This window comes from Serinus canaria, chromosome 10 (assembly GCF_022539315.1).
Source record: "Serinus canaria isolate serCan28SL12 chromosome 10, serCan2020, whole genome shotgun sequence".
In the NCBI taxonomy this organism is placed as follows: Eukaryota; Metazoa; Chordata; class Aves; order Passeriformes; family Fringillidae; genus Serinus; species Serinus canaria.
In genome coordinates, this window is record NC_066324.1 from 5,602,140 (window position 1) to 5,674,228 (window position 72,089).

The 72,089-nt window shown below is 41.4% G+C and overlaps 1 long non-coding RNA gene across 1 annotated transcript; it reads right to left on the reverse strand.

Annotated features, from left to right (window-relative positions):
• Positions 1–30,823: 30,823 nt before the first annotated feature.
• LOC108962024 (uncharacterized) lies at positions 30,824–57,007 on the reverse strand. Its single transcript, XR_001990492.3, has 6 exons — positions 56,763–57,007; positions 56,450–56,546; positions 47,519–47,610; positions 36,524–36,643; positions 35,426–35,735; positions 30,824–33,988 (listed from the first exon to the last, which is right to left on the reverse strand). It is a non-coding gene; the product is annotated as an uncharacterized LOC108962024 (long non-coding RNA).
• Between the last annotated feature and the right edge of the window lie 15,082 nt (positions 57,008–72,089).

A 72,089-nucleotide genomic window follows, 5' to 3' on the forward strand; every position in this document is an offset into this window, starting at 1 on the left:
TAATTTGAGTTCTTAAATTAAGCAAGCACTTTTTTTGCAAGTGGTCTATAAATTACATTTTCCGCTACATTGGCAGTAAACGGGTAATTAATATCTCAACTTTTCCTTCTTACTGTTGATTTAAGAAAAATAAAATAAGCTTAGAACATAAATGAGCTTTGCTTTCACAGCTCAAACATTACTGTCCCTGCTCAGCTGGCTGTGTAGCTCTGCTGGCTTCTATTTCCCACAACTGGATTGACACAAATCCTTCTTTTTAATGTAAATAGAGGAATTTTAGTACTAAAGAAAGGACAACTAAATTGTACTATTTTTTCTGTTGATTTCAGAGAAATTATCTCTTCATCTTCAAAATGAAATAATTTAATTTGTTACTTCGTGTTCTGTACCAACCAAGCATTTTGGTTCATTTACCCAACATCAAGTGAATTGAAATTCAACTACTTTTCTGAGAGAAAAAAATGTACCTAAGTTAAATCATTGCAACAATAAAAATTTAAAGTGTCATAAATGGAAAGAATATTTTTGAAATATGCCATCCAACTTCTCAGAAAGGTGTTATGAAAATGCCCTTAATTTTTATTTTGCTGAAAAAATGAAGAGTCATTCAAATTGAAAACATGGGATGAAATGTTAGCATTTCTCAACCAGGGAGAAGATATTAAGGGGACCACTGGGTGACATAAAGAAGGGGTCACCAGTGACTACATCCATAGTTTAATCAGCTTACCCCTACTGTAAATATTATGCTGATAGGGATGTTTATAAGAAATACACTTGCTCAAAGTGTGAAGGTTAAACACATGCTGTTCCCTTTGTAGGGTTAAATGTAGTGAATTTTCAGCTAAGTGACAATAAGAGATATAAAAGACAGCAAGGGAGACAAAGGGAAGAAAAAAAGACTATGTTTTCAAAGCTGCACCTAGAAATAGTAGAAAAATACAGGGAATAAAACAATTTGTTTCAAAAGAATTTATATTTTTCATTTAACCAATTAGTTTGTTGGTTTTTTTTTTTTTGCAAAATATATATAAAGCACCTATCTTAAATATATTTGAAAACAGATATGTTTTCTATAAACTGTGAGGAATGCATAGGAGGCTAATGATAATCATTCTTTATTTGATCCCTTCCTTTGTTCATCCATCCATCTTTTAGTGAACTGGCTTTGTTTACAAAATGTTAATAAAAACAACTCAAATTTGACTGAATTCAGACTTTTTTTCCTTCTCAGACTCTATTTCCTCTGTCTCTGCCTGGAGCTACAAGCTGAGCCAGCAAGGTGGTGTGAAACTAGTGAAGTATTAGAGAGGAACAGGGAAATTTAGATCCTGGATTGTTTTAATATGGCACTGGGGAGATGAAGAAGGTCAGAAAGTTGGGGTGAGTCTACATAACTGAAAAGAAACTTCAAAATACAGGAGAAGGCCTGATACATACTCAGTAGCCCATAGCCTTTATATCACAGTTATTTAAAATCTTTTATATGAAAACAGTTTTATATGGTCAGAGCTTATCTAGATGGATTCAGTTCTCACATTTGCTCAATGGGCGTCAACCCAGAAAAAAACTGTTGGTTGCTTAGAACAGAACCTGAATTCAGTATTTGTTTCCCCCACTATATCTCACAGGGTTTTGGAGGTCAGAACCTGCAGACACCTTGGCCACGCTCCTGTTTTCAAACCCTGCACAAGCCCCTGCAAATCCCGCAAGAGAGTCAGTGTGCTTCCAGCTGAGATGCATTCCAACCCCAGGTCTTATGGAATGTTCCAGAGTATTTAGGTGATTTTTCTATGTGTTTCATCAACCTAAGGAGGTATTAGACAGGAATATTTTTTTTGCTGTTTGAGAAGATAAATAGATGACCAGAAATAATTACTCCATCATTTCCTACTGGTCAGAATTGGTAGTTGGTTAATTATTCAAGAGTCCCTGGTGTTGCTGCCAAACCCATGCTTTCTTCTCAGAGAGGAGCAGACAAGCTCGTTAGAGCAGCTTTCTTTGGACTGACACTTTTATGTTGATATGGGGTTTATTGAGATGCCAGCACTTTAATTTTAGTTTATTTCTTTATTCTCTTATTTCTATCGTTAAAAATGTACAACTCTCCCTGCATATTTGTGTTGTCAAGCTAAACTATATTAATATTACCTTTGTTATAGTGTGCCATTCTTTTTCAGAAATGATATGCAGGGTTTAATGTTTTAGTGGAATTCTAGAATTAATGTGTGCCTCTTTCCTGGTACCGTATGTTGCTGTTTTCCACTCGTATGGAAATGCAGGTAATCCTATGCCCTCCGTGACATGGGCAAGTGCTTTACAAAAATGCATCTTTGACAGTTATCTTTCACACTTTAACATGACCAAAGAGTGAGGCTCTTAACCAGTAGGCCTTGTACTACTTTGGGATTGGACAAAAGGCAGGAGTCTTGTGATAGTAGTATCCATTTATGAGTTTGTATTATCATTTCATAAGGCAAAACAGAAGGTGATATAAGCCCACTGCCATTCCTTAGTTTTTGACGGAACATATTCATCAAAAAAGCATGCAGTCCCCTGAGCTTGCAGCCATATGCTACAGGAAAATGTCACCAGTTAAAGATGTATTCATTTGCTGTTTTGAAAACTCTGTTTGATATTCATGCATTCCAAGTGTTTTGACCTAGATTTCTGTAGAGGCATTAGATCCAGTACTGAACAGGAAGCTAGACAGCTGTTGCTTGTGTAGTCAAAGGAAGAATTTAAAGTAAGGGGGGGGAAAAAAAAAGAATAAAAAAATGAAAACATTTATTAATGCATGCCAACATTTTGCGCAGCCAATATGTTTAATACTAGATTAACTAATAGAAGCATATGGAGATGCATTTGTTGCAAAGCTTTAAAGAAAAGAACAAAGAAAAAAGTTGGATGTATCTAAAGTTCACAGAGAATAGAATTTGCACTTTATCCTATAAATGAAAGCTTGGTGAAATGGCAACATACTTTAATTATAAGCTACTTGCTAATGTCACAACATTTAAGTTTGGGGGCTATATTGTAGTACAAACGTCTCAGTGCCTTACTTAATCCAGAAACCTACAGGTAATAATAATCCTTCCTGAGTTTAGTTGCAGTCTATTTTGCATTGAAGTTGTACAAGCAGTTTGCTTGTCCTAATTGTAGGTTTCTTTCCTGTAAATCCAGGTGCAAAACAGTCATAATGTAAATGTAGACATCTAATAATTAAATGCTGGCATTCATTATACAGCTATGTTAAAGTTTCTGCATTTTGTAATTACTGGGTTTATACTGATGCCTATAGGACCTTTGGCCATTGGGTAAGAACTGTAAATGGCATGGGGAACAAATGTTCTCTTAGTTTGAGAGGACCTTATGGGGGAATTCATCTAATCCAGCTTTAACCAGCCAAAATTCAGATGTCAAAGCTACTTGTCCAGGTTGTCTTCCTAGCTCTTCATAACACCTACTGCAGATGTCTTTTTTGGGCTGGGCTGGAAAGGAGCCTGTTTCTTTCCTCTGACTGTCAAGGGGATTTGGCTGATTTGTCCAGATCAGGTGCCAAACCTTAAGACAGCTACAGAAAGACATTCTCCTTTAACAGTAATAAACAAGTCCAAGTCTTTTTTAAGTATTAGTGGAAAAACTTTTTAACTATTACATTCAAGCATTTAACTATTACATTCAATGTGTTACCAATTTCAACATTTTCTGGCAATGGATTTTATACCAAGCCTGTTCAAAAATAGAGGAGAAAAGTGCAAATATTTCTCCTACCTGAAAACAGTCTTCATTTTCCCAGTGAAAAAAAGAAAGATTAATTTTTCCCCCAATTTCTCTTTTCCTAAGTGTTTATCAAACAGTTTATGCAAACGCATTTCAGTTTATGGTTTATTTATAAACAGTTCAATTTCATTCTTCACAAAGGTGTGGAATTGGTTATTTATTTATTTGCTCACTTATTTATGACTGGGTGAATGAAACTTTTTAAATGTGGGAAAAATGAGTGAAGAATAGTGAAGGAATGATGCTGCAGTTCAGAATTAATAAATCACCATGTCATGAAAATGAATTCTTCAGTATCTTTATGAATAGTCAGGGTAATTGAGGAGGCCTATTGACAACTAAAAACCTGGATATTTCATGAGGTGGTTGAGCTGGTCAGGCACAAATAAATGTATATATTTGGTCTAAAATGATTTCCCATATAAATGTCCAGCCTCTGGGTTTGGATGTGCTGCAGCCTCCCCATTAGAGGTGATGCTCAGGAGGCGGTGACCTTCTTGCACTCTCAGAAGCCAGTTAAGGGAAAAAGCCTTTTTGGGATCACCAGTCATTAAATATGATCCCACAGGTGTGGCAGCAACATCATGCTACAATCCCAGAAAATGGAGTAACACTTAATGAAGATAGTTAAGAAAGACTGTGGGAAGATCATGGCTGTGAGGGGGTGGGTTGAGCAGTGATGAGAAACATAAGCCTTTGGTGGTTGGGATTGCAGGATTTTGCAACCACAGTAAAAAGAATGAGAAAAGTCATAAACACTTCCTTTCCTGTTGATTTATGAAAAACTATCTTCCTGGCTGCTAGAGAAATTTCTCCTGTGAAGTAAGCAATGAAACACTGGACATTTTTGTCAACTGTATAACATCTGTGTAACATCTCTGTATGCAGCCCTTATTTTCACAGAAGTATCTTGAAAATTTGTTCCACGTAATCCTGTTCAGTGGTGATTACTGTTGACAGTGGAGTTTGATATGTTTGATACTTCCCTTTCCCAAATCAATCAACAAAGTTAGAGGTTTTTCTAAGCCTAGCTGACCCACTGGACTAGGTTGGGTGCACAGAAGAAATGTTTGGTTAGTCTGACATATGGGCAGCTTTGACTCCCACCCAACTGTCCATGGATTCAGTTTTGTCTGGATCATCTAGGCACAGGACCAGGATAAAGCTTGAGCACACTTGTCTGGTAATAAGATGTTCCAATCCTTCCACCCTTGCTTTCCCAGTCAGAAGACACTTTGCATCTTAAACTGACATATTTTCAAATTTTATAGTCTACTTTTGCAAGATCCTTCCATATGGTTAAAGTTAAAATTCACAGAGGCTATAGATAGCAGGGCCAGTCTTTGTATTTATCCCAAAATGTGCCTGGTTAGGGAACACTACCTCTGTACAACAAAACAGGAACGAATAATGGGTTAGTTCTTTGCTAATAGCATACCTGACACAAAATATCTTGTTATCCAGCCTGAACCACTTAGGAATTAGCAGTTGCATACTGTGCTATAGGCAGTTTGAACAGATGGATTTAGAACTGGAGACTCAAATATATCCCTTTTTGGAATTTGTCTGCCTAATTTACTCATGTTACTGTTACAGAGATACCAAGATAGCTGCTGCTACTGCTCTGCACTGTATTTACTCGGCTGCATTGCCACACAGAAATGTGATTCATAGACTCACAGGAATTGCAGATGGAAGAGCCATATTAGATCATTCAACCCATCTCCCTGCTGATGCAGAATTCCTTGCTATGGCTACAGTACATTTTCTAGTGTTTTGTCTGGTCTAGATGTAAAAGTCCCCTGACATGAGACTTCCACTGCCACCCTTGGGAAACTTCTCCACAGTTCATCTTTCAAATCTGGCATGTCAGAGACAGGCTAGAAAACTAGAGGGACCATTGACCTGTAGTCAGTTGGGAATTCTTCCCTTCCTAATCACTAGATGATCCTGCATGAAGATGCTGCACCACCAAAATCTCATGATGCTTGTGGATATGTCACAGATTTACAAAAAGGGACATTTGTCTTCTCATTTGCAAGATGCACTTTGCTTTTCCAAACCTACCAACTTCTCTTCCCTTTTCATCCCAATCCCTCTGGTGCATCTGCCAGGCCCTAACAAGAAAAGACTTGATGCTAAAAATCCATCTGAACAACCTCAGTTCTTGTTTGGATCCCTGCACTTCTCATGTAGAGTTCAAGTTTTTCATTCTCACAGATTCCTGGCCAGTTTTCAGTGCAGGGCTTTTCCTTCCTCATCCCAATGATATTGTCTTTCGGGGGACTTCTTTACTGCTACAGTAGCCTTTGATTTATTCCATAAAACAAAGTAATTTTCAGTTTTCATCTTGTTCAGAAAAAGTCTGGCCAAGGAGGTGGGAACTGCTGTCAATCAACACAAGTAAAAAATTTCTCAGAATGTCTGAAAACCAAGAAATTGGGGGGGAAGGGGAGGGAAGACTTGTTGATTGAATAAAACATTGCACTTGAAATTGTGAGTACACTGTAAAAATGTTAATAAGCCAAGGAAATATTTAGAAATGTAATTGTGAGCTTCTCTTGACAGAATATTTATCTGACTTCTTCATGTAAGAAGAAAAATAAGAAAGACTAGAAGTACAGGGAGGCAGTTCAGTTATCTGTATGTACACTGGCTTCTCATTCAGCATCTCTTCTAAAGAAGGTGACATGACCATCTCCCAGCCTTCATGATTATCTGCTTTTATTATGACTTACCCAAACAAGGCAGGCCAATATTTAAAGATTTCACAGAAATCAGTGGGCTCTGTGCTGAAAAAGTTCCCATTTCTCTACAGTTCAGGAACAATTAGAAAATGGAGACTAGAGGATAAAAACTTAAAAAATGAACAACAATCAAAATTTACACAATATAAAAGACACATATATTTTTTGGTCAATTGTAGTTCCCATGTTCTGAGCCAGAACTGGATACGCCAAATACCAAGTGAAAGGGGCAGTTATGTCACTAATTCTAACCCATCTGGAAGCAATAACTAGAGTCAATCACAGAGTAAATCCTTATCTGATGAGATTTCCAGCCCAATTCTTTTAGACACCAGAGGTTCAGATAGTTCAGATAAGGTTTGGCAGCTGAATTGGTATTTGTCCCAAGCAAACCTCCAGAGGTTCACCAGTCACTGGCAGTAAATGAAAGTCTTTATCAGGTGATGGTTGTTTTGTGGTCAGCGTGAGATAAATTGGTGGTGCCAGCCCAGGTCCTAGGAGACAAATATCTCTGTCCAAATGCCATCACCAGCCTACTCGAAATCCCAGCAAAGGCCCTGGCACCTGGAGGTTTTAACAAGCCCTCCTCCAAAGGGGAGTGGCTTTTGCTTTTCCCCTGAGGTAGAGTGGGAACCCAACTGCTTTCAAGGGCAGCAGCTCCAGCACGTTCATTCTCTGGAGCAAAAAGCTCTTTGAAGGAGACATCAGTGGAGAAAACAAGCTGCTTGGGATGCTATGCACACTGTGAGATCCACATCCATTCCATCTCTTCCCCATTAGCTTTTTTGCCTGCTATGCCAGGTGTTCTCATTAGCCATATGTATAAATATTTGTCTAACTTTTTTTAATCATTCTGGTACTGTATGTATAGGGAGAAGTGAAGTCAATCTGTTTGTGAAAATTACTGTTTGAAGATTTCCTCTTGGCTGCTGGTAGCTGGGGCCTCTTTAATAACCCCTGTTGCACTCGGCTGTTATCTCAGAGCCCCTTTTCCAACTACTAGAAACCAAATTAGAAAAAAAAAGAAAGGATATGGATGAGATATTGACCTTCCACATGTTGTACATTTTACCAATAAGTATTAATGACAAAGGCACTAAGGAGTGTAATCTCCCATCAATGAATCAATACAAATCCCATTAACACTCGATGAAGGGATAAGATAGACTTCAGAGTTTCACACTTACTCTTTGTATAGGACTCCCTCTAAAGGCTCTGGAAGTCCTTTTTGCCACAGGACCATCAGTATGTAAAATGAACAGTTTGCAGGTGGCCAAGAAACTCAGCTGAACACACCTTAGAAATTCCAAATCTGCTCCATACAAAAATTGATTGCTTATTTGAATGTATGTCAATTTTTTAAGAATCTGGAAACTAAGAAGCCTATGACATCAGCTGTTCATGTTGCCAGCAAGATAAAAAAAAAAAAAAGAAAGGAAAAAAAAAAAACAAAAAAGCTAGAGACAATTGAACAGTTTCAAACTTCTTAGAAATACAAGTTATCAGTTTTTAATCACCTGTCTCCCAGCTTTCTCACTTCTGCTTTAACTTGTCCCTCCAGTTTCACAAGTGATACCAACATTATATATAAAAATTCACCCTTGACCTTTCCCTTGTAGATCTACAATCATCTGCAATAGTGATTTAACTCATAGTCCCTGCACTGTGCAGTATCTGCTTCTACTGAAGCCAGAAACTGGAGCTAAACTTCATGGGAACTTGCAAGAGACTTGAGTACATGGATTTAGCTCACTGAAGATAGCCAAGCATAAATTAGTTAAAGAAAACACTGGTGTTACTCAGCATAATTGGTTTGAGTTAACCATTAGACCTACTGGGCAACTTTAAAGTTCTTGAAATGCTTTTGACTCCAACACTGTGGTGGAAATAAGAAGAAAATTGCTCAAATATATCTAAATCCTCTGGGCAAAATTTTCATACCAAACAGTCTTAATTTAGGTTGATAAATCAGAGAAAAAAAGAAAAATCAGATTCTGAGCTTTATGTTTTGATTTGGAATGATCTTTTGGTTTTTCTTTCCTGAAGTACTTGGTGGGGAAATGTTCAAAGCCTCTGAGAGTAATTTGTACTGAATATTAATTCGAGGGAGGGGGCTTTGAAAGCTTTTCCATAAATCAACAGCAAATTTAGGTACCATAGTGTCAGTGAATTGAATAAAGTAGTTTTCCTTAGTCTTCTACTTCCCCTTCTTCCTCCACTCTCTTGTATTTGTCTCTCTGAAAATCTGAAAAAAAAACCTACCTACAATTCCGTTCCTTACTCTCTGTTTTTGCAATTAGATGTGCAGTCTGTGTTACCAGTATCCTGGGAAGACAACCAGGCTGCCTGCCTCCTTCCTGGTTGCTCTGAATTGCTCCAGCCAGCAAAGAAAACATTGTGGGACTTTGTTCAGAACAGTAAGAAACTAAATATTTATCTTCCCTCTTATAATTCATGCAGCATGGGATTAATATGGAAAGTACCAAGATTGAAAGGTCAAGTGAGCTTCCAAACAGTGTTTCACAGTGATATATCATTGCACTTCACCATGTCCTGCTTTCTAGAAAATGAAACACCAGTACCAGTGATGCACCTAAAGAAATGATCTGAACTGTGCCATGGTCCAGTTTTCAGTTATGCATTTGTAAGTGTTATTTAAATTTGCTGTAGAAATCGTTATCTCTGCTGAAAATTTTAAATCTGTGTTGGTACCAAGAGAGTCTACACTTGTGTAATTTTTTGCAGGCACCTGCTGATGTTTCAATAATTCAGTGGACTGGCTATGGTATGGAGATATTATGGTTGTGGGATTTATCTCTAATAATTTCAGTTTTATTTAGGCTTAAGTTGGTTGAATCAGATAATATCACTCCTTACTATGTCCTTTAAGTTATTCACTTAACTGCGCCCTTCTTCTCAGGAAAAGACCCTGTTCACAGCATTGCATCATGGGTCAGAACAGCACTGTAGTTTCTACTCCAAAGATATTTTAAGTTTTTTTTTTTCTTTTGCTTAAGTTGAATAACTCAGGTTCCTAGTGGAAGTAGTGGGTTCTCCACTTGTTGAAGCCTTCAAATCAGGAGTGGATGCCTTTCTGAAAGACACAATTTAGCACAAAATTATTTACTAGCCCCACTGCAGTGGGAAATGAGTGAAATATTAAGACTGGAATTATAAAGCTGCTTAGCATAGGTGTCCTGATTACCCTCCCTGGTTTTAAAAATCTAACAGCTTAACCAAATATGTCAGAAGTGAATACAGCTTTTTTGTAGGCATGATTTAAACAAGTTTATGTGGATATTTTGTGAACCAGGACTCATTGAGGTTTTGCTAGGTCAGATTTGAAGCACTTCAGAGCATAAGGCCACTTCTTCATGAGTACAGAAGTCATAAAAGAATAATTGAAAAGAATAATAATATCATAGGTGAGAGCTAAATAAAGCAGTGGCTCAAATCCCTCAAATGTCACATTCTTTGGAAGAAGAGAAGCGGAAAATTATAGGTGCATGGCCAGAAAAAAGGGAGGGGACATGAAGCAGAACCATCAGCCATCAAAATCTTCTGGTTTGCAGATAAGAGGGGAATGAAAGACTTCCTGCACACAGGGAGCAGAGGCCCTGGGGGCCAGAGCCAGCTGGGAAATGCCTAATGCTGTTTATAGAAACCCTGGCAAACAAACAGCTCCTGCCTGGCCCAAAAGTCATAAAAAGCAAAGGGACAGTGCCGGTCCCGACCCCTGTGTGCCTGCCTGGCCTGACAGATTTAACAGGTCCAGCAGTCACATCAAAAACACCCAGAGCCTTTAGATGAATGAGCTGTTTGTTTTTCTTCCCGATGGCTTGATAAGAGGTCACAGGATGTGTTCAATTTATTTTCTTTTTTTTTTTCTCTCTCTTTTTTTTTTTTTTAATATATAATGAAACAATAGGTTAAGAGAGAAGCCCCAGCCCAGTCCCAATAGGTCTCTCCGTGCCCCGTGCTGCTCCATTTCCTGCCTTTTTTGAAGCAGACATCCCGCTTTTGTTTTCCTCCCTCCCGGCCAGCGCGTGTCGGCCTGGCGGCCACCAAACAAATGGGTTTTGGCCAGTGTCACCTCCTTGCCCCCGCCTGCCCGCCTGCCACCACTCGCTCACGGCCGGCGGCTTCCTGAGGCCCAGCGGGCGCTGCCGACGCTTCGCCGGCCTCGCAGGAAGAGATGGCGCGGCCTTGCAGCCGCCCGGGCGGAAGGGACGGGAAATCCCTGCAGCCGCCCGATTGCAGGCCCGGCCATGCGGCGCACGGCGAGGGAGCCTTCCTGTTGGCCCGGCCGCGCTTCTCCCCCTGCCGCTGCGAGACCGTGGCGCTCCGGCTCCCACACGCACGCCGGGGGAAGTGCTGGGAGCTGGAGATAAGCGCTCCTGCTGCTGCTCCTGCTCCGGCTGCTGCTGCTGCTCCGGCTGCTGCTGCTGCTCCGGCTGCCACGCGGCCCGGCCGCCGCGGTGAAAGTGGGAAAGAAGGCCAAGGTGCCTAGGAGGCTCGCCGTGCTCTTCCAGGACCTCTCGTACCTGGAAGGGGACACTGGGTGTCTCTAACCATGGTTTGAGGGAAGGGCATGGACAGAGCATTTCACTGGACAGGAGCAAGGGAATGTGCTGGGAGCTGGAGATAAGCGCTCCGGCTGCTGCTCCTGCTCCGGCTGCTGCTGCTGCTCCGGCTGCTGCTGCTGCTCCGGCTGCCACGCGGCCCGGCCGCCACGGTGAAAGTGGGAAAGAAGGCCAAGGCGCCTAGGAGGCTCGCCGTGCTCTTCCAGGACCTCTCGTACCTGGAAGGGGACACTCTGTGTCTCCGACCATGGTTTGAGGGAAGGGCATGGACCAAGCATTTTACTGGACAGGAGCAAGGGAATGTGCTGGGAGAGGTGTGGATGAAGGATGTTCCAGCTTGGAATCAGGTGTTGAAGCTCTTCCCAGTCTGCCAGCCGGTCTAAAAACTGGGATGCAAGCGGGTTGTTTCAGACAGATGTGAATTCTGTGGTTTTCAGGGAGTTTGGTCCTTCCCTCTGGGCAATATAGCACCAGGCGTCCTCGAAGGAAATGTGTCCCTAATCACAATAAACAGGACTGGAATTCAAAAAGCAACCACTGCACTGATTTCTTTTAAAGTTCATACACACCCTATCTGTGCCCAGAAGGAGTTGAAGAGAAGTAGAAAAAATAAATTTTCCCTTGTGGCTGGAGCTGCCCAGAAAGAAGGATGATGGCAGGTGTTGGCAGACCCCAGACACTGTGTGTCTGCCTGTGTGAGGGTTGGGGAGATGCCATCTTCAGGGATGAGCTGCTCATAGAACTTGTTCTATGTCAGCCCAACTTCGGATTTTGGTCTAAAATTGTAAAATTGAAAAAAAAAAATCTCTTAAACTACTCATTAAGGTTTTCAATTTTCTGCCTTCCATCTGATGACCTCTTTATAATTCCCTACATACGAATGACCTTTTCTTTTGCACAGAGGACACAAAGCTCATCCCCAGGCAGTGCATGAGTTAAAAATTTATTCATATAGACAAATTTGAACACTAAAATAAAATTGTCTTCCTGAGGTCATTGTCTCTGTAGACCAAATTGAGGGAGGAAGTGCAGGAATGTGATGCTGATTAAGATACCACATGCTGGGCAGGTATCAGTTTAAACACTTTAGACTGTTACCTGCTCAGCAGGGGAGACCTGAATCCACATTTGATGATTAGACCATATTTATGTCTCAGCTCAGCGAGTTTCTATACATTGGCCTGATGAGCAGAGTGTATAAAACTCACACTTGTGTCTCCATATTCATCAGAGGGGTGAAAAAAATAAAAGTTTCGCAGGTATGTAAGATTTCTAAATACGTGGGTGTCCAGGGCCCTTTTACCCCAGACTGTATTATGGGGAAATGAGATTCCACTCAGTCTGCCCCCTTTCACATTTGAGATGAATCATGCAGCAAACTGAGTCATCTCAGATTAATACTCATTCACAGTTACACAGGCAACAAAACCAATAACGTGTTGCCTGAAGAAGGGAGTTTCTAGCACATGGAAACTCTGCAGATACAGATATATACACAAATATATGCACATCTATCTATAATCTCTACATGCACACCTATATGGGACCTATGTATAGATGTTTTGCAACTTTGCATGACAAGCAGTAGCTGTGTTGCTTCATAAGGTATTTGAAGGTCTCAAATTCTGATTAGCATTCTTGATGGGTTCTTTCAGCATGGTTTACTCAGGAAACCAGGCTTATGCAATCACAGTCTGTGTATGTGTGTACGAGTCTGTCACCATTAGACATCAGATAATTTACACAGGAGAGAGGCATTATGAATGTCCCTAGACCAGGAAAAGATTCCTGGAGAAATAGCTGCTGTCAGTGTTTTCACCTTAAAGAAACAGAGTGAATCCAGCTACAGACATCACTCCACTAAAAATCATCTTTAGGCTTTATTAAATCCTGCACTTGTGGAACTGTTTGCTCCATATCTAAAGAATTATTATGAATAAGGAGTCACTAAAGAAGCAAAATGCTACTCATATTTCTTATTAATCTGCTACATTTTTCACTGCAAGAGATACACTTTTAAAGGTTCTATTTTTCAGTTTACAGAATTCTCCTCTTGGCTATGCACAAGTAGGCTTGCAGCTCTGGGCAGAGTTCAGCTTTCAGGATATTGCACTCCCACATGACCCAAACCATCTCACATGACACAAGGACTAATATTTCTATCTGGGAGTTAAAGCTGCCCTCCAAATGCTCATGAGTGATGTGGGAGAAAAGCCTTTAGCCCACATGCTCTGTAAAATAGAATTCCAGAGTAAGGTCTGATTAGCACAACTTCTGCTGATGGACCTGAGTGTTCCTTCAGCAACAGCCCATGAAGATTAAGCCCCATAAGGCCCAATTATGAACTTAGGATTTAATATGGTATTTAATATAGGACAGTGGTTTAATTTCTTTTCCTGGTGTTTAATGTTTTGGGGATTATTTTATATATATATACATACATACACACAGCCTTGGCACTGGGGTTCACACAAAAAGTAAAGAATTGAGCTGTGCTGTTGCTAACACAGAAAATCCAACTCAAACAGCTGTGATTGCACCTGGAGAAGTCGTGGCTCCTGCCAAAATCCATCTCTGACTTGGAGAGTTACTCTAGTACCCCGTTAGGCATTTGTGCCCATGTACCCACTGCCACAGCTCATTGTTACAGTTGGATCACAGACAATTTACTGGAGTTCTTTTGGGACAAATAATCCAGGGATATGGAGAAACCAGAAAGAGGAAGGGAATTATGGTTTGAATTGCTGATATTTCTAAAGGAAAAACAGCAGTTGCCATGACAATGAAAATGTGAAATATTCAAAGAGGTCAAAATTAAAATACATGATTTACTCTTCACAAAGAAAGTGCTACACACACACATTGCTTGTGGATTTTAGTTTTTCAGATTCATTTTTTAAATATTCTTCTTTTAGATTCAGGAGACCATCTCTTGGAGAATCCCTCACTGTACACCTTCAAACCGACCTCTGCTGTGAAGCCCATTTCTGAAATAGGGTCCTTGTGCTTGTTAGTAATTTCTAGAAAATTAGAAAAATGTGTCAAACATCTCTAATCCATCTTTACCTCTGTGACTTAATGGGAGTGAACAGGCCTGGAGAGGTGGAGAATCCCCAGCTGGTAAAAGATGAGAGCATTTGCTTCTGGAATATTAATATGTTGGCAAACTAGATGTTTTGGGAAGGACAGACCAACAATCAGTGTTTTGTGTTTCTTTCTTTTCAGATTCTCTGGAGAGGGAGAGCTGGTTTTTTTTTTTTATTTTTGTTTTAGTTTTAGCCTCCTGTAGCATATTTCCAATATAGCCACCTTGGCACCTCCTTTCCCCTTATTTTATGCTTCTGTAAGGAATACTACCTTGTACCAGAAGATTGACTCTGTGTCTGTATAACAAAACTGTTCACAGGCTCCATCCACAAAATTTCAAATTTGACCAAAAAAGACAATACTTTTTGGAACACTCAAGATACAAAACCAGATTGTATTTTCCCCCTTGTGGTAGCATACTAAAATGAAAGAAGAGATTGTCATTAAAAAACAAAACAAAATAAAGCAAAATCCAACACAATACCCAGAAACTCCTCCTTCCAGGCTGGGACTGATCTCTGTTTACCTTGGGGGTTGCAGACTGGCAGGAGAACCTGCCATCTGAGCCTGGCACGTGCCAAGATCTCCTTTCAGCCGAGTCCTTGTGCTGTAATTTACTTTCCATGGAACAGGGAAGTATCCAGAAGGATCAGTGAGGTGCAAACCTTAAAGTGTACAAGGCCTCTTTTGTTCTGAGCTAATAATGTTGTTACTAGTGTGTGTCTTAGGTTGGAGATGTCCACGGAAGAGCAGCCAAGCTTCTGCTACCTTCACCCTTGGTCACTGTTCCAGCCATAGTGGACAGCAGCATTTTTGTCCTCAGGGCTATCAAGAACAGGGCACTTCAGGAGTTCACAAAATCAATAAAGAGTAAAACCATGTGGGAAAAGGGAGGAGAAAGGTCAGCACAAGGACCAGCCTGCCTAATGTCTGGGGCTTGTTCAGTGTGGGGTGGGTAGACTGGGGCAAGGTTTTCTCAGAAGCTCTCCATTTACTGAAATAGGTTGAAGAGGTTGAGCCACTTAAAATCAGGTTAGTTTTAGTTCTTTTGCTGTGCTTGCTCAGGAAATGTCACCGGTGACCCTTACCTGCACTGCATTATGAAGAGGATGGATTCTGCTCCCTGTGGTGCTGCTGGAAATCCCAACTGCATTAATTGTGCCAGATTCCCTTTGCCCAGATCCTTACCAAATTGTGCATGCATCTCATTCACTGTCACGGGTTAAACCCAGTTGAATTAATAAGTAATGACTTTGTGTCTTCAGTTTTTCTTTTTTTTTTTTTTTCAGTCATGTAGAAGGCTGATTACTTTTATTAAGAAACTAACAATTTGCCACCAGAAACCTTTGAACCATTCATTTAAATTCCTGAATTTGGGGCAAAATATTATGTTCACAACAGAGTCAGCTCTCCTTATCTCTATAGCCTGAAGTATTCCAAGTGTTACCTGCTGTACAGTGCATATCTCATTGCAGTACATAGGCTCTGAAGTGTGCCAAGTAATAAGCTATAAAGAGAGAAGCAGGACTCAAGCAACACAAGGATGCAAAGCAATATTTTCTCTTGACACCCAAGGTCATGGCATAAAGAAACGTGGAACAAGGGAGCGTCAATTTTCATTGGAGAACAGGGTACAGTGCTGCTGCACCAAGCTAACAGAAATAAATTAATGTGATGGAAAACTTAGAGTATCCTCTTAAAATGTGTTTATAAGTATGTGAGTGTGCATGCAGGGGGATGATGCTGCATTGCTCTGTATATATTCATGGCTAGCAGAAACAGGCTGCTCAGACTTAAAAAGAAACACTTTTTAAAGATAATCTACTCTGTATATGCTATAAATACCAACACACAGTTTTGCAAGGAGCCCTGGGTTAAAGAGCTGAGAGGAAAAAGTATGGTTTGCTGCCCAGTGAATTACTCATCAATACGGTCTTAACTTGTTTGCAATTCCTAACCAAAACATTTACCCAATGACAATTTTCTAGAATTGATTATATTTATACCTTGGCCACTTGTAAAGCTTGAAAAACTATTGTTGCATTCTTCCATTCTGTTGACTCCATGGTAGGAACTACCTACGTATAGGGAAATTGAAGGAATCCTGTTCATCTGGCTATAAGGTGTAAATAAGGAGTAAATGCAGAAGAATAGTTGGGTTTCTGATTGTTCTGTGCTAAATTTGTCCTGTGAAGGCAATGGAAAATCTTCTGCTGGATTAGGCAGGGTTTATATCAGTCCCTTAGACATTATCAATCCATCCAGAAGGATTCATAGCATTCACTCTATGGCTCCAACTTACTTTAATGCTTTACCTAACATTTCTGAAATGCAGACTGTAAAGGAGCATTTCTTTATAGTTAGGAAAGCACACGGTGCTTAATTTTAATGGAAAACTCTTTTTTAAACACAGACGGATCCTGCTGTGTTTGACAAATATGTTCCAGAAAGAAGCTCAATCTAGATGTTATGTGTAACTTTATCTTATTCCCTTTTGAGCACTACTGTTCTTGCAAAGTGATCTCTCAACTGCCCAAAGTCATTACACTTTTTCCCTTTCACATTGTACCTCTGTAAATGTCAGGCATAACTACATTTTTATTTGCAGAGATACCACTGCTATGAATGAGTAAAAATTTCCTGCTCCCCCGCCTCCTTCTCTTTACCCTGTGCGCTTTCTGCTAATATGATTTGTTGAACAAATTGTTCCATTAATCTGGGGCTGTTTGACAGAGTGAGAAAATAAGTGCCAAAGTGAGAAGATTCACAAGAATCGGAAATCTCAGTCCCTCTTTCTCAAGGTAAATAGTTATTATATCAGGGTGTCAGACTGGTGAAATGGATGTACTTTCATTCTCAGTTTGTAAATGTCACTTTTCCTCAGCCCATCAGGGTGACAAATGAGGTGTGGGTTACAGTAAGAGTTCATTCCTTGACAAAGTTCTTGCTGGTTTATTTCAACGGGAAGGTAACCTCCCCTTTCTGCCCCCCACCCAAAAAGCAGGGGGAGGGGGACACATCTTCAGGAGAGAAACAAAAAACAAGGCAACTTGGGCTTGAATAACGCCCAAATTGCTCCCATTTGCTGCTAAAACCTGGTGGAGGTTTCTTCAAAAAACAAGTCATGATACACTTTGTTTGCTTTCCTACTCTTTCCTTGCTTGTTGTGTTTAGCAAAGACCCATGACATACTTTTACTGGTGCTTATGTCAATATTTATTGAACAAGTGGTCAAGAGAGGCCACTTTCTAAGCCCTGTGCTATCTGGTTGTTAATTACCACACTGCAATGTGTTAATGAAGAAGAACACCCACCTCTTTTGACAGGTAATTGATAAGAGATCAGGAGGCCCAAGGACTGAGGAGGAACATGAAATGGCTTCTTTAAATGCCCCAAAGATCACAACGAGCAGGGAGCTCCCATGGCTCCTGGGGAAGCACAGTCACAGGGAGAAGAGAAAAGGATGATCTAAACAATTTGAGCACCAGGCCTTTCTTGATTTCTGAGTCTCTGATTACCCTCAAGAAAATAAGATTTGCAGGAGCTCATGAAATGTCTTCCAAGGCTGAACTATAATCTTCAGGACATAGACTGTGGTATTTTTTCCTAATGGTTAAATAACCATGAAAGGAAGCTGCTCCTGCCAGAATTTGCCATAGAGGTAATTCAGAAAGATATTTGTTTGATGGATTCAACTCTTTTCTTTCAGCTTGTAGCAGCTCTTAGCTTTTAGAATTATCTGGTGACTCAGTTTGGGTTCTCATATTGAGAATGGTTTGTGGGTTTACTGTGCTTGATGCTGCTGAACAAAACAGTTTTGAACCAAAAAGATGTGATTTTGTGAAAAATTATGGAGAAAAAGTAGGAAGAAAGTAAACATGGATGGATTTTTTTTTTGCTTTGTTTTGTTTCAAAATGAAATAAAATTTTCTTCAAAAATTAGGAAAACAAGCAAGCTGAATGGAAAAAACAGAAACAATCAGCAGGCCCCACTTGTACTTTCTCAGAAGCTTATCAAAAGCAATATGTTTCCATGTAATATTTTGCTTTTAGTGAATCAGCATTTTCTGATGAAAATACATTTTATTGCAAAATGTCTGCTCCATTGGCACATAATCCTGCACATGTCATAAGAAATGAAAAGGGTTGAGGGTGAATGGGAACAGGGACCTCCAGATCTGGATCTACTGCTTGAACTGAAAGGCTCCTAAATGAACAGCTATTATAGACTCCTGTGCGTGTTCGAACCCTCAGAGGGAGATATTAATTAAATGCATGTAACATGTTTCTTTTCCTGACTGATAAAATGTCAGGCTTTGAATTAGCTTACGATGACAATGCTTATGATTCAGAAATGGAAATTTGCTTTTCATTATTAAGAAAACCACTGTACTCCAACACTCACTTGAAAGAATCTATTTCTACCAACACGTCTGCTGTTAAATTCCCATGCTAGAATATTTGTTAGAAATTAACATTAAAATGGAGACTACACGTAATCAAAAAAAATCTGATCTTTTCTCTGCGTGTATATTTCAAATATATTTATCCCTGTAGAATCTGAGTAGCAGATAATAGTGAATTTTGTATGACATCATATACATTTCAAACAGATCACAGGTTCATCACTATATGATTATCTTTTCCTAACAAATCAGGGACTAAAAGGCTGTACTGAAAATAGAAATTTGAAAAAGTAATAGTACAGTGAATAAGAAAAACAAATCACTTCATACTGCAACTATATTTTTTCTTTAAAATGTTCTTCTCTTTTTCTCATCAAGCTTGCTCCTGCACATAAATTGTTCTTTGAAGACCTATTTTCTCTAGTACTGGCTAAAATAAGCAGAACAGTTACAGTCAACAATATTCTGCCTACTTTGCCAGAGCCTTCATAATTTATGTCTAACCTGGATAGGAAAAGCCCTTATAAATTTCAACAAATGTCTCATTAATTAACACCCCATCTCCCTAAGCCACAGAGCAGCTGGTGAAAGGAATTGTGTAGGTTGATTCTGTAGATATAAACTAGGTCAACAAGAGGGATCCATACTCACTATTGCAAGCTGATATTTCTCTGGAGGGTATTAATAGTTTCTCGGATCTTTCAGCTTAGGCTCATAACTATACAAAGTCAACAGTATAAAGCTGCTCAGCCTATATACTTAAATTTAAAAAAAAAAATAAAATAAAAAAACCCACAATGCATTACAAGGTTTCTTTGCAATCTGATGCCATTGGTCAAATCCTGAAATCCTTTCTTAGGCCTTTAGCCAAGACAATGGGAGGCTTTCTACTGATTTAAATGAACTTTGTATTTCAAATTTTTTCTGGTTAGTACTTGATCATGCAAACTCTTTACTGATTACACTATATATTCATGGCAAATCTGAACTCCTTAGTCAGGCAACTCTTTCTTCTTGCCTGCATGATAAATTATCTAGAGAGCATTGTTCTCTGCTCATTTCTAAATACTCCTTTAGCCTATTCAGCATGCTAATTTTAGGGCAATTTATTTTTTCTATTACTGTGCATAACTGTAATAAAATTAAATTAAAAATATAAGGCTGGATAGCAAGGAATTAATATTACAGATCTATCTAAAGCAAGGACTGAATACAAGGTGGAAAAACGAGAGGAAGAAAACGCCTGGGAAGCATTTCCCTTGCTATAGATGTCTTGCATATGAAAACCTTGTCTGAAGTCATCTGAGGAGGCAGACAGGCAATTTTCACCTATTCTTAGTGTTAGTATATACTATATCATGATGGGATGCAGGGAAAGGAGAGGAGAATGCAGTGGCTAGCAGGGAAAGATTAGCATACAAAATTTAAGCAGGATCTGATAGCAGGAGGAAGGAGTCAATGGGCAGGCAGAGAAGAGGAAGACGTTTGCACACTGCCAGACTCATTTCAAAAAGGTGCAGAACCAGGAGTGCAAGACCAAAATAAATGATAGCAAGAGGGTGAGCATTTATCAGAGAAGAGGGAGAGCAAGTAGGGGATACAGTAGGATGTGAAAACAGCAAAGCAGTCAGGAGTGAAGCCATAAAGCTCCTCAGAGGAGATAATCCTGCCTCTAGTGAAGTCAATGGGAGTTTTGCCATTGACTTCAACAGGGTCAGGATTTCACCCAGGGAGTGTTAATATGATGTGGAAAGAGATAGGAAGACTGGGGAGATACTCAAGAGAGACAGCAACATGGTCATAGCATATAACATTAGCATATTAATGGCTATGGCTGTTTTATTTTACAGCTCTGTATGAAGCATAGAGACTATAGGAACTTTAAGAATACTAATATGTCCCTCATTATTAACTAATGCAATGTCAGGAATCCTCCAAATACAGATCCCCTGCCCACCCCTATCTCCCCCTGCAATATCTCATGAGGGAGCTGGAGTCAGACTAACTTTTGTATTAAAAAAAAAAAAATCAGAACAAATATCATTGTGTCCAGTAAGCCAAATGTATTGATTGAATCCAAGCTGACCACAAAATTTAATTGCAGGTCCTGAATTATTTGAGGTTAGGAAAAGTTACATTATAGTTTCTGAGTTAAGCTAAATAGATCAAGACTTTTTATCTTGTAAAAGAACAACCTAGAAGAGGGATAAGGAGGTCAGAGATAGGTCTTTAACATACTGACTGGCCTGGAAATGGCAAATAGATAATGAATGTTCACTGTCCCTAGTAATGCAAGATTTAAAAGTCATCAAAGGAAACTAGCACGGGGTATATTGAAAATGAACAAGACTTCTGTCTTTGTAGCACAAAGGCAACTTTCAAATTCCTTGCAAAAAGATTTAGGGGTGGTTGTATAGCTTCAAAAACAATCTATGGAGAAATTCATGGAAGAAAAACACATTGAGAGCCATTCAATGCATAGAGAGCTTTTGTTTAAGGAGTTTCTGGGCCATGGGGATTTTTTTCTGAATAACAGCACAGAAGTTTAGAAAAATATGCTTGCATTGTTCCCAGGATATCTGCTTATATCCAAATCCAGAGAGCACACACGTTTATACAACTCTTAGGTCCAGCATGGTGCAGCAATTCTCTATTCCAAGGCAACAGAGGCAAATTTATTTACATCAACTCTACATTTCTGTTTTTCCATATTTTATTCAAACATTCTGGGAGTACCAGGTAAGGGATAAAACTGTCTGCAGGAAAAGGTTGGGTTTGTCAGAATATACTCCACTGGGCACCTCTGGAAGGTTTAGCTCTGCCACTGCTCACTAAAAGGAGACAAGGATGCCAAGAAATCAGCAGCTTTGTTGGCTGGGATTTTGCCTTCTACTGGAAATTCACTTAGGAGCTAATCCAAAGCCAACTAAGTCAATGAAAAACTCCCATTAATTTTAATGGGTTTGGGATCAGGCCCTTAAATCATATGTAGGCAGCTAAATCTGCCAGTCCTTTAAAGCTGCATAAATTTACCTGCTATTCCCCAAAGCACAAATGCATCCCTCCAACACCTGTCTGACAGAACTATTGCATATAATAAGAAAACCTTCCAGAATCACAAGTAAGCTGTGAACACCAGCCTGCCACCAATCTCTTCTGATGCTGAGGTAGTTAGTACCTGGGACTGCTAAAAAACCATAATCAGGGATGGGGCTGAGATATGAGATACAAGTGTTCCATCTGCTTAAGCTGAGCAGCTCACAAAACATTAGCCAACTGCTAAGTTGCTGCTTTTCTACAAACTGAGTCATCCTCATCACACATTACACTGGGTTTTAAATGATTGACAGGAAAAAAAGCTAAGAGAAGCAGCTATTTCTTTACATTTAGCTGGTTTGTCAGGGCATTTGAAAACTTCTGGATTAAGGTGAAAATGCTTAAGGATTAAGTGGGGAGTGAAGGGAAAGGGAATGAAAACATTTTAGTGCTGTGAATTTAGAAGTCAAGCAGACACGCTCAGGAGAGCTAGCAAGACCTTTACCAATATGCTGTATCTAATCAACAACACCATTTAGAGTTTTCCACTTTATGGAGGAGAAAAAAAGTAATGTTTGAAGGTTTCTCTAGCCAGCACTCTATCTCATCAGGGCCTTAATATACTCAGCGTGTGTTTTGCAAAATGAGATTTTGCAAAAATCAGGGTCACCCCTTGCACCCAGGCAAGAGGTATTAAAAGATATTCATCTTTACAAAGAGTGTCCTGAAATGATGGAAATAAATATAAGTCTCAAGAACTTTGGAGAGAGTTACCAGAGGCTCGATCACACCAGACAGTTGTGAATCATAACAAGAGATGTCTGGGAATGTATTATTCAAATGGAAGTGCTGATATTGATAATATTCACATTTCAAAGGCTACTGTGAATTGTTTTAATGCTCCTCATCACATGAATAACAGACAAAAAGGAGGTACTTTTCTGTACTCCTAATTTCTTTGCACTGTGGTAGGCAAAAGGTGGCTTGAGAGGGTCAGGAATAATGATCTGATTCCTTGGCCTATTGCATGTCTCTGGTAATGCTTTGAGCACTTGGTTTTCTGTGTTTATTTCCCCATAAAATATTTTTGGGCAGAAAATTTAAAAAAGAGAGAAGAAAAATCACATATGATTAATTTTACAGAGAATACTAGATAGTTCTATCACATAGCAGGAGATTAAAACATCTTCCACTAGCCCTGGAAGCTTGGTTTGGAGGACTACAGGAAAAATTAGGGAAGTTTTTCAAATGCTTGAAGTTCGTTTAAAGACCCCAGAGAGGAAAAAGGCAAGTAGGAAGAACAAGAAGATTTAACATTATCACTTGTAGGAAGCTGTTTCTTTTGCAGAGACCCCCAGAGCTGAAAAAAAAAAAAAAAAGGAAATAGTGAATCATTAATTCTCAGCTCTGTTGTTTTCTTTCATGTTTGCTATTCAGAGTAAGTATTTTATGCCCATTCTGGGACTGGAAACGTTTATATACATAGTAGCAGCAGCAGCAGCATCATAATAACTGAATAATTTATATTTTTAAAAAAACCTTGCACATTTTATAAAACAGTATACAGGTATTGCTGCATTTGCTCATGTAAAGGTCCACAGCAAATCTCTGCCTAGAAAATGTCCCAATGCTTAGGGGAAAAAAATTATACTTAGAAAAAGACAATTACCACCTATAAATAAAATGTCTGAGGGAATTTCAGCTTATTGGTAAAGATTGATTCATGTAACTCACCAAAGTAGCAGTTATGATTCAGGTATCTCTCTGTCACAGCTCTGATTATTTCTGAGTTTTCGTCCTGGGGCAATACCTGAAGCTACCAGGCAGCTCAGATTTTGGATGGTGTGGCTGCCAACACCAGGTTCCAAGGAGCAGTGCTGATTTCCTTACTGCTCCCCCCAGCCCTGCATGGCCCATGGCCCAGTTATTTCAAGGGTCTGACTGGAAATTCTTCTGCTCTCATGGCAGAGATGTAGAAATATGCTTTAAGGAAGATGAAATATCCTGAGGATGTCCCAGAGATGGCATGTTCACTCTGAAACTTTCTTCCCTTCGAGGCCAAGACAAAAAAAATTCCCTGGCTGGTCTCTGACCAACCCGAGCTTATGGGCATCCTCCAATGAGCACCAGTTCAGGGTCTGCTTTCTCAGAAAAGAGGATACAGAAATCAGACTGATTCTTCTACCCCCTCAAAAAGCCCAGCCTGATAACTGTGTGTGTCAATGGGTTTATTGGATTTAATTTTTTGAGGTATCTGCTTAAAATAAGGGGGGGGCAAAAAAAGCCCATGCTAGGGGCTTGAAACATTAAATAAACTGGATTTACTAATCATCCAGTCTGCACCCTTCCAAGCCCTGTAAAATACATGTAGGTTAGCATTATTAAATCCCACTTAAAAATAGGGTTGGTTTTGTTAAGTGTGGCATGATTTTTACTGGGTGTTCTGCTCTCCTGGATTCTGGACCTTGGGAAGCACATGTAGGTACACGTGTCATTTGCTGGTGTATCCACCTGGCTGCAACCCTCCATCAGGTTCTTAGCCATTCCCACTTATTAGGAGAAAGGGTTTTTTCTTATTTTAATCTGCACATTGCACATGCATTTAATTTTACATAAAAATGCATGCATAATTAGACATAGCAGCGATGAAATATTCCCATTTGGAAATGTCCTGCTCAAACCCACACAATTCAGTGTCACATTTGGTACCAGGGTTTTTTAGTACATGACAGTCCATTTTCCATTAGTTTTGAATCTCTTCTGTTAAATGCCTTGTTTCGGTTAGAAACTGCACAGTAGGAAATTAAAACATGTTGATAGATTGGAAAGTTATTAAGCTTCCTTGCAGTGTTAAACAAGAATTTACAAGAATTCGCTCTCCAGATTTATCAGGGATATATTTACAGTACTTGAGTAAGTGTGAATATTACTCACTGGAGATATTTAGTCACATACTGTATCTCTCTGAAGGGAGACCATATTGCATTAAATGTCTCCACCATGTTCTGTAATTTGAAAGATAAATCCTTGAGTGCTGATTAGTCATATATTGATACAGAACATCTATTATTTTGGGTCTATAAGAAGATTTTCATCTCTGTAATATTAATTTCTTGGCTATCATCATGCTTTTTCTTAGCAACCATCTTTCATTATCATAACTCAGGCCACTCGATATTGTTAAATTTCCTCATGTACAGTGCCAGAAATGGCATTGCAGGTGGGGGAGGTAAATCTTACTTAAATTAAATGGTTTGGTGTGGGCTTAAAACAAGAGCAGATATTGCTAAGGTTTTGTGTGAAGTTTTTCCAGTGACACATTTTGTGGCATTAAGGAAAAAGCTCAGACTCACAGAGACTCCATTTCTAGATCTGAAAACTGAGTTGTAATGTAATTTCCCAGTGATATGGGGAGATGTCGTTTTTATTCCCAAATTATTATGTAATATATTAGTTAAAATAGGGTCCGATTGCTAAGATCAAAAATAGCATTTAGCACCTCAACTCCCACTGAATTCAAGTATCTGACTCTGCTTGGGTATCTGGTAAGGAAAAAAAAAATAGGTGCTCTGTCTTGCATGTGTATTTCTGTCTAGTTATGAAATACAGGCAGCAATGGTGACCAGAATAAAACTTCAATTTACCAAAAGAAAAGATAAAATAATTTTGATAGTTTTGTAGGTAGTGAGAAATATCAACTATCTCTGATACACATGAGCTTTACTCAATACTCAAAGCCAAAATAGCTCTTGTAGTCCCATAGCTCAAAGTTGAAGTTAGGAGCAATTTTTAAGCATTGATTTTTGACTAACCATCAGTGTAGCACTAGATTTTTCTGTCTTTAAATCACAGCTGGGAATGGTATTCTCAAAATACTATGGTTGAGTAAGAATCGAACGAAGTTCCATGGAAAGTTACTTTTCACAATGCAATATTGTTCTTATACATTAGAGAAATATCAGTTCTCCTCGTCTGTCTTCAGCCCACTTGTCAGGAGAAAAAAATTGTTATGTTTTCAGGTTTTCTCATTTTTTTTCCTCCTTTCCATTAAGAAGCAAATGAACAAAATCCCGAGAAAAATAACTGCCCACTAAAAAAATCCACACAGGGACCTAATTTATTTCTCTCTAATGTAAATGTTTTGCAAGTGTTTCAGCAAGAAGAAGATTTACTGTTTTTTTTTTCCTGGACAACAAATACAGCCAAGGTATTTGGTGCCCTGATACTGCCCTCCTAACACCTCTCAGCTGTGAGACAGAGGGACTCAGACCCAGGATCTCATCCCTGTGCCTTCCCAACCCTCCTCTCTCTGAGGCAGCAATGATCACCACAGCACAGGGAGCTCCACGTCTTTTGTGATCAGAGAAGCTGCTCTAACACCAGCAATTAATTTCTCCTATTGGGACATCAGGGGCTTCAAACAGTTCACAAGCACGGCAAAATAGATGGCAAGACTCCAATTTTCTTCCATGAACTTTCTAGGTCAGAAATCAGGTTTTAAGGGCACAGGAGATCATACTGTCTGGCTTGCTCTATAATCCTGGAAAAGAGACCTGTCCTAGGCTGACCAGCTTGTGAATCGAGGCCACTGTATTTCTTTAGTTGGCCCTGTGGAAAAAATAGATTTTTCTTTGGGCTGAATGCTCAGAATTCATATGGAAATAAAAAGGTGAAAAAAGGGAATGGAAACAAAAAGGAAAGGGAAATTGAGGAGGAAGGGAAAGGGAAAAGACAAAGAGGTGAAGGGGAAGAAAAAGGGGAAGGAGAGGGGGGAATGAAATAATTTCTACCATGTTAAATACAGCTGGATATAAGCCTGCCATAATTTCACACACAAATCTTAACCTTTCCTCCCTCAGCTCGACCAGACTCCTGTAGTTCACAAAATGTTATCACAAGCGAGTTGAGCTGGCTGCACACTCACTGCCCTAGGAGCATTCAGACCAGTATGAGACAAACCAGCTGTGCCAAATCCTGAGCTGAAGCATTGCCATGAGGTTCATCTGGTTTAGATCAAAGGGCTATAGGGCGACTCTCATCAGAAAGTGCTGGGAATAGGAGACCTTAAACCTTTTGATTCCCACAGTCCCTCAACCTCCAGATAAATTAAAATATTTAATCAAAATCTAATGGCAGTGATCTTGTTTGTAGAAATGCTTTATTATCCCGTGCATTTTAACCACAATCTTCCTGGTTCCTAATGCGACCTAAAGAACTAGTCGGCATTTATTACAAATGCAAGGCAGAAAGCTTCTGGCTCAGCAATTAATCACTGACATGGAGGAATTTCTTCTCTCCAGGTGGGGAACCCATCCAAAAACTAAGAAAAATAATCGGGCTAATTAATTCTTATCTGCAAAGAGCAATTAGATAAATGACCTAAAAACAGGCCTGTCACCCCTAGTGAGGTGCTCAGCTTCTAAATAGAATAATGTCTCTTTGCCAGGCCATCTCTGCAGTGAAATGGAGATCACAGGGAGGAAGGGGAAAAGATGGCATGTGGGGAGGGAATGGACTGATAGGGGAGTAGGTTAATTAGAGCTGAGACCAGCCATTGATATAAAAAAAATTAAACCAAAGCTCTGCACTCGGGTAGATTTGCTATGATCCCATCACCTTCACAGCTCTGCCTTTGTGCAGCCAGAGGTACTAAGGAGAGTGAAGCCATGTCTCCGAGCTACTTTTGAAGAGGAAAACCACTCACCAGGCTTGTCCACCACTGCATTGCATTTCACCTTGGTGACTGGCATCCCTGACATGGCATTCTTATTAACTCTGAACTGTGTGTCGGCGGTGTGGAATGATGGCACCAAAGCGAGATGCAGAGTGCTCTGCTTCAATTAGTTTGCTCCAGCAGACTTCTTCTGGTTTAGTTAGGAAATGTGAAATGCAGAAACCTTCAGGAGTGAGCCAAATTAATCTAAGCAGCACAAGTGAGAAGGCAGTAAGAGTATTTGTACAGCAGACCTTTGGTCATCTGTATATCCCCAACAAAATCTTGCTGTCCTTTCAGACATCTCATAGCCAGGCAAAAGCAGGAGGGTAGTCAAAAGAGGAGAGAAAGGGCTTTGGGACTTATTAGGATAATCTTAAGAATTTGTTTTTGCTTTCCTGTTCACAATTAAATTCCTCGGTCAGTGGCCCAAGGTATCTTTTCCCTGATCCTGCTGTTCTGCTTACTTATGTCATGACACCATGCCATGTCCGATGGCAGGAGACAAAGGGACACATTGATGGAATTGATTCAGGCTTATTGAAGTATTTACAGAAATAAGCCTAAATGACCAGACATAAAATACTACAGCAGGCAGATTAAAACAATCCACTCCAATTATAGTTAATCAGGGCTTTAGCCTCCAAGGAACTGATTTGAGACTAACAAAGTGTTTTCCAGCTCCCAAACCCCATGCCAATCACGTTACTCCTGCCTTGGAGCTGTTAACAATACCAAATACAAAAGTAAATGCAAGTCTGCAGATAGTTTTGCTGTTTTCAATATCCAAAGCTTCTTACAGTAAAAAAGAAAGACTAAAAAAATTACCATCCCCAGGGCTACAGATGCTGGTAAGAGACCTTTGTCTCTGTCTGAAACCTTGTGTGACCAAGGTTCTTATAATTTATACAAAGCAGATGCCTGCTTAAATGCTTTACTCAAAGCTGTCATGGCCCCTACATCCAAGCAGTTAACAATAAATTACAAGGACTAATGGATTAGATTAAGATGCATGAAAACATTGTATATATTCTGAAGAATGATACTTCACCTACCAAAAAAAAAAAAACAAACCCACCACAAAAAAAAAAAAAAAAACCACTGCTGTGAATGTTTGGAAAGGAAAAGAGATATATATTCCAGTTAAGTACTTTGCTGCTTGCATTGGCTGAAATGCGGCGGCACAACAAAAGCAACCATCTGTGTTTAAACACAAAGGAAGAGACAAGCAAGTCTGTGTCAGTTTAAATTTATATTTTCCCTCGATGATGCTAATGTGAGGTTTAAGGCAGAGCAGAGCCCACAGGATGCCTAAGGATGTTTCTGGAAAGTGAATGCATGTGTGGAAGATGGACAGCTCAGGTCCAGGTGTGAGCTTCTGCAGGACTGGGGATGTTCTGGGGAGAAGGTTTGCTGCAGGAGGAGGATCCCTTCCTGAGCTTGTGTCCACTTCGTAAACTTTGCCATAATTCAGAGAATAAAGATGAATAAGTTTCAGTTTGCACTTTTTGCTGCATATATTAAAATGGACAAGGCTCCAGGCACAGGCTGTTGAGGAGGGCTAATTGGAAGATTGCTCTAATAAATATCCTCTCTTCATTTTTTGCAAAGATGCAGGAAAGTTCTCAAGAACTGGAAATTCAGACATGGCTGCAGTCCAGAGTGGATACTTGCTAATACTGCTGCATAATAGAAGAGCTGGGAGAATCTGAAAATAACAAGGAAAAAATGGAAAAAGTAGCTCGGAAACTTACAGGCCAATTGGTGTTTACAAGAAATGACAGTGGCACATTATCCAAACTTCAGAATAGAAAGATGGAATGATACAAATCAACAGAGATTCACCAATAATTTAATTAAATTTTGTAAAAAAAAAAAAAAAAAATCAAAGTGTGAAAACATCTGAACTGCAGTTTTCCAGCCAAAGTTCTTCCCTTTTATTTCTGAGCCTACTTTAGCTCTATCACAGAGAGCCAAACCAAGGCTCATTCTTATCTTATCTAGAGTATGTTGACTGCACTGTATTGGTAATATTCATGCCCACAATAAAACTGGAGCTACCTGGAACTGAAAAATTTGGGGCCAGCTGGTACATCAATGTCCCCAACCTGCTGCAAGGGCTGTTTCCTCTATCTGCATCCTGTACAAGGACTGAGAGTCAGGAGGAATACCTCCTTTTTTTTTTTTTTTATCTTTCAGCCAACTTGCTTATGTTTAATTTATACAGAAGTAGGTACAGCCTCCTTCAGCACCAGAGCATTAGGGTGTTTTTAATGAATAACTTACAAGAAACAGTCACCTGCTAACAGGTCAGCCTCCCTTTTGTGTTTCATTCTAGTTTCATTAGTAAAGAAAAAAAGGCCTTTGATTGGATTAATGGAAATAGAACCACAGGGTTTAAATTATAAAGTATCCAGTGGTTATTTCTAGTAGCTCCTACTTTCAACTGGGATCATGATTTTTATCATCTCAGGCTCAAAGCTTTTGTGTTTGACTGCCTCGGACTGCAACATGGAAAGGTTTTGCTTTAGCAGAAATCACATTTCATCTTTCTCTCTTCAGTGATGCAGCTAAACAGCCCCTGGCTTTAAGGCTATCACCCCTACTTGATCCCTGAGCTGCTGGGGTTGCTCTCAACAGAAACTTCTGAGCAGACTCCCTTTGGTTGTTTGCCTTTTTCTTCCCTCTACTCTCCTCCTCCTCATATCCCTGCAGCACCACCTTCCAGCAAGGGGCTATTTTTATTTGTGTATTTATTTTTTTCCATTGAAGCTGCAATATCTGGAGGTGGCTACAGGCAGGACACAGAGCCATATGCTCTGCCTAACTTATATAAACAGCGTCCTGGGTGACAGCCTTTCCTGGCCCATCTGCAGCTGCCAAGGAATCCATTATTTTTCTGGTCCCGGGGGAGAAAAAGTTCTTGAGCATCATTACTCCTAGGCAAATGTAACTGACTCTACCATGCACCCTAATTTGCTTGCCATAATTATAGGTCGCTCACCCCCCTTTGCTATTTATAAACCTTTTTTATTTATTTTTTGTACTTATCAATAATGAATGGAGGCTAGTGAATCATGGGGCTGTAAATCTGAATATTATGAAAATGCTAATAACAAGGTATCATAGGCAGCAGCACCCAGGTCTTATCAGCTGGTCAGATGCTCTATTAAGCAGCCAGTGAGGAGTTCAAGCAAATTGGTTATGTTAATGTCCTGTAGTACTTGGGGAAGACGAGGAGTCAGCAATTAATTTTTTTTTCCTTCTTCTTCCCAGGCTGCAAGCCGACAAGGCAAATTTATATTCCTCTTATTCTATGGGACCCCAGCTCACAAGGGGGGCAAGGTGAAAATGCAGGAGCCTACCAAGAGCTTTCTGAGATCTAATTGAATGGTGCAACTGAAAAAGCTGCTGGGAGGGCGAAGGGCTGAGCAAGGAATAAATAAAGAAATATATAAATAAGCAAGAAAGCCCCAAAACAATGGGAATGAGGCATTCTTCCCCATTCATTCAGCTGACAGTGCTTTTGCAACTTAAACCTGTTTTATTAATTATGTTTGACATTTCCTTAATTAGTTTCATTTACATCCCATCAGCCCCTACCAGACGATTGCCCCATACATCATTTCACCAGAGGACTGAGATGCCTACAGAATTACAAAACCACCCCCCTCACTGCAAACCTCAGTAACTCATCACTGTATATTTCACAGATTTTGAGAATTAATCTTTTCACCTCCTATTTCTCTTAAAAATATATGGGCATTTCATCTTTTTTTTTTAATTATTATTATTTTTTCAAAGGAATGTGAGGCAGGACTAAATTTCTAGTTTTCCATACATACAATTTGGTTTGTTTCACAGTTCTTATGTATCCTGACATTGACAAAATATGGACTCTAGTGAAGGATCCAGTTCCATGGACTCTGCCTTGGCTCCAGAGCCTTGCTAGTAACCCCAGTGCTTTTCCCAGTTAGCTCTAGAAACTCACAATATTTTAATTTATGGAGAGATTCTTGCTGCCCCCACAGTTATTATGCATTTTTCCATATATTGATTAATTTCTACAGAAGCCACGACAGACTTTTTACAACTTTAGTAAGAATGAAAGGATTTTTTGTTGTTGTTTCATGCCATTGCTCAGAGCTCTGGTGTGTTTGTCCTACCTCTCTCCATCCCCTCCAGGGGCTGGTGCGTGTGCTGTCACTCTGCACATTGAGCAGCCAGACACAGGACTGGCATTAGAGGCAGGCATTTTAAAAGTACACACTATTTTAAAATCAGCTCAGAGCATTGTGCAAAGAACACAGGCACAGCTTAGCACGAGGAGCATGGAGTGCTTTCAGTCTGGAAGCTGCACAGCCAAAATCACACGGTGCTGCCTCAGGAAATCCAATCTCCTGCAGGAGCAGAGCCCTGCATGCCCGACCTGGGAGCCACCTGGCAGGAGGCAGGACCTGCTGCCCACTTGGGCTGTCAGATGTCTGGTGCAGAACGTGCCTCTGCTGTCCAGAACTCGGCACACAGAGACTGCCTGATCCTGACTGGGGTAAAGTGACAACCTGTTTTTGCTAATCCCAGAACGTGCTACCAGGAGCTGTCATTTCAGAGTCATCACACTCTCTGTTGATATCACTGAAGTTAATCATGCAGAAGGAAAAAGCTTGTATTAAAGCAGATAATTATTCCCCAATTCCTTAATAATGCATGCAAAGGAAAGTGATTCTTATTGTCTTGGCAAACTGTGGTATTTCAGCACACTTTTTTGTTTAATATTGATGCCCAGGTATCTTTCCTTCTTTACACCTCCTAGATCAGGGTTATTACACTGTACAGTGTCTGAGGGGTTTCTTTACTGTGAACTGCTATACCTTATACTCAGCCCATACTTGTGTTGTAACACTGGCACAGTGGGATCTAATTGACATAAGTAACCAGGTTATCTTGATTGATTTGAGAAGTTCATCCAATTAAAAAGGCAGCTGAGGAGATGTTGTTCCTATCCAACCACCGTCCAGATCTATGTGTAACAGCAGCACAGGGATCTGCCAGCTCAAGCCCTCCCAATACAAATACCAGATGGACTTACAAGCCCCAATAAAAGAAATATTAATGCAACATATGGAAATATATTCACTAAAAGAAACAGACTCAAAGAAATATTGATGTGCTTGCTTTCTCAGTGGGACTCATTTGCTAGGGCAGAGCTTGCTGCAGTCTCTTAACCACATTTCTCAGCCCTTTTGGCTCTGAGGCCAGGTCACGTGAAGCCAGGCAGATATTTCTGAGCTTTCAACAGGATCCAGATGTCACAGATGCTCCTGGTGCTCTGTCCTCTCCAACCTTCACACGGATGGCCCTAGCCTGGGTTATAACCAACTGTCTCCTCAGATTAAGTCTGCCCAAAACTTTAAGCCTTCACTTTAATAAAATTCTCTCAGCCCTCAACCCTCGGAGGGGAGAAGATGAGGGAATAACGTTCTCATTTCACCTCAGAGGTTATTACATCTGTGCTTTGGGAAGCAACAGACATCAGGGCTGGAGTTCCACAGTTGGACTAGACATAGAGAAAAAATCTTGCAATTTGTTCTGAAACCAGAGAGATTTCATCCTGTTTTGGAAGCCTTCCAGGTAAAAGCCATGTCTGGGACCCTCTCCAGATTTTCTGCAAAGCACTGGCTGTTTCATTTCCAGATCATTTCAGCCCTCAAGATCAAAGGGAGCCTGATTTTAAAAGCAGGAATTAAGTACTGGAGAAGAAGAAGGCAGTTTTAACTTTGCTCTAACCTTACACACAATTCGCAGAGGAGTTTCATCAAAAAGTTTGGAGGGTGCTGGTTTTGTTTTGTTGTTTGTTTCTTCCTTCATTCCTTTCCTTGTTCTCTCTTATCTGTGATCCAAGCATTTCCCCAAGACACTGCAAGAACATGGGTGTGAGAGGAATACGAAGCAGATTGTAGGGGAAAGGCTGATAAGTCCCATTCAAAATTTGCTGGTGTTTTTCTTTGTGAAGAATTCAGCTCAGAAGCTGTTCAGAGGAAATTTGGAGAGATGAAGATGGGGGATGAAATACCTCTCCCTGTGGGACCACAAACAGCCCTGGGTGTTCTTCTTTGGGTCCTGGCTTCATAAAGTGGTTCTCTTTGAGAGAGGTTGGCTCCTTTTTAATAATGTCCTCTTCTGTCATTGATGCTATTTCATGGCAGTTTAACCTCAAAGGGTTTAGATCATTTCCCAGCTTTCCTGTTTGGATTCCACTACAAACACACGAACACAAACCCCAGATCCTCCAGTTCAATTATGTATAGTCAAAAACCTCCACTAAAGTAGTCTGGTAGATTTATCAGTTGCTGCTGGGCCTTCAGATTTATCTCGAATAGCATCAAATGACCAAAAAAGAAAAAAAAAAATCAAAATATTTTTCTGTCACATGCTGTCATACATTGTCAGGGAACCTTGTGCTGTAGCTGCAGTGAAGCTGAATCTGATTAAAAGATCAGCAAACAAGGCAGGTTGAGGGGAATTTGATCTCATCATTGCTATGCCTGGAAATACCTGTCATCTTCTAGGTTGTCCTGCATTGTGACACTCTTTCTTATCCAGTTTGCCAATGGACATTCATGGTGACATTCTCTGCAAGCAAAAAAGAGGAAAATAAAAAAGAGAGATTTGAACCATACCAATTTTTTTTTCAAGTTCTGTATTTTTATTCCTCTGAGATCAAGTCTAAACATAAATACCAATTATCAGAGCTACAGACAAATGAATAATTTGTTGTAAAACAATCCTGATTTATTCAAATGAGAGTAGAGGTGAAATTAGAGCTACGCAGGATATTATGTTAAAAAGCACACGCATACAAAAAGAAAACAAAATGTCTAATTTTAACATAGTGTTGTTATCTGTGATTAATGATTTCCGTGGGTGTATAACTCTTATGCAAAAATGCCATGTAATCATGTACATATTTGATTAAATAGCTTAATTTGTGTTCATTTAAAAAAAAATAAAATAAAGCCAAATAAGCTAGATAATGAGTGGGCGTGTTGTAGGAAAAGCAGATGGGATTTGAGGCACTAGCTGTGTTCAAAGGAAGCCACCAATTTCACTTCAAGAATATTTGCGTATGAAAGCTGATATTTTCTAGAAACATTCATGAGTAGAACACAGAGGGAAATTTTGCCAAATTCTGCTGTTTTTAATGAAGGCACGCGGGGGGAAGAAAAAGTTCAGCTGAGCCCAGTTAAATTCCCACTCCACAGGAAGAACATCTTTATTTATTTATTTTTCTCTATTTACTGGGAATGTTTTCTTTCTCTGAGTCAATTATACCTCAAGCATCCCTTTGTTTACTTCTGAGCCTCTGACAACAACCTCCCCTTTCTTTGCCTTCACCTGTGGAATTAAATACTTACTTTCCATCACGCAATAAAAAAGACACCTCCCCAGACTGGAAATAATGGGATTCTTTGGTGGCAAAGCTGTGTAAATCACAGTGTCAAATGAATGGACAAAGCTTTAATGGGGCTAATAAACACGTCCCTCTGTATTGAGCAAGGGGACTTTTTATGAAAATGATCAAATAAAGTAATAAAAAAGAAGGGGCTTCCCCTCTGGGTTTATGAGCTCTCTTGTTACACATCATGTATGACACACTGACTGGCAGAATATATGATGGACTGTCATACATTGCAGAATGACTTCAATTAGGATGATAAGATGACAAGTTCCCATAGTTCATATCTGGGTTGGCTGTGGGTTTTTTTTCAACAGAGCTCTTACTTTGACCTCTTTCTTTCTAATGTTTGATATGAAATTTAAAGGGCCAGCTGAGGTCGTAGGAGACAAAATATGAGTTATGTCAGGGGAGGGAGAGGAAGGCCACTTGTTTCTTTGTTTTCTCTTATATGCATGGGTAGGATCCTGTAATTCAGCCTCTGACTCACTATTGAAAATAATTAATGCTAACAGTTCAACCCACACTCACAACTCCAGAATTATAAACCAACACATACAGCCTGCCACTCAAAACTGACTGCAAAAATCACTGCAAACCCCCCAAAAACCTACCAGCAAATCTGGAGGCACATCAGACAAGGTGACACACAATCCAGCATCCATGAGTATCATTTATTTGCTTTATACTGACCAGTCCTGGACGTGGAATCACAGGGGATGCCTGTATTTCTGCAGGGTAGAGACTGACTTTGGGCCAATAAAGACACACTGGAATAAGTAGAAGGCTGAGATAATTTGCATTTCTGGGATTTTCCAGCTGAAACCTTGGTTTGAATCTCTATTTGGCTGATACAGGTAGGAAACTTGAAGAAGGAGTTGTGCCCGAGATGGATGGTGAGGCAGTGCTGTCAGCACTTTGAACCTTAGAGAAGAAAAAAAAAATAAAAGGTATAAATTAGGAAGCACTTAAAATTTACAGATGATTTTGAGGGTCTGAAAATCTTCACATGTTAAAAAATAACTCCCAAAAACTGCCAGTGTACAAGCCCTTCTTTTAGGGCTATTTTAGGGTTCTTTAAAGGACTGTGTTCCAATGGTCATCAAGAGCAAATATTGCTCTTGTAAGACCTACATATAATACTACTGGGTCAGGCTCAATCTCAGACTGCTTCTTCTGTGGCAGCTATAAAACAGACAGAGTGAAGATGGAAAGCTATTCATCCTCAGCAGGGCTAAGCAGGCTCCCTGATATTGCTGATCCTGAGGACCATCATCTGCCTGACCCCAGGGATGCTCCCTGGCTGGACAGTATCTCCTCACCCACTCAGGCTCTGACCCTGGCATTTTACATGGTTGCATGATTTGAAGCAGCCCACCAACCTGGAAAAGGAAAATGCTTTCCAATGGAAGATCACTGATTTTCCAGGTGGCCTGTTCTGCGGATTCAGCGTTATTGCAGAGGATTTGCCTTCAAGTCAAAAAATTGCTTGCGTACGAGTCTCAAAAGCAAATCAGTAAGTGGAAGGAGTGGGATAATGGAGGCACTTATCTCTGCACAAAGGCACAAGTTTGATTTGCATAGATCCTGGCAGGAGCGACTCTGACTTTGAAGAATGGCACATGTCATGGTACGGCCACGGCAAAGATTGTAACTCAAACACACTGGAAAAGAAAAGCCTCACTGGGTAGAAACTGAATAGCAAAACTCACTTCACTTCTCCTTAGCTCTGAAAAGCCACAAATATCAGGAGGTCCCAGGAAGAATTTCCTGGGCATCTCCTCCTTGGGGTAAATCGAGGTCTAAATCTAGACGAATGTGCCCAGAAGCGCCTGTTGAAGGAAAAAAGAGAAAGAGAAAAGAAAAGAATAAATGGGGAAAATTCAGCTGAGTTTAATCTGAAGAGTGTATCCATCATCAAAAATGATACAAATCAGCTATTACTGGATCATGCAAAGGCAACTCCAGTACCTGTGATCCTTCCTTCGCTTTCTAAACCTCTTTTCAGCCCAGCCTAATGAATTGTCAGAACTGTCACACAGCTCCAAGGAATGACAAATGTCTATGATTTGCTGCTGCTACTTTGCTGAAAACACCTGATGTATATAGTCCTGAAATCCTCTGTTTTGTATTAAAGGCAACTGTAAGCTGAAGGAATTGGTGTACATGTGGAGTTATTTTCTTTCCTTTTACATAAATGTAGCTTAACAAAAAGGATATGATAAAAGAAAGTTCAGATTGAACATTAAAGTACCCCTAAATCAGGAAATGTCAAAAAATAAGGCAGAAATTATAGCCTCATGGCCTATTTTGAGCATTTTACAATCCCACATTTAATTATATTATTTAATATTGTGTATAATAGCTCTCTGTGACCTGATATAAAACTTGCAGTGATATATCTCGATACTTGCATGATGCTTTCTTAATCAGAATTATAGATAATGCAACACAAAGCATTCTAACTCCACAAAGAAATTGTTTGACACACAATAAGATCAGTCAAATAATTAATCTGACAAATATCAGAGTTTGAGTTAAACAGGCTCCAAACATTTATTAACTTGCAGCCAGATTCTGTGAACATTTGTCATTGACTTAAATGGGTCTAAGATTTCACTTCTTGACGAGTGACAGGCCCTGATGGGTATTTAGTCATTTCTGCTATACCAGATTGGCACTGTACTTAATACATTTGCTAATTCTGTCATAGAACTTACTCTCTATAACATTCCCCTGCATCTCCCCTAAAGAAACTCTTGTGAATCTGTCCCTTCAATAACACATACAGAAAAAACATAGTTTTGAAAAACAGACAGTGCAAGTCTTGCCTAATTAGTCACTTGTCCAGCGCTGTAATGCATCTAGAAAAGGTTCCAATTGACTGGGAGAATAATTTTTGCTGCTTCAGTGCTTGTTGGATGATATTTTCACAACAATCACTTTGTTTGTATGACTTTACAGGAAAAAGAGAGAGACACAACCGTGGCACTATCCTTGAAGGTAGCAGAGACTGAGAGGCTGATCTGAGTGAGGTTGGGAGTGTCACAAATTGTGTTTCTCAGCTGAAAGATTGGAGACAAAACACTGAGGTTGTAGAAAGCTGAGCCAACTGTGCAGGAACCAAGTGGGGCTGATCCTTCCTCTCACTGTCACAACCTGTCTGTGACAGGTTTTCTGTCACAGACTGAGCTGCCTGGGAATTGAGTCCAGACTCAAAACACTGCTTAAAGTAGGATCCTGGATCAGAACCATGAGGACATTTTGTCGTATTTCTTGTAGACCACCTCATTTTCACCCTGGAAATAAAACAATAACCCTGTTTGTAGATCAAAAGGCAATGCCATCCACCCCCTTGCAGTTGTGCATAGTGATCTCCATGAGTGGTAGAGCCAAGGATGGTGCTTCAAAGGTGGAAAATTAGGTTGGGCTGGGTCTTGATGTTTTATCAACTTCATTAATGCTTCAGGCTCCCTGCAAGCCACGAGCATCCTCAAGTCTTATTTCCCAATGAATCAGGCCTAGTCCAAAAAGAAAATACTTGCCCAGCCCTTGCAATTCTAATTAAAGGGAGGGTTGGGTAGAAAAAAAAAACAAAACAAAACAAAAAAAAAAACAAAAAAAAAAACCAAAAAAAAAAGCTTGCAAAATTTAAATTGATTAATTGACTCACATGAAAGGCTGTAAAATGGAAGGCCCTTGTGCTGTGTGTCTTATAATAAAGGTCCCTTGGCACACACTTGCACAGCTGCTACCTTGGTGTGGATGTCTGCAGATGATACAACATTGCCATCTCTCTGGATATCGTCCCAATGAACACATTCCTCCTCAAACCACTCATGTGAGCCACTCCTGTGAGCCAGGCAGGGAACTGAGGCACAGAGAATGCAGATAAAGACCTCCAAGGCATCAGGCTTGCTGGCCCCTATTGAAGTCCAGAGCAATCAAGCCTCTAAACGGGGGTCAAACACTGGAGAATTTCATCTAGGACACTTTGCCCTCTGTGGTCAGTTCCAATTAATCAGGGCATGGAAAACAGGTCCCCACATATGAAGTGGCTGTCTAAATACTGGCATCCTGCCTCCTCTCCCTTATGAGCAGATGTGGGTCTGGGCCAAGCCTGCCTGAGTGAAGGTATTGGGTTGTCATCCCCTGTGCTGTCACGTCAAAGCACGGTGATGGGACTGTGTGAGCATCTCCCAGGGCATCAGTGCTGCTGGATAACAAAGGGGAGCTGGTGCTTTCTCAGCAATCAGAGCTGAGCTCCCAAAAGCAGCCTCAGCAAAGGGCAGGAGGAAGCTCTGAGGCTCTGCTGGTCCCACAGATGTACTGCAAATGAAGATGTGTATACCCAAGCAGGAGGAATAATGAGAAACGTATGCCAAGGAGATTACTGGGTTTCTCTGTTAGATTAACTCGAGTTTGACAGTGGTTGGGTTTGGGAAATCCTCTATGATTTAAGAATAAGAATTCTTCTCTAAGTGGCCTAAAACTCACTGCTATATCATCACTTGCTGTTGTCAAATAAATAATCATGTGAAATCAGCTGCAGAGAAAAGTCTGCTGTGGAAGAGAGTTCATGCATGACATATGATATATCTTTTCACAGGGACAGATACATCTTTCTTACAGCCAGCATGCAGCTTCCTTCACTGCACCTTCCCTCCCATCCAAATCACCTCAAATAAATGTGAGTTCTGCTGTGTTCACAGTAATTCCTTCATTTTTAAACACATAATGGAAATGTATAACTAGTCCTCATAAAAATTTATATCTCAATTCATCCCTTTAATTTATAACAGGCCCTCCAGGCAGTTATTATTCAAACATTAATAAAATGCCTATGGATCACCAAAAGCATCAATTTTCAGATCCACCTCCCCTCCTATTTGTACATATATAAAGCCAGATTAGAGTTAATGCCACTTCTGTGTCTAACAACAATTATGCCTTTAATAAGATAGGAGCAAATGATATATTATCTTAATCATGTTAGGAATTTGAGTTCTTTCCATGAAACAAAGTTGAATTTTTTATGCCCTTTGTGACAATTGTTACTTAACAGCCTATGTGTTTGGATATTGCAGTTTATGCAAATGTTCATGTTCTATAAATTTTAGATTTATCTCCATTTATCATTCCACATGTTCTAATATACAGACATTATGGTTTAGCGTCTGACTCTGCACACAGTCTAAAATATGATTAGGATACCTTTCACTTATTTATAACATGAAAAAAGGATTGGGGGGGGGGAGAAATAGCTGTTGTAGAGGCAATATCCTCCACTCCCATAAAACCATGTACTGTGCAGAGCTGCAAAAGCCATCTTGGAATTTGTTCTTTCAGTTATTAACAGCTGAATTTCAAAGGATTGAGGTTTATAAGGGAGCTCTTCATTCTGTGCTCTAAAATCAGTCACAAGTTCATTGTATATCACACTTTAACAACTCTTACTCGGGAGAGTAATTATGGCTAATATGAGCTCTCCCATAGAGAGACAAGGAGACAACTTGCATGCACAACTGTTTTTGGATTGAAGCCATTTTAGAGGATCATTAGGATCATAAAGATTTGTAGGAAAGAAAACCCTAGTATTTTTCATTTTTCTGCTGGGAGATTTAAAGCTCCTTGAATTTGAAGAGGAGAGCAAGAAAAGCACATCCTAGGCCATAGTTTCATTCTGCAAAAATCACTACAGTTGAATGGACCTCAAAGAAACAACAGCAAATTATGTAATCTGAGAAGCTGGGCCTTTGCATAGCCATGAAAAAAAAAAAAAAAAGAAAATACAAAAAGGACCCTCCCCAAAAAACTAACTACACTCTAATCTGAGGTCTAAAGCAGGTTGAATTTTCTCTTTGACTTCATCCACAGGAGCTCACAGTGATGCTTCAAGTGGGTGCTGAGCTAAGGGGGAATTTCCAGGAAAGGAGCTGCTGTTGTGGTTTCTTTGCATCAACAGAGCGAACGGGCAGGAATTCAGCTGTACCATCTCACCTTCATGATGGAACCTGTGTTGCACCCAGGCTTCAGCTGTCCAGGAAACCTGTCTCCTTCAGAGAGCTGGCAGCATTATCTGGAGGGTTTTACTGTCGTGTCTCCCACCCCTGCCAGAGGGAAGTTCCCGTTTTTGCACTGAGGTGTCCCTGCATTTCCCAGGCAGTGTAGAAAAAGCTGATGGAGACCCAGGGAGGGACCAAAACTAAAGTGAACCCCATTAAGACAGGAACTGCCTTCCTGTGTGTTTCATTATTAATACTGAGTTCAATTACTCTGATTTCTTCTGTTGATGAATTAGTAGCACCAGAATCAAGTCCCTGGCTGATACCCATTTGTCTTTGCTTATAAGTGCTAATGTGATCCTGCTCCTTTAAAATCAAACTCCTGCTTCAGTCACTTTACATCTTTGCAACACTAACTGTCTTTTCACTAATTGGTTCTGTGTAAATGAAACAAGCTGAAAAACACTGTGGCACCAATAAATATTAATAAGTTATTGTTTGTTTTCTTTACCTTGCTTATGAATTCATACAAAGACAGTGCTAAGACATTAACTCCAGTCTATTAATTGCCACCTGATAATTGCCACCTGATACTTTTCTCCTGGATAATTAGGTACCCATTAGTTCTAATCAAGTAGTTACTTAATTATTGCAGTAATTAGTCTAATGGACTAGCAAATTGAAGCTTTATCACTTTTGGATACTTAATGTTCCTGACAGAGTACTTCACAAGTGTCAGGGTTCCTGATTCAGCAACCTGCCATTGATGAACCCCCTGCTGCCATCTCCACCCACCCACGCTGCTCCCTGGACACACACAGCACAGCTTGGGTGTGTGAAGCCAGAGGCAACATAAATTTGAGCCCCTGCTCCTTCTGGTTCCCCTTCCCACCCCTGCCTATGCCTCCCCTCCTGTGCTCTTACTGCTCAGCTCATTCCACGCCAAAAGAACTTTGTTGGGAAATTAAATAACATCTTGGCATGGAGATCACATGCATTAGGCTGTACAGCAGCGTGAGTCAAAGGAAGGAGCTAATGTTGGCAGGTGTGGGAAGAAAAAAGCAACTGTGAGGGGAGAAATAATAAGGAGTGTTCATGAATACTCATATACAGCCCTGCTTGGAAAGGGAAAGGGAGAGGAGCAAAGCAGACTGGTGGTAAATGAAGGCATGGCTCCAAGGTCTGGGACTCATAATAGGTTTCTCCTTCATCTCCAAACTGGAGGTGCAAATCTAACAGAGATTTTTAGTGAATAGACAAATATGGAAAGTCTTTTTTATTCTGCCCATGGCCTCTGTATCCCAGAGTTGGGGGGCAAGAGGCCATTTCTCTGTCCCACAGTTTTATAGTTAATATCACACTTAATTCCTACTAGGCTCTCAATCCCACAGTTCTACAATATTCCACTGAGAAATGCCACCCTCACCCCTGTACTCTCTGTCCTCATCCAGGCATCATCTTGTGCACTGTTCTTGCTTTTGAATGCTGTGTTTGAGATGGATATAACATGCACAGACATTTAGAAGCATTAAATGTGAATTTATCTCTCTCACTGATCATCTGATGCAGATTCTCTCCTGTTTCTTCATGTCAGATTTGTATCAGAATTGATCATCAAACCCTTTGGCAAGTGTCATCTGCCCCAGACGCTGCAACATGTAACATATAAGCATTCATTGTACTGGGAAGGGAAAAAAAGATTGATCCTGACCAGAAATAAAGAGGCTAATTCCATTCAATAAAAGCTTGACAACTTGCTAATGATTAAACTACTTCACATATGTGGTAAGATTATGTGTTCTGAAATAGATGTATTTATCTGTCTTGATCAGATAGCTCCTGTTTCCATTGCTGCTAGTAGTGGAGCAGAGTCTCAGATAATACCCAGAGAAACAGGCTCTGGAACGTGCCCTGGGTGGGTCCTGCTGGGTTTCCAAACATCCAGGTACCTGGGTTTGCTTTTTATGGATGACAAGGTACAGGCTGGTGGCACTGAGGAGAAATTAGTGGCGTTCACCTGGGTTTTGACCTACTATGGAACTGGAGCAAGGGCAAGTTGTGGGTCAGATGTCTCTTATGTGTCAAAAGCTGTGTAATTTATAATTTAGGTTACCACACAGAGACCAGAGTCCCCTAGTCTACCATTTAATCCTCACTCATAGACCAAATTAAACCCTACAACCTAGAATCTTCACAAAATATGGAACTTATTTTACTTCCTGACCTACCCTCAGTATGTTCATGTTATCAGAGCTGACAAGCCGACAGCTTTCAGGGAAAACAAGTAATTTAGTAACTTCATCTCTCCTAATTCTTCTCACTGCATGAAAAGCAGTGTCCTTTTACAGTTGCTTTGCATTCTTACCCAAAACATGATAGACAATGACAGAGAGGTCACTGGCTCCTGAGTTTTCTGCCACAGCTCCACATGCATCCATCACAACCAGCTGGGGATGTCATTTCCTCTGAAGTTACTCTTGAGGTAACAGTCAATAAAACCTCATGCTGCTACTGGAAAATCCTGCCACAAAACTGCTTAAACACCTGTGTGGGGCCACTGAGCAATAACAATCCCATGCACTGAAAGCAAAATTAAGCAAAGCATATTTGGCCCATTAAGAAAACATATTGCTTGAAATTACAGTGCCCCAGGATGCCTAGATCTTGCTTGTAAGTGCACCTTATGCTTATAAGGTGCTGGCTCCAGAGGAGAGGGCTTCCAGCTCTGTTTCAGCAAGGGACATTTACTGACCTGATTTCCATGGCTGAGAACACTGTTTCTTGTCAAAGAAATCTGGCAGAGAAGTTTTTGATGGTGAGAAACAGCAACATCCTTGTCCATAAACAGCCCTAAGTTGTAACTGATGCTAAAAAATAAGCAAAGCCACCTGAGGAAGGCGGAAAACCTTGAAAAATCAGTGATGCCGGATCCATCTGGGCTCCTGAGTACTGCAGGCCCCCAAGACCATACATGTGTCCCTCAGCATGGAACTGAGAGCAGGGAAACACTGGCAGCCTCATCTGATTTCCCTAAATTACTTGGACTTCTCTGTCCCACTGGAAACAATTTGGTGCAGAGCAGCTCCTCCATGGGTGCTCCCCAGTGCTGGCACTGAGGGTACAAAGGGACAGCAGGTTGGAGGAACCATCCCAAGGGTCTCACCCAAAGTGTGCCAGCTCTGAGGCTGAACAGAGACTGTCTGTCTCCAGCACTATCGATCCTGCACAAGCAGTAAATTCATTTTAAGGATGCTGAGAGACAGCGAGCAAACCGTACGTGACAGATGTTAGTCACATTGCTTAATGTACTACTTGGAGGTGTTCAGATGCTCTCGTGATGAGGGTGCAAATAAAATCAAGGCAGAGTGGAGTGGAACAGGCTAAGAAGATTTTTAGTTTTGGAAAGTTAAAAAGGGGGGGGGTTAGCTTGAGGAGGAGTAAATTTAATAGTATTTTTTCCCTCTGGATCTGACTTTGAAGCAGGCTTTTAGAATTCTTTAGAAATTACACTGCAACCAGCAAATTGGAAGACAAACCAAGAATACCTTTTATGTTGAAAATACCAGGAAAAACAGTCCAATGGCTGTTGAGAGAGATGCAGAACTCATCAAGGACAAATTGTTCAGAAATCTTTTGAAAGAGGGAAAAAAAAAAAACCAAAATAATAAAGCAAGATCTTTTGTACCCTTTCCCCACTTCTCTCTGTGCTGTTTCCAGCACTTCAGTTCACAGTCTCAGTTGCAATCAATTTTAGCTTGTAACAATTCAGCAGTTTAAGATCTCCATAACAGTTTAGACCACCGCTGTTCAATGGGCTGCACTGCTTTTGGAAAGCCTGAGTTGTGCTGAGGAGGAGAGTAAGTGCAAAAGGAAGGAAAAACCAGGGAGGCAAGCTGATTCCAATTTGTCCATCCAGAATCTAAGATCTTTTTATGGAGTGTGGATTATTATTGGAAAGATCTTAATCTTCACCTCTTTGAGAAGCTCTCTGAGAGCTTCCTTTATGAGTTTTGTCATTTTCTTGCTTGGAACACATGGAACAAATGCCAGCCCTCAGGATACAGGGGATAAGGCAGGATCAAAGACAACTATTCAGCTTTCTGCCACTGAATAAAGCAAGGCTACTTGCCTGGTTGGAAAAGTCAGTAGTAAAGCATCTACGGGGTGACCACTGTTTCCTCATGAGAACCTCTGGTGAACACCAAATGCAAAACACCTTTCACAAAGGTGATGGGGACTTTGCTTAAGAGAGGCCCCTTGAAATGTTAGTGAGGGGTAACTGAGTCATGAACAGTCTGGCCCTTGCTCCCTTCTCCTGATGGCCACAAGCAGCCACACCCTGGGAAGAGTTTGGCAAGTGGCAAAACGACACTCAAGAAGCAGTGGCTGCAAGCAGCATCCCAGGAAAGCAGAGTGATTAATTACTTTGGAAAGACACCCCAAACCATAATTTCATCCAAGCCATAATTTCAGCCTTCTGGCCATAACCAGGCAGAGAGCAGGGACCAGCAGCATGAGCAGCAAGGATACAAAAAGCAGTTATCCTAATCTGAACCTGCCCCCCAGGAGCAGTCTGGGGGTGCTGGATGGCCACTGACTTTCCCTATCAGAGCAGCGAGTTTCCTGCTTTCCTGCTCACCCTGCTCTCCTCATTTACATCATCCTAGTGTAGAATTGAGATGGTCTGAGGGGATCAGTAAAGACAGAAGGACTGATCACTCTGAAATCTGGCTGTATGGGTGACTGGACCCCCTGGATTTGGGGTTCTTTGCTTTTTGTTGTGTTTTGGAGGTTTTTTACAGGTTGTTCTCAGCTGCCTGTCAGACGGGGCCACGATGAAACCCAACATCTTGCAGAGACATAAAATGGAAAACAGGCAACTCATCAGAAAAGTAGCAGCTGTTTTACACCATCACTAAACAAAATGATCATACACTAAAAACTAGATTTAGCAGTTTAAAAGAGCTACTAACGCAAAATTAGCTGGAGACAACAGCGTGGTTTTGTAACTGACAGTGCTTCACTCCAACGCCCTAATTCATGCAAAAACAACTTAGGAAACATTAAACGGCTGATGCTGTTGGAAAAGGGAAGAGCATCCACTTTCAATGGCTGCTTAGGAAGAACATGCAGATTTATAACATCATCTTTTTTCCTTTTGCAAATTTTAAATAAGAATTGTGTCAAAACTGCCACCTCTTAAATAACAACGATGCTATAGTCCTCCTGACAGAGGGAGATACCAGCTTTTATTGGCAAGTCATTTGTATTTATGGCAGGCTGAAAGCCAGTAAAAAGGTTGTGCAGAACTTTAACGGTGAATGAGATGGAATAAGAAGGCCTTGAGCACTTTGGATCATCAAATACTTCAATAACTGGATATGGCTGTTCATACAACCATAAATTCATACACATAGAGAGGATATAAAGACACAATTGCCATATGAATGGAGTTTCTGTTGCCTTCTGGAAGCTCGTATGTGTGTGTGATCTGCTCTAGATACAGGTGCCACACAAGCTTTCCTTTGGCCCAGCTGTTTCTCATTGAGGATGAAAATTTCCCTGTGTTGTAGAAATATCCTGCCCATAACCAACACATCTTATGAGAATTGGAAATCTGCCTGGCAAGAGATTCAGCTGATCACTCTACTACCAAAGGATATGTGTCTTGGCTGGATGTCTGTCATCTTGTAACAGTGAAGAGGTGAGTCCTGATTGCTTGGGACTAGATTTAATTTGTCCTTACAATTACTAAGATAAGAACTTGGTTTATTTTCCCATGAAGTAGCTGCCCTGCTCTGGCTGAGGTGCTCCCATATCTCCCATATTGTCAAGTCCCTTCATCCGTGTGATCTAACCCTGCCTGTCTTAGGGGATTCTCCCATCAAGTCCCATCAAAATCCTGCCTGAGGGAAGAATTCAGGGCTGCATATAGAGTGAAAAAGGAATAAACTTTTAGCCGAGCTCTGGCTATTTGTTCTGTGCAGACAAGTTGTGGCCCTGAAGAAGTCTTTTTTTTCCTAAAAAATTGTGAGGGTGGGAGCATAAAAAGTGCCCTGTACTTCAAGGGTATTTTTATTTAGATGCTACTCTTCAAAAGACTATATATAGCAGTAAGTGTCTAGCTGCAATCTAAAGTTTGAAAAGTTGCAGACTCTTGCACAGTCTGATGGATCTAAATTTTTCAGCTAAACAGCATCTATGCTCTTGACCTGAGACCTAGATTTCACATTTCAGGAATTAAATGAGCATCATTTTCTAAAAGACATTAGACCAAGGCTGGGCTACCCAAAGGATGGCTTCACGATTTAGATGAAGATGTTGTCATGTCAAGGAGACTTAAAACCTGCCATATCTTTTTTCTATTGAAAAGCCAGACCTAGTTTGTTATACCACATTGTAGCTTCTTATATGCAGGAGACAAAGGAAAAGTGGAGCTTGTTCTGGATTTAACATCTCTTAGAGGATTCTCTGCAGTAACAGGGCATAAGGCCCTGATGATCTTCCCTTGCCTTATATTTCTCTGTTCAAAATTTATCCTCAGACTGTGCCAAAACCCTGCCAAAATATAAAGGAAATATTTGTAGCCTCTGCCAAACTGTGAATCTTCTGTGCCTGAGATACCTCAGATGCTTTGATTCGTTTGTGGCAGTTTACCCTGAAGAAGGGGGAGTGGGAAATGAAAGGAAAGCTACTCCTTACCTGCTGCTGCAGAATTCAGGTGTGTGTCTGAGTACTCATCCTCCTTCCATGCAGAAATCTTGTTTTTCTCAAGAAGGTGTTGAACACAGAATCTGCTTGGGAAAAAAAAATTAAAAAGTAAATTTTGATGAAGGAAAATAAAGATCTTTCTCCATTGAAAGAACTGTATTCAACCTCAAGGAATTGGACCCCACACTTTGGCTGAAAACAGAAAAACTCAGCTTGTGGCTCACAGATACATCCCAAATTGCGATTTTCTGGAACCTGGGCAGCCCCTAAATCCACCCAAAAATGCCAGATATGCCCCTGCTGCAGCCCTGGGGGGATGGGGGCAGAACCTCCTGGCAAGCAAGGCACAGAGGCAGAGGAGAGATTGACTGATCTTGTTTCAGATCAGATGGATGTCTCTAAGTGACCTGTAAAGACACTCCCTGAGCCCTGAGCCACAGCATTAAGAGCCAAGACACCTCTAGCACGCCTGAAGTAGTTATTAGTGCCTGAAGTAGCACTTGTCAACTGCAACTTCAGTTTCAAGTAATAGTTTAACAGCATCAACTAGAAGAAAGGTTATATCTCAGTGTGTCTGGTGTGCTGCTGACACTTAAAGGAAATAATTGGTAGACTTAGAGCAGGGGCAGATGCCAGTGGTGGAACAGGGGAGGAGGTTGGGTACTCTAAACGAAACTTCAACAATATCATGTGATACAAGAGCCAGGAATCCATCCTAAGCCCTGGCATAAAAAGCATGAGGAAGCTGTCACCCAGCCTGTGGAAAGAGCTGCTCTCTCCACATGAGCAGGGTTGCTGTGATTTCTAAAGACCCATCTACAGCTGCAGTTTGCAGCCCTGTCCTAGCAAGAGGGGAAAAACAAAACAAAAAAAAAAAAAAGTGTTGTCCCTTGAAGTTGTTGGCCAGCCTTTTGGAAAGCACATGCAATGCAACCTCCAGCTGATTTTTGGCTTCAGGACAGCCCAAGAGAGAAAGAGAGTGTGTGTGTGTGTGTGTTTGTGTGTGTTCGAAGCGCACTACTTCTGGAACGAAGTGCAGAGTCTCATTTTACCTGTACTTGGGCAGTGTGATGCTACAATAGAGAAATTAGCATGCAAATCCAACAATGCCCTGGCTGTCATCACCTCCCAATTAGCTGCATTTGATTTTGGTGGGCGCTGAAGGATTGTGTCAGCAGGGGAGGTGGGATGTCTGAAGGGTGCCCTGGCTGCCACGGGCAGGAGGGTGCTCTGTGTCTGCATGTTTTTGCCTTGTGCTGGTGGCTGGAATGATGATGGCCTGCCAAAATAAAAGCACTGCTGTCACTCGCTGGCCAGAGGAACATATTCTGGTCCTGGTGGGCCTGCACTTCTGCCAACATTTCTGCAACAACCACAGAATTGTAGAATATCCCTAGTGGGAAGGGACCCACAAGGACCATGGAAGTCCAACTCCTATTTGATCCACCAGTTTTCGAGGTCAAAGCATGGGTGTCTCAAGTTTGGAACTGCCTTTCTGGTTCCTGCCCCATTCTGCTCCCCTACTGCCATTTAATAACCATTTTATAATTTATGTTATTGATAACCAGCATTGCGTGAGGCATCTCACAGGTTTGGGAGGTTTGGGAGCTGCTGAACTTGGTGCTGTTGAAATAAAAAATCTTGCTCTTGTCCCAGGAAATGTTCAAACAAAACCAAGGGAAGAGGAACTGGCAAAAGAGCAGGAGAAATATCAGGAGAACATGCACGAGCCTAAATGCAGCTGCATCCAGGGAAGAGAAGAAGACTTCTCTCTGTCATGAGGAGAGAGTGTGTCTGTCCTAGCAGCCAGCCTGGGAGGGTGGACAGGATTCTGGCTCCTTGGCTGCCCCTCTGACCTTCTCCTGGCTGTGACCAGCAGTGTCTCATCAGACCAAGCCAAAGAGTGAGGCAGAAGAGTGTCTTCAAAGCAAGGATTGACTTGCATTTGTTCAAACAGAAGGACTCTCATGGAGAAATATCTTCCTTCCAGGAAGGAAACCAAACCAGCAATACATTGGTCAGACCGATAAGCTGGAGAAATTACATTCACAGAGAAACTTGGAAAAACATACATGTGGTTCAATTTGTCCAGAAAAATAAAGAATGTTTCCACAGATAAAATCCAAGTAATTCTAAACCTCTGTAAGACTTTCATTTGTGTGGAGCACCAGGAAATTCAGCATCTTTTCTGTTTGTTATAACTGAAACTCAGAAAGACATAGACACATTCTGTAGGTATTAAATTAGAGGGAGGTGAGCCAGTTCAAAAAATTCCTTAAATTTGGAGCCTTACTAACAAACATGAGCTCCAAGTCATGAGAGGGAAAAAAAAAAAAAAGAGAGAGAGAGGCAAAGGAGCTAGATTTTGTGGGGAGGAAACTGGAAATTCATGGTCAGCTTAAGACGACAGCTCACCACGAGTGAGTAAAAGTCAAGGGCACTGCATGAAGTTTCAGTTTTGGACAAAAAGAAACAAGCCCAGAGTAGACTTGTGAGTCATTGTTAGAGCATGGATGCTTGAGTTTGGATATGCAGATAAGGTTGCCAAGAGAAAGGTGGGGGAGCAGAATGGAAGAGAGTAAGAATTTTTATTTGTGAAGCCAACATAAAATTGCAGGGTGGGGAGATGATGAAGAGCCTGGAGTCAACCAGAGCAGCATAAATAGAAGACTGAGACCTGGGTGCTAAGAAGAACAGAATTTATTCTAAAAGCAAGGAAAAATGGAAGAAGAATTTAAGCTGCTGATAATAACAACAAAGTATTTAACTGTGACAAGAATACCAATGGTACTCTGAGCTCTACACATCTGTTTCTGTTGGGTTGGATTAATTTAAGAGAGAATATGCCAAAAAAGCTTAAAAGAGCCCTGCCACCTTTGGCACCTACCCCAAATCAGGCCTGCACATCCACCCTGTGTCTCACTGAGACTGAGATCTTCTGTCCTTGAAATGTTAAACTCATTATCTGGTTGGTGTGGACAGTCTTGTGTATCACAGAGCCAGGAAGAAATTTGACATCAGCATGTCAGAGGGAGGGGGAAAAAACCCAACTCCTGAGAAATGCTGAGAGTGTGTGCATTTTTGGCAGAGGATACCAGCCAGACATGTCAGCTGATAGCATCCATAGAGCTGGAAGACTGAAAATGAGCTCCAGTACAACAAACACAGATTTCACAACTGAAAGCAGCACACTGACATTTATATTAGCTCTGTTTGACATGACCTGATGAGCTGGGCTTGGCTGGAGCACAGCCTCTTGCAGCAGCCACCATCCACCCACTGCTGGTCCAGCCCTGCAGCCCCTCTGCCCTGTGCCTTCCTCACCCTCCTGGAAAAAAAAGGACATCATACCCATGCTGGTGCTCTTTGCTGTGAGAAGGTCAGCTCCTCAGCTCATGGGGTGGAGGCAGGACTTTCACCTTGTTCTGACTGAGGGGACCTTGTGGCAGACCATGGCCACCAGTGCAAGTCAGGGGGGCTTGACAGGCCCCATCTAGAGAAGAAACGTGGTGGGGTCAGCAGAGGTTCCCCTCCTCCAGGCTATTCTGCACTGACCAGAGTGACTCCTTTGACCTTGGTGGAGTTACCCTGATTTACCTGAAGGAAGCCCAGCCCGATAAATTCCGCCTGGTTTATGGCTTTGTGTAGGAGAGAAAGGGAAGTTCGGACCTGCAGTCCCCAGGGCTACTTTGGGGGCTGACTGTCAAGGTGTGTTTTTTATTGTGTGTACTGCTTGTCTGATGATAGGAACTAAATTGAGAAGAGGCTCATTTCTCACAGGCCACTGAGCAACCAGAATGTGCTAACTGTCATACGTAGGAAGCACTCAGGTGTCGGGATTGTCAAGAGAGAAAGTGCAGTGCTTTTTATTAACTGCAAGAGCAATCAGCTCTGTCTGGGTCTGCTCAGTCTTGTGGAAACACATAGTTCACACTGGGCAATGCTCAGAGGCTTAACACAGGTATCAACACTGTGCCTGCGGTAATAACTTCACATCAGAGCTGTTGCATTACAGACTGGTGCATAGTCACAACTGTACTTGTGGTGCTTGGTAGTCTGATCCCTCCAAGGCATTTGCTAAGCCTGAATAGGCTGAAAATTGCACGACTCGATTGCATATTTAAAATGGATTTTGTCTTGCCCTCTCAGGTCTGGCGTGGTGCATGCAAAGGCTGTGTGCACCCCTCTGCCTGGCGTGGTGCCCTGCTCAGAGGCTGCCTGTGCTGCTTCATCCTCAGGTCTGAGCAAATGCAGCTGCTTCCAGGGCTTTGGAACAGAGCAATACAGCCAGGCAGGGTGGTGCATGGCAGAGGAATCCTAAAAAGAAAGAGGGTGATGAATATTCAAGGTCAGATCTGAAGGGGCTTTGAGCAGCCTGGTCTAGTGCGAGATGTCCCTCTGCTCATTGTCTCTCTGCTCATGGACTACATGATCCCTTCCAACCCAACCTATTCCATGGTTCTGTGAAGATGATGTCAAGACACTTGAAGCCTTTTTTTCCTCAAATTAAGTTCAAGTCCACTGAGTCCTTCCCTGGAGGATATGAAAATACCCTCAGATTTCAAGGGGAATTCAATCTGATCTTGATTTGAATTTGGCTAACTTGAATTGAACTAAAATTGGGTTAGATTCAAACACAATTAAAAAAAATCAAATTACATATTTGAAAAGTGTTTCTAGCAGCAGCATCAGTGCCACTTAATGGTGGCAAAAGGGTCAGATGTGGCCCAGGTTTTATTTGCATCCTGACACCGTGTCACTGATGGACTCTGTGAGAGGAGCTCAGGGACTTTTCTCAGCTGGGACATCTCCAAACAAGACACAAAGCCATGATCACAAGCAGATTGCCACAGCATGCGTAATAGGAAAGAGGTCAAATATCCCTCAAATCCCTAAATTGCCTCCACACTGCCTAGAGCTTATCAAAAACAGTATAAAAGATTCAATCTCTGACAAACAGTCCCCACATCCATAAGACCTGCTACATCTCAGGAAACTCCAGAAGTGGGGAAAATCTCTAACCTGTTGCCTCAGCTGGGAGTTGTCTGCCTGAAGTGATGGGTCTATTACATTTCCCTAGCATAAAATCAGCTCACAATTAAATATATATGTGTGGGCAAAGTTCCAATCTGTTTACTTCCCCGCTCTACCCAGGGAGAGCCCTGAGAACAGCATTAAAACAAGAGGCCAGCTGGGCCAACAGAAATGTTCACGGCTGGCTGCAGTGCAGCACTTAGTTGCAAACACAGGAAATAGCCCCCTACATCAGAGAGAGGAAAATGAAATACAAGAGGCACTCTGCAGTGCCTGAGCAGCTCCTTTTTCCCATGGCCAGGGGTGCTGGGTGTCCCTCCCTGGTGCCTCCAGGGTGCAATGCTGCCTCGTGGTGCTCGGGAGGATGCCCAGCCCCAGAGCCATGCACAGCTCCCCTGGGTTATGGGTGGGCTGCACGGTTTGAGGGCAAGCAAAGTGACACATCTTGTCACCAGAGCAGGGTGGGTCAGCTGTACAGCAGCCTGTGCCCTTAGCAGGTGCTTCAATGTCAAAGGTATTAAAGCTGGTTATTTTCAGCGCTGTGCCAAGTGCTGTGCAGGCTTGTTCCTCCCCTACCCCCATTCTAATTAAATTTATAGGCAGCAACTATGAGCTGGGCTAAGAGTGGAGCTGTCAAGTTAAGAGAGAGGCACCAGCACTGCAAAACCCTCCAGCTGGAAAGACTGAGTTTCTGATGGCGGCTGCATTTTCTGGAAATTATCTCTCCAGTCTCACCTCTCCTGTATTTCCCCATGTATCTCATCTCTCCCTCTGTCTCACACACCCAGGTGCACTCACACACACAGAGGCACGTGCCCACTCTCTGAGTTATGTGCTATTTCCTCAATTTGGTGGATTACCTCTGTCTTTACAGGAATATATACAATATAGCTGAGGGCTCTATCCTTCTGCCAGCTACATCAGCCTAGGGCAGGCTGTTAAGCAGTGAAAATGCCTCATTTAACCCTAGACACAGGCAATTCTGATTTTCAGTGGAGCTCTCCACGGATGGTCCTGTGACTGCGTGGTGCAAAGTTGTCCCAGAGTTTGCACCTCATCCACCACCATGAGACTTGTTAGAGAAGTGCTATGGGCATGTCCTGGATAAAATGGGGCAATCTTGGTACATGTTCCAAGATTAATTTCTCCAGCAAGGTAAAAAACTGAGATCTTCACATGGTTCACAGTGAACATTTCCTACAGCTTTCAGCTTTACATAAGACCATCCCTGCAGCCCTCAGCATCTCAGAGGAACTCTGATTTTGCTTGAGTAGTGCCTCCAGAGAAAACAGCACCTTAAGGGATGAGGCAGCCCCAGGACCTACAGATTTTTTCCCTGTTGAATTGTTCTGCAGGAGTTCCCCTGACCTAGACTGGGAGAGGTGATAAGATTGCAGCCAGCAGCACATTGGCAGCGTGCCAAACAAATATATTTTCTGCAGCCCTTCCTAGGGTCATGTTACTTCAAACTGCAGTGTGTTCTTACCTGCACACATGTGGAGTGCATTGGCTGGTCCCTGTGTGGATGAGAATGCTCATCCAGTTCATTTCCCTCTGGCCACATTGGAGGAGGACAACAATTCCAATAAAGCTATCTCATCTAGAGGTTGCACTCAAAATCACCAGGGAAGGCAGCTTGGTGGAGGGTTTCAGCGTGCTGTTGTACACATTGCAGCTGGCTTTGAAGCAACTTAAATAAACTGGAGGATGATGTGCTTCTGATTTCTACATCTCCTGGATGAGATGTGGCATTGCAAAGCCCAAACCTGATCCCCAGAGTTTTTCAGAAGAAAAACTCCTTCAACCATTCTACTACCACTGCAATTCCTAAGATAGTTTTCCAAAACTGAAAAAAATCAGACAAAGATGAGGTGAAGGATACGTAAGGGATTGAAGGATAAAAAAGTACTTTTTGGTAGAGCAGGGAACCTGCAAGAGGTGCTGAGTGTCCACAAAGAACGGGAGGGAAGATGGAGCTCTTTCAAAGTCAGGCATTAGGTTTTCCCGGCTACTATTTGCTAGTTTTGTCAAAGAAAAAAGAACAAACTAAAAAAACTATCCAAAACATCATGGCTAATGATGTTGAAAATCTTTCTCTAGGTGCTGCTGGTGGGTGATGCAGAAAACCAGCTACCTGTGATGCCTTGGTACCACCTTTAAGTAAAATCTAGAGTGGGGATTGGGTGCAGGTTAGGTCTCCTCATGAATGGCTTAAGTTTTAAGGTGTTTTGAGATGTAACCTGGAAACTTGTCATCTCTTTATTGCCCACAGAGAGGATCATGAACACTGTAAAATGCAGCTGGTGATGTGTACCCCTTTCTGATGTCAGGGGCCCATTTTAAGGTCAGTGATTGAAATGCTCTTCTGGTGTCAGCTGAGTGTTTGCATCTAGGATTTCACTCACCAAGGACTCTTAAGACCATGAACATTCATTAGTTTAAAAGAAGATATAATTGTCCAACCAAGCTCAGCTCACCATGTTCCATTTCCTCCTAACCTTGCTCACCTAATTAGGTGGCAGTGAGTGCATTTGGTAACTGGTGATTACCAAATTAGTTGATTGATAAACCTTCATCAGCATAACTTTTAGGGAAAAAAATAAAGTTAATAATGAGTTGATCTTTTACTTCAACATGAGATGATTTTATATTAACTTAACTTGGCCAATTTATTAGGGTTGGAAAGGAGAAAGCGAGCTTGTATTCCTTTGAACTAGTACTGCAACAGAGACAAACAAATAGGAAAATTTCCGAATGTAGTCATATTTTAAAATCCACTTTAATTATAAATCCACTTACTCTTTGTAAAGGCAGGGTCTGCAGCCTTGCTGGGGGAGGGAATAGGGGGTCATGTATAAATTGTGTCCCAAGGACCCCACTGAAATTTCCATAGCATTCGCCATATGACACTGATGTGTGAAAATTGACATGAAGATTTGAAAATTGGGACCGGGGGAGACCAAGCATAAAATAACTTCAATTTTGCACTCTCTCTGTCTCTCAGAGGAATAGTGCAGTGGACTGACCAACACAACACAAACAAGTGAAGGGGAGAGAAAAAAATATTCAGGGAGAAGGATAGTAGTTATTAAAGAGAAAACACACTCCTCACTCACTGAGAGAAAGGATGATCAATGGATTTAGTCACAGAGAAATTCAAGCAGAAAATTGCTGCTGTTTTTTATCTGAGAGGCAGAAAGTTTAACCAAACCAGAATCCTCTCAACTCACACCCAAGGAAACAGTGAAGAAAACCACTGTGTTTTAGAACAGCAGGAGAATTCTGTTTGTGTGTGTGTGTGTGTATAAATTTTTGTTTGTGATTTTACAAGTGTTATGATGCCAAATAAACTGTAAGGTAGAATCCTCACCTCCAGAAAAGAGCTACATTTTATCCTATCTCTATTCTTTCACTCTTTTTATGATTCTGAATGTGGTTTTCCAGAACTAAGTTTTAGTATTTTGGAGCCTCCTGCTAAGACTTGTGTACACCAAACCCAGCTTTAGGACTGGTTCCTTATGCCTCCCAATAAATAGATCACTTTGCAAAGGCAAAAGGTACCAAAACATCCCTAGCCTATGGAAATAACACCAAAGTTCCTCTCCTGAAGTATAACTGCTGTTCAGGAAATTGATATCCATAATTTTTTCAGCACTGAATAGGTATTTGATACCTCACATTTTTGGGTTATTGGTCAAAATGTTAACAGGTGAAAAACTCACTTTGGACTCTCAGCAGGACCATCCAGATCTGCTGTGTTTCACTGCAGGCACATACCTGCCCTACCTGCAACACCACAGGGGTTGTGCAAAACTAGATTTGTCATAAACTTGGTCTGAAAATTCCACATCTGATCTGCCTTACTTTATAGAGACACTCAGCACTCACCACCATCACAAGCTTTGGAGAAGAGCCCAGTTGCTGCTGCTGCTATTTCCCTCTAGGGTCACAAGTTGTTTGCTGGTCCCTGTTATCCCAAAGACACCTGCAAGGCAATAGAAGTGCAAGTCTGTACATTTCTGCATTGTACGTGGAGAGAGATAGAGACGAGACGGGCATGTAGACCACAGCTTCAGCTTTAAAACCACCCATTCTCTAGCTGCTGCAAGTCCTGAGGTCATTCTCAGGCTGACAGGATGCACTGTGCAGTCCTGAACACTCAGTGGTCTCCCCCCAGCCTATTTTTCTCGGGATTACTTACTTTATTTTATTTAGCTTTGTGGCACACAAGGTTCCTCGTGCTTGCTGATACGATGATCTACAAGAGCGGCGTTCACATGCCATGGATCTCATTTATTACGAAGTGAAGTATATAATAATGAAAAATAGCTGCAGCTATTCCTCCTCTCTCCAGGGTATCTCAGCACCCTTATGGATGACCGCACACACAGTCAGCTCCATAGAAACAAATGGAGGGGAAATGGCAGCACACGGCTCCGAGCTGGAGGACTGAGTGCCTTTGGTCTGGAGCACGCTTGATCCATAGCTCCTGTTGAAGGCACATTACTGAGGGTACTGAAAATATATATTTTTTGCAACAGCATGCCTAGATGTGGAGCAGATTGGCCTTGTAAGAACTGGGGAGCGGGCAGAGAGGAGAATTCTCTATTACAGCAGCCCGTAGGAAGCATTTGTCAATAAACACCTTGAGGATTTTCTATAGAGCCCAAAGCAAAATGCCCCACGATTCGCAGTCAAACACAAGAGCTTCCCATCATTGACTCTGAATGCTCTGCTGAGCATGAAAACAACAGCATGGAGACAATATGAAAAGGCCTTGCAGGTAATTTCACAGGGTAACAAGAAATGCCAGGCTTATTGTAATTACTGGCACTGGCGACAACGGAGTTAGTTGCATTTAAATGCTGGGACCTTCAGGGCAACTTCTGTGCTTCACACACTGCCTGGATTTTATAAATGATTTTGTACATCATCTGATGTAGTTACATAAGATTAGGTGATTTGAGCTGCACTCAAAATGTGCTTTTGAACTTCTTTCCACAACTAGGAAAACTAAGATATTATATTTAAATTAAAAAAAAAAAAAAAAAAAAGGAGATTTACTAGGTAATCACCTGATTCCAGCATCTGAGGCTTTAAGGAAAATAACAAGAAAATGACAAGAATTCACAATACTAGAACAATAACAAGGATGATGATATTAATAACGGTTTATTATCATGTAAATAGAAAATAGAATGCAAGGACACAGTAGCTAATGATTTCATTACTTTCTTTTACAGCCTGTTGCAATGCACTGGCCAAAAGGCAGTATTGACTTGAGCTATAGTTTTGTTATGTGTCTGTCTTTTATTGAAATACTTACATCTCTTTGTATGGTGCCTGAATATGGCAAGGTTGATGCCATCTCCCTTTTTAATGAACTCATATCATTAAGTTACTTCTAATTTACAAAACTGTGTGATCAGAATATGGCTCAGTACTTCTATTAGCACTTTTAAATCACTCAGGAAATAATTCTGACCATCATTTCTTCACTCTAATAAAACTAATACTTATAATGTCTATGCGTCCTCGGTTTTATTTCAAATACTCTTTAAAGGGCCTGAATTTCTCACCTTTAGAACTCTCTTAGTTTGTATGATCTCTTCAGTAAAGACCCACTCATCCCAATACAAAGGTGATTTAAAAAAGATTTTCTTTACTTATTTATGTATAATCACGGTGCAGATTACATCAAATGCTTTACAATGTATGTATAAAACACTCCTGGCTGGTTTCACGCACTTGGGAGATTGTCATCTCCCTGTGAAGTTTGAGATGAAATATTCAAATAAGAAGAAAATAAAAAGGATAACACCCACCTTAAAAAGGTCTTCAGAAGCCTGCTGGGCAGAGTTTGAGGAGGAAAGATAGGAACGATATACTGCCATTTTTGAGGAGGGGTGGAAGAATCACCTCGATTACTACCATGGAGAAATGTTTCCAAGGTTACTTTTAACTCCACAGCAATAGTAGCAGACACTTTGCAAGCTGTCCTGAAGATTTTAACTAGAAAAGTGATATTCACAGAAGCAAAAAAGACAGTTATAGGCCATTGGGTGCAGTGTAATTGGCACTCGGCCCCAGCCACAGAGGTTGGAAGCTCTCTCTGAGTTTGACACAGGGCATATATTGAAGTTGGAGGCAGTTTAGTGAAAGCTCATTTTCTTGGACTATATAGTTCTGTCAAAATGCAAGCGCTTCACAAACAGCTTCAGAAATAAAGATGGAAGAATAAAGTTCCCACAATTCTGAAATGTCCACTTTTAACAGTTTGGAAATAGAGTTTGAGGTTTGTGTTTAGTTTTTATATATGTGCATTTTAAATAGTTTAATATCTATATATGTGAACCCCCCCACAGTTTTAGATATACAAATATGTAGTTTGATATATCTGGTTTACATATATATATATATATATATATATATATATATATGCAAATATATACAGGTACATATAAATATCTTTTCCTTTACTGGAATTTTTGGAATTAGAATTTTCCCTTACTGGAATATTTCCCTTATTATACAATTATTTTAAAAGCTGAAAAGCAAAAAAAACACTGTTTGTAAAATGGATAATCTAAAACTTCAAACATCTCAAAAGGGAAAGGAGATTAACCTCAAATTATTTCTGTAAGTGCTGATCTGCATTGGATTAATCAGACTTTTCCATTTGAAAGCAGAAAGTGAAGTAAGAAGCTATCTGGCTAGTCTTAAGGTAGATGTCATGGGTAAAATCAACTAAGAGTAGAGAAGAAACAGCCCTTCTTGGTTTGTAGGCATCACATTTTTTTTACAGACAGGCAAGGCTTCCTAAGGACATTCTTGATATCTTAATACCTCAATCTTGTTCAGTGTCATTTCTGAATGAGACCATTGTTGAGGCAACAGTGAGTTGCATAGCTCCATCAACCTTCTTTAATTTGCTTGGAGATTATGGGAAAACCTCCATAAATCAGTTTTATGACCTCATGAAAAACTTACAGTTGTATGGCATCACTTGCATGAATTATGAGGTAGCCACAAAAAGGACCCAAGATGTCAAGGACACCAAAGTGAAGCTTTATGTACCCTGGGACATGGCAGCACATGTCACAAATCTGCACTTGGTAGAAATACCAAAGGCAGACATGGAAGTTTAAACTCTCTGTGTCTCCTAAGCATGAAACAGGACTTGAAAAGGCTGGGAAGGAATTGTTAAAATAATCTTCATGAGAGTCATTAGTCTGAAGATGTAACAATTTAATTCTTCATTAGCATTTAAAAAAAAAAAAAGTAAAGAACCAGAATGAGAGCGCAGAAATAATATACTTAATGAGAAAAGAATGCAGGTCAAATACTCTTTTTCTTATTCAAATGCAAAGTTTACATAATGTCTTTTGTTAGAGACTTTATGCAGTCTGAATATGCTGCAGCTGTAGCCACATATTCAGTATGTTCACAAAATAGACCTCCAGTTGCTCTTTCCTGGAGTTCCTTCTGCTTTAACTTTACATCTCAATGTTTTTCTCATATTTGTCAAAACCTAATCCAATCATTATCTTGCTTCATGGTACTGCAAACTAAAGAAAAGCCTGAATTTTGCAAATTGAGTTGAAAACCTGGGAGAGTACCTGGGGGTCAGGCTCTTTGTAATGTTAACAGCAGAGATAGCCACACATGCCACACACACTATTAGTTAGGTTCTTCCATCAACACTGAAACATTTCATAACATCAAACTCATTTTGACACTGCTTCTTTTTGGAAGAAAATTAGAAGAAAGATCCTGACTGTGCTGAAGAACCCATGCCAACTTTTTGAGGGGGACACAACACTATTTGGCTTTACATTTTAATTTTCTATCATATAATAGAGAATTATTAAAAAAAATTAACCCAAGTAAAATATTCTGGTTTTGTCAAAATATTTCTTTCTTTTATTGACACTAAATAAATCTTATGATGTTTCCTGGCATGAGTACTGAATGTTTCCATTGTCACTCTATCCAGAAGGAGCCAGGCTCCCAAATCTCATCCTCCCTGTGTTAAATGAAATGTTTGTCCTTCCCCAATTACTGATCAGCCTAAACATAACCCCACTGTGGTTTGCCAGGATAGGGGAGGCAGAAGGTCCTGGGCTCAGCCAGAGTGAGCCCTGGCCAGGCTGATGTCCTCTCAGCCTCTCCCTGTGTCCCTGCAGCCTTGTGCTCAGGGAGGGGACACAAATGCAGCTCTGCAGCACCTATGGAGGGAGGATATTGCTGGTGCTGTGTTGGCTGTGCTCCACCAGTGCCCTGCAGCCACTGCAGGTGGGTCTGACACTATCTGCTCTCCCCTTGTTTAATTCCCACCTTCTCCCCTTTCTGTCCTCACTTTAGAATTCCCCAGGACTGCTCTTATGCCTTAGAGCCAAGCAGACTTTCAGTCCAGGAGAGCAGCAGACACTGAATACAAGATATCTGTGCCTAGTGTTGTAAACTAAATGGTCCCATTTTCTACTTAACAGGGCTCAGTGCCTCTCTTTGGAACAGAGAGCTGAGATGGAGAGATAGACTTTGCCTTCCTCCCCTCCCCTGGCTTTCTCAGCCTGATGTTCCTACTAATTCTCTCACTCAGGCCCTGCTGTTTGAGTCTCTTCTCTCTTTTTTCCCCTCTGCCATTATTTCGGGTGGTTACTCATCCCATTTGACTCCCCCCAGGGTGTCACCAGGCTGCTGCCAAAAGCTCTTCTCTTTCCTCTCCTGTTGTGTTCACTCTTTCTCTTTTTTCAGCTTTTAATCTCAGCCCTCGGTGAGGTGCGCTGAACAGTCGTGATGAAGCATTCAGGATGTTAGAAAGTAAACTGCTGGAAGAGGTCAGCAGGAGCAGAAACCAATAAAGCACCAGGAGGAAGTTGGATATGTACGAACAAAGCAATTGGTAATGATGTGAAATAGTTGGGTCAAACAAGGGCTGTGCACAAATGAAAAGATTCACCTCCAAACACCTGAAAAGTTTACCTAACCTGCTTCTCCTTGACAGGAGCTGGTCTGTTGCTGTGAACCATTGCTAACAGCTTTATACCCTGCTTTATTTGCACATCTCAACACCCACACCAGCGTCTGGCCATCAGCAGCAGGGTGGATTCTTTCTTCAAAAGAAACTCCTTAAATCCTATAAGCCTCCTGTTTCCTTTCCTTTTCTATTCATTGCTGCTTATTACGTGAAAGGTGTGATTTCAGACTAAGTTTCCAATACCCTCTCTTAGCACCAGAAAAGCCATTGAATTCAAAGGAGTGGCCTCTGATATATGGGATTGTTCAGTGTGAAGGTGGCCTTGTTGAGCTCCTTCTTAGTCAGAGAGCAATCAGATACTACAGCTCCTAGTAGAGAGGGCAAAATTCCCAATTTGCCAGGTAGGGGAGTTTTGCTTACAGGTGAAGGGTGCTTTTTTTTAGATGGCTTTCAAGTCTGAATTCCCCAGATTGACCCAGGAAAAGGTGAGGGGCAAATAAACAAACAAATAAACAGAGAGAGAGAAAGGAAAAAGAAAAGAAAAGTTCAGATTAACCCATTTTCATGAAAAAAACAAGTTTTTTGTAAATAGATAGTGAAAAACAATAGGAATAGGAGACATTCTGGGCACAGCATTTTCAGACTGTCTCCTCTCCTTTCCTCCCTTCTGAGGAGCCAGCACTGCAAGAGGGGATGTATTTTTCCTCCTTTTATACTTGCAAGGCTTTACACTTTCCAGCTTTGCTCTTGGTACAGCTCAGGGAAAATATTTTAATGAAATTTCCTCAGAAAGTAGAGAAGTCCCTGTTGGTCCCTGCTGCCTCTGTGTCGTTGCTGACCTCCTCTGAGAAAAGTGTTCTGGCATTTCCACAATGGCTGAGGTACACTGACCTGAAAGGAACAAAATTCCAAGAGCCTGGCTCAGATGGCAAATTGGACAGGACTTTTCCCTTCTCTGGGAAGGCAGCCAGCCTTGCAGCTGCAGCCTGGGCCACTTCAGAGCAGACCTGGAGGGCACTTTCCTAGACCTCAATGAGAGCAGCCTTTATTAAAAGGAGAATTATAATATTAATAGGAAAATTATTTTGCTGCTAATGACAAAGAACTCAGTTTCTTCATACTTGGACACAGTTATATTCCCAACTACGCCAATCTCAATATTATCTCAGATGGATACTTGTTCCCAGGAGGCCCTTAGAGGAGTGACCTTATGTCCCTCTACCTTTGATAAACCACTGCCTGCATGCATATAAATCAATTAACACCATCAGCTTATGCTAATTTTGAATTTAGATGGCATGCTGGAAATAAACAGGGGTGTTTATGCCTAGAAAGAGACCACAATAACAATCTTCCTTCTTCCCCAATGTACACACACAAATCCACCCACACCCAGTGCACACACATCAGGGTCCAGCAAAACCCCAGCTTCAAGGAGCCTTCATTTAGCTGCTTGTGCTCTCTCTGTTTTCTAGGGCAATTTGGACAAACAGAGCAGCCAAAATAACACCGTGCAACATATAAATATCCCTTGTCAGCCATTTGCTTTCTGGTTTGCTGCTGTGTCATTCCCATTCCTGCTTTTGTTGTTGTTCTGGTATTGCTTTCTTTAATTTAGGGTACTCCGAGGGATGTGATGTTACCAGACTGGGAAAAAAAAAAGACATTTAAAAGTGGAAAAAAATTACTCTATTCATGAATAAAGGCTCCTTTTTATCATAGCCTGACTACCCACAAGAAATAGCACATCACAGCTTCCCCCCACCCCACCACAGAGCATGACTTACTGGTTTTAATGGTCAAGAGCCATGCCTGAAGGGTTGGGTCCAGACAACAGCAGCTGGGAACACATCCAGGAGGGAGACGGAGCCTCAAGACACAGAGGATGATCAAAGGAGCCCCAACAGCCTTTGTGCTCAGACCAAATGACAATTTCCCTCTTCACCTCTCCCCTGGCAGTCAGGTGAAGGGTTCACAGATGGTGGCCAAGCCACAGCAAGCAGACACCCAAGCAGCTTTAAGGCCCTCCAAGCTCATCAGCAAGAGCTCCTTGTGCTTCCTTCTGGAGGACTTCTCCCTGCCCAGGCTCTGTCTGTGTCTGGACAATGAGTGGAGTATGAGGGTGCTATTTGTAGAGCAAAACACATCAGTACATGACATGTTTTAGTGCAAGACATGCAGAGCTGTGTGCTGAGAATCTATTCTCTGCCATTGACTTATCTCCATGATAAACATATTCATGAACTAGGGGTAATTTTTATCTCTGATTAAAGCTGTAAGCAGGCACAACTCTTTCTCAGTTGACAGCTCTGGGCAAGGAATGGATATGGCAGAATTGTCTAAAATACAAGTCAAGTTAATTTCCCCGGATCCTGCAATTCTCATCAACATGGGCATTTTCTGACGATCTGATTTACTTACCAGCAGTGCCCAGCCTTCTATGCCAAGGCAAAGAAAAACAGAGGACATATGCTGAAAAATTTGTAACATGGTCCCCTAATCAAGTGCTGGCTCCATCCTGTATCCTGTTATAAATTGTAATCTACATTGTGTCTACTGTACACATGTCATTATTCTTTCCTCCACTCTGGCTGATTGCATTTAAATACTTTTTTTAAGTCATTATTGGTTCTCCTATTATTTATATGTTGCTTGGTTTGGTGGTTCTCTCCTTTTCTTTTTAGCAGAGAGACCCAAGGTTACTTTTGTTCCTCATATCCGAGGAGCCAATTAATTTCCAGCATCTCCCAATGCCATCCCAATAAATAGAGGCTGCTGTAGCCATATTTCCTTCCACAGGGAGGCCAGGATGTTGAGCCAGTTCTGAATCCAGTCTTAGCTCTACTCCATGGTTGAGATATTCAGAGGATGGTCTCAGCTGAAGCCGTGTCTGCTCACCTGATTACTGTGTGTGCTGCTTTCCTCATGGCTTTTCTATTACACTCAGAGTATCTGTGCATCACTTGCATTCCCAGCCCAAAGGGACCCCATTTCAGAGCAGTATTATAATGATAATATCCATGGCTGGACAGGGAAAGCTGAGGGGGGGGTTATTTTTAGTGGGATTTATTTTTAATATTTTTGCCACAGACTATTATATTTTTCCTTTCTGAAGACTCCTTATTTCCTCCTTATAAATCCACAAAATACCCTCAAAATCATTCATCTTTCATTTAAAACTGCTGGGGGCTAAATTGGCCCCTGTGTGGTCTGGAGTGAGGAATTAAAACACCACAGCAGTTTCATGGGAACAGGTGTCCTAAAAAGAGGCAGAGGCACACCCTGGGCACAGCCCCTCCATAAATAACAGAACTCCAGCCCTCTTAAATATCCTCAGCAAGCCTCCCTAAGAGTTTTAGGGAGACATCATATTCCTTTAAAACTGGCTAGTCAAGCAGCTTCCTTGCTGTTTGGGGGCAAAGGAGCAGTGCCAGTGTCAGGCACACATTGACAAGTGCATTTTTAGGGTGGCAAAGCGATGGAGAAGCAGCCTTTATGGTGCTCTCCGCCCTTATACCTCTCTGTGCTCTGTGCCTTGCCCTGTTTTTGCTGAACTGCCACCTTTCAGAGCGGGGGAAGGTGCAGGTGGTGGCTCTCCCCAGGCCAGGCAGAGGGATGTGACTGGAAGCTGGCTGAGCCCCGAGCCCTGGTGCTGCTTTACGCCATCCCAGCTGGTGGCACTGCATCATCCCTGCAGGGCCGGGCAGGGGCCCTGACGCTGGCAAAGGGGGAGGGCAGGGATCAAACACGAGTCAAGGTCAGCAGCAAGAGCAGAGATGCAAGGGGGAAATGCATCACGGGCAGTGGGGAGCCGGCTCCACGCTGAGCCCAGGAGCAGCTCGGAGAGGATGCTGTGAATGTGGAACTACCCAGCTACAGACACAAAACTGGGCTTTTCTCTCCTTGAGAAATAGGGAGGAAACAAGGCATCCTTCAGGCAGCAAAGCCCTGTTCAGATCAGACTTCTAGAGGGGAGCCTGCTAAACTGGAAGGCAAAGATGTCTGACATGGGCAAAAAACATACAATGAGGGATAAAGTGCAAAATCTTTCTGGCCAATGGCAAGAAAACCCTCTGTTGGTGAATCTAATAGGCGTGTGACACACACATGGTGGTAGTAGTTGAGCCTTCCCATCTGGCACTACTGATTAATCAAGTGCCTCTAAACCGAGGAAACCTCCAAAAATATCCATCGACAAGAGCTGAGAGTGTGAGAGAAAGTAAGACAACTCCAACTGTGTCGGCAGAGGCTGTGCTTGATGCTAACAGGTGGTGACGAACATTGCGTGATTTAGAGCTCAGAGGGGAATAGGAATCTGAAAGATCAAGTATCATTCCAAAACACTGACAGACTTTGGGATCTGAACCTTCAGGCTTGAGGTCTTCCAGGACAGAGCAGAACATGGAAATAGGGAGAGGAAATGGAGAATTCGGCTCCAGTTTAGCATTTCCCACCTTCAAGAACTCTTCATTACAAATAGTTGAAAAAGAAATTTGTAGCTCACCTGATATGTTGACATTCTTGAGAACGCAGAACAATACAAAGTCTGCTTTTGTTCAGATCTTAGAGCAGTGTTCAGACCCCATTCCTTGCAATCAGCAGGACCCTGCATCCTTTACACATTAAGTTGCAGCAACACCCGTACCCACACCCTACAAAAATGTTGATTGGCAGGATGAAGACTGGCAAAAGTAGGATCTCCAAGTGATTTATGAATGCTATTCAGTGGCTCTTGTTTATAAACAGCCTGGTTTGCTGAATTGCTGTGTGCATCATTCCTGCAAAGGTACACGCAGGTCTCAGGTGCTCTGCACGCAGCAAGAAATCTGAAAGGCACCAAGGAAGTGAAGGAGGAGAGGTGGAGTAAATGAAATAGAAACTCTTGAGAAGAAAAAATTCATTTCCCTGAAGTTGCAATACCAAAGTTTAGCCATGGAAAGAATTCACTGGCCTGGCAAGCCTGGATCCTGCTACAGGAAAGCACTTTGGGACTGTCTTAGCACTGTCCCCAATATCCTTAGCAGTTATACACCCTATTCTTCTCCTCAAGCACAGAACCATCTTGAAAACTCTCTTAAAAAAGAGTTTATCCCTCTTACATCCAGTATTAAGCAGTAATATTAAACAGGCAAAGATTTGCTGTTGAACCCAAATAAAATGTGATCGAAATTTGGCTTGATGAAGATCTGGTGAGGCAACTGCACAGAGCAGAGAAGGATTTGTTTTCTTTTTCCATTGTGTCAGAATGAACCCTATGAAAAGAGGACGGTGCAGCTTTAATAATAAAAAAAAAAAAAAAAAAAAGAAAGAAGGAAGGGAAGAAAAAAAGAAAGAAAGGTGCCTCAGTTGTCTCGGCAGCTGATCAACAAAGGAGCAGTCGTGAGCTGTAACCTCTTGGAGCTGCAGTCTGGAACATGACACATGTCAGGCTATGATAAATGGTGCGGAGTGTGTGCAATTTCAAGCGCAATGCCCTTGAGATGCTCAGGACCCCGATCGCAAATGTTATTGTTAAATTAAACCTTAAAGGAAGGATTGGGAAGGGGAGGGGTGGGTTTGTGTGTGTGTGTGTATGTGTGTGTGTATGTGTGTATTTATATATATATATATATATATATATATATATGGGTGTATGAAATGCACAGAAGAGAAAGGGGAAAATGGCAAGGTGAGGAGAGAAAAACTTTATATTTCTTTTAATTGAATTGTGCATCTTCTAGGTCTGGTTGAGCTATGGGAGAACTTCAGGCAGGGTTTTTCTATCCTACAGGCATTTTATTACTTTTGCTCCATCACAATTTGATAGCTAGAGATCAGTTAAAGTAGGCAGGTGCAAGATTGGAAAACAGGTAAATAAATAAATAAACACATGCCACAGATGTGCAGTTTCTCTAGCTCAAGTGTTCTGCATCCAGGTACCTTTGAATCCAAACGAGTGAAGTTTCAGAGAGCACTGAGCTGCCAGTCTCTGAGGGCTTGTTTGTTAGTTGGGTTGTTGTTTGATGGTGTGTGTTTGTTCTTTCTGAGACAAATACTCACTCTTAAAAGCTGCTCTGAGAAAGAGGAGAGTTTACATCCACATCCCACTGTGAGGAGAGCAGGGACAGAATTTTGCAAGTCCTCCAGGCAGATTTCATCCCCAGCCTGCAAGAATGGCCCCGACGTGCAGCTCGTTGCTTCTGTGGTGTCAGCATCTTTTTTCCTGTGGTTTTGGAATGGGAGTTGGGACAGGGGCAGTGAACAGTGTTTTAGACAAACAATTGCAGTAGAGTGAGTGGTCAAGGGAACAATGAGTAAGAAACAGAGCAACCTCTCCCACATGCTGAATAACCTTTTGCCAGGAGAGCTGGCAGGGAGGGCTCCACAAGTGTTATCCTCTAAATTTTGCATCACGTGGAGAGCAGGGACTGGATCTCTTAGGCTCCCATCTCTGCAGCTTCCAGGTGCTGCCTTGCTCCCTCTAAAAAGATAAGAACCAACATGCTCCTCCTACCTTGAGGTTGTCTCTGGTCACTCTGGACCTGGACTTGAACATGTTCCTCTCTCCTCTTCCTTCTGCTGCCTATTTTATGCCTTCCATCTTTCCCATGCGCAGAGGAGCCTCCAGTTCGTAACTCACACAGATTCCTCAGAAGTCCCCTCTTTACTTCCTCCATTCCCAGCCTCCCTCCCCCACCACATCCACGCTAAGTGCAATTAGTGTGGGCAGTGCAGGAAACACAGTGGAGAAGGGAGCTGTGTAAAGGAGGGGGAGGACACGGAGTGGGTGAGGTACGGGGTGGGGGAGCTGGAAAGTGTTCAAGGGGAAATGCTTGCATGGCTCGCATAATTGAGGGAAGAAAGAAGCAATGAGAAGCATAAACCCTCCACTGGAAAAGGAGATGGGAAAAACCTTTAAATCATGATGGAAAGTAAATTCAAACAAACAGTAAAAGGTAACAAAGGACTAGCAGTGACTCATTTAGCAAGATATATTGTTTGTTCTAATTTTTACCAGGTACAAGACAAACCCAGTGGTTGGGAAATGACCAGCATAAGAGACCTCCATGACCTATTTAAAACACTTAGGACAAGGAAAACAGGTAGCAGAGATCTGGCTGCACCAGCAGTAATCCACCTACTTATTGCTCCTGGTTGCCTCCACAGTGACTCATTGTCCATTGAAACCTTCAGAGTGTCATGACAGCATTAAAACCAAGGCTCAGATTTGGGAAATATAACATATTCAAAGAACATATTAGATACCAAAGTACTAAGATTATTATTTTTAGATGCATCTTATGAACATCCTACATCTTGTTTTGTACTTTTTGGCTACTGTTGCCTAGCTTCCAGGAAAACTCAAATCCTTTTTCGGTTCTTTGGAACATTTTCCCCATGTTTCTTGTTATTAAAGAAAATAAACATTAGACAAAAGAGGACTTTATTGTATCTATAAATAATTTAATGCAGATGGATTCATGGAAAATACCAGCAGGCGGATTTTCAGAGAGAAAGAAAGAAAGGAAATGGTCTGAGGTTAGATGGTGAGGAAACAGCAAGAGTGAAGCAACAAGGAACAACAAGATGTGATGAGTAGACACAAACAAGAAGGTAACTAATATTAAAGGGTAGCTGAACATAAAGATACCTTGTAAAGACACTCAATCTCTTTAATAAGAGATTATCCTCTAGCAATGAGCTTCCTCCTACCAAGGAAAATAAGGCCTTTGATACGTGTCTTGGGAGGGCACCACAGACTTATATATAATTATCTCTCATACTGATGTGTCACCTCTCCTAACTTTTCCTTTTGGGGACAGGTGAAGGTGATGACAATGTTGAGAAGATTATTTAATGATGTATCCCTCCTTTATGACCTATCACAGGATCCTATCGACTTAGAAGCCTGTGTGGATGGCTGCCTGAAAACTTGTTGATATTCAATGTTCTGTCTCATCCTAGAAGAATGCCTGTTGCATTAGAACGTGGAAGGTTATATGGAATGAACATTGGAAAAAAGCTTGGCCTGTAGGTTGGAGGAGGTGGTGAAGAAATGAGTGGTGGGAAAGAATAAGGGCATTTTTAGGAGGAATGGAGCAGCTTTGCTTGATCACAAACAGTTGTTCCCAAGCCACCAATTTTTGCTGATGTTGCACCAGAAAAGCCTTCCTTGAGGTGCTGCTTCTGCCAGGCAAAGTGGAATAAAAGCCAGTTAGGAACTCAGCTGGCGTCATTGAAGCAAACATAAAGCAAAATCCTGTGTTGCATGGATCCCTCCCTCCTCTGTGTAAGACACACGAGGCCTCTTTGTCCAGTCACTGCTTGGACAGGGATTGTGTTTTTGTGGTGTCTTGGCTCTTGTATCTGTGCATAGCCAAAAGGCAGTGGGTACCGAAGGGGAAGGCAGAGGAGCTGTAAACCAGGTCTGTGACAAGAGCTGAACGTGTCTGTGCACCCTAGGAGTGCTTTTGGGAAAGATGCTGCAGCACTGAGCTATCTTCTGCAAACACAGGACATCAGGGGAGGGAGACAGGAAGGTTTCCAGGGAATAGAACCACCCACCCACAGGCGGGAAGAAAGGTTTACCCCAGACATTAGAGAAACAGAAGTAGGAGCCCAGGGAGAAATCTTCTCCTTGCCGTTCTGCTGCTTTGCCACATGCTGGGGGAGCAGCACATTGTTCTCCAGCTGAACAATGCCCAGTTCCCACCACGTGCAAAGGGAAAAGAATGTGAGCTTTGCTTTGCTTTATTATCAACTTGTGCAGTGCAGAGATAACTGCACAGGCTGCTCGGTCCCCGAAAAGCGAAGATGAATTTTGATCAAAATTGGATTACAGGGCATTTCATTTCTACTTAAGAATGGTTCTGAATTGGTTTCCCATTTACTCAATATCCACAAAAATAACAAAATAAAAACTGTCAAGACAGAATAATGCTGCTGAAAAGAAAAAATAAAGCGAAAAAATTTGCGAAAAAATAATTGGACTGAAACAGCTCCAAGTCAGATTAGCATTAAATCTTCTTAGGAATGATGAAGGCTCTTGCAACCAAAGGCAAGATATTTCATTAGGCTGAATCTGCATATTTAATTCTCAGCATGCCAATTTAATGTAATATTTTTTTGGTTATCAGGGTCCATTTTTTCTTGATATATAATAATGACATTGCATTTGGTTTAAAAGTAGAATTCCACAATCAAGGCAATCACAAACTATTAAGTGCTCAGTCAAATCCCAATCAAATTGTGTTCAAATGGGTTAAAGGGAGACAGTCAGAGCTGCCAATCCCAAAATACAGCCCAGCCCTTCAGCCCATCCTGTGGCCAAAGGAATAGTACTCTCTTGACTTCAGCAGACTCTGTGATGGAAAATATTTCTGTCCAAAACAAAATTGGCCTGTAATCTGGGTAAGCTATTCAGAGCAAACAGTGGCAAATTTAGCCTTTTCTCCTGTTCACAAATCATCCATGTACGGACTTTGTTGTTTTAATGCCTTTGCATGTATTTGTCTGGCAAATACTAAATATAGAAATAGCTCAGCAGCCTGGTGACATTGATTATATCTTGTTTTATCCATGGTAGATTGTGGTATATGACTGGTCCTTTAGGTTACACTGCAATTTAGCCATAGAGCAAATATGTTAAAATACCAGTGTAAAATGTACTAAATCAGATCCTCATGAATTTTAAAGCCTGGAGTCTGAAGCTCTTCCTCAATCTGTTTACCGAATCAGTGTGGCTGCTCTCAAATTAAAGTGCAGTGCCCCATAAGCAAGATCAGGCTTATGAGCCATCATAAACCCACTCTGCACTTGTAAATGGCAGCTGATTCAGCTGTAACCTGAAAGCAGCTTTTGGGACCAGAGCATTAAACATTTCCAAAAGTTTCTTACCATTGTCAACCTTCTAGACTCTTTCAAGATCATCCAGCAAGCCAGGCTGTGGGTTCTGAGTTGAGTGAAGTGTCTGTCCTCTGTAGGCACCAACTGAAATGCAAGAGCAATGTCCCCTTTGTTTTAAAATGTTTGTTTTGTAACAACACGTGTTTGTAAATGTGTGTGTTTGTGAAGGGATTGATTGAAAATATGGTCATAATACGGAAAAGAAGAAAATCTGCATTTTTGCCAAACAATGCAGAAATGTTGCATGTAAGGGTCAGATATGAAGGCAAATTCCATTTAAAGGGTTGAAGGCTCAGTGTGATGGCACAGAGACCAATGTCTGAGCCTAATTTTGTCAGAAATTGGTGCTTAAGAATCTCAGGTGTCATCTCTTCATGGAGGACATAATATACACCTTATGGTTTAGTCTTTTTTCTGGTGCCAAAGGGGCAGAGCGAGGGCTGCAAACGTCTCCAAAACCAGACTAGAGAGGACTGAAGCCTACCTGTAGGCACAGAGAAACTGTGGATGCCACATTCCTGCCCGTGTTCAAGGCCAGGTTGGACAGTGCTCTGAGCAATCTGGTCTTGTGGAAGGTGTCCCTGCCAATTCCAGGGGGGTTGGGCTGGGTGATTTTTGGAGGTCGCTTTGAACTCACACCTCTCTGTGTGAGATAACTGAAGG